This window comes from Podarcis liolepis, assembly GCF_965112155.1.
Source record: "Podarcis liolepis genome assembly, chromosome: 2".
Taxonomy (NCBI): Eukaryota; Metazoa; Chordata; class Lepidosauria; order Squamata; family Lacertidae; genus Podarcis; species Podarcis liolepis.
The window spans coordinates 128,928,779-128,995,462 of record NC_139555.1 but is presented as its reverse complement, the minus strand read 5'-3'; the positions used below and the strand labels follow the sequence as shown (position 1 = coordinate 128,995,462).

At 56.3% G+C, this 66,684-nt stretch overlaps 5 protein-coding genes across 13 annotated transcripts; 1 reads left to right on the top strand and 4 right to left on the bottom strand.

Annotated features, from left to right (window-relative positions):
• Nucleotides 1–12,071: 12,071 nt before the first annotated feature.
• LOC310702313 (tapasin-like) lies at nt 12,072–19,788 on the bottom strand. 2 transcript variants are annotated; one of them, XM_083493740.1, is made up of 8 exons: nt 19,620–19,788; nt 18,839–19,048; nt 16,520–16,825; nt 15,369–15,701; nt 14,538–14,864; nt 14,080–14,169; nt 13,277–13,317; nt 12,072–12,947 (listed from the first exon to the last, which is right to left on the bottom strand). In XM_083493740.1, exons 1-8 carry the CDS (start codon nt 19,684–19,686, stop codon nt 12,945–12,947), a joined length of 1,377 nt encoding a protein of 458 aa, XP_083349866.1. In that variant the 5' UTR covers nt 19,687–19,788; the 3' UTR covers nt 12,072–12,944. The 2 variants fall into 2 exon arrangements, with proteins under 2 accessions (XP_083349866.1, XP_083349865.1); XM_083493739.1 differs by having other exon boundaries at nt 18,839–19,051; nt 19,620–19,787.
• Nucleotides 19,789–27,000: 7,212 nt separating this feature from the next.
• Nucleotides 27,001–33,540, bottom strand: ZBTB9 (zinc finger and BTB domain containing 9). Of its 3 annotated transcripts, none has more exons than XM_083493738.1 (2): nt 33,466–33,540; nt 27,001–31,946 (listed from the first exon to the last, which is right to left on the bottom strand). In XM_083493738.1, exon 2 carries the CDS (start codon nt 31,921–31,923, stop codon nt 30,592–30,594), a length of 1,332 nt encoding a protein of 443 aa, XP_083349864.1. In that variant the 5' UTR covers nt 31,924–31,946; nt 33,466–33,540; the 3' UTR covers nt 27,001–30,591. The 3 variants fall into 3 exon arrangements, with proteins under 3 accessions (XP_083349864.1, XP_083349863.1, XP_083349862.1); XM_083493737.1 differs by lacking the exon at nt 33,466–33,540 and adding an exon at nt 33,187–33,361 and having other exon boundaries at nt 28,917–31,946; XM_083493736.1 differs by lacking the exon at nt 33,466–33,540 and adding an exon at nt 32,133–32,466 and having other exon boundaries at nt 28,917–31,946.
• A 7,742-nt stretch (nt 33,541–41,282) lies between these two features.
• On the bottom strand, nt 41,283–50,373 carry KIFC1 (kinesin family member C1). 4 transcript variants are annotated; one of them, XM_083493700.1, is made up of 18 exons: nt 50,036–50,373; nt 49,555–49,649; nt 49,319–49,456; nt 49,035–49,149; nt 48,894–48,959; nt 47,721–47,759; nt 47,403–47,619; nt 47,113–47,311; nt 46,146–46,292; nt 45,936–46,067; nt 45,123–45,239; nt 44,495–44,668; nt 43,876–44,043; nt 42,572–42,710; nt 42,267–42,406; nt 41,881–41,954; nt 41,615–41,690; nt 41,283–41,440 (listed from the first exon to the last, which is right to left on the bottom strand). In XM_083493700.1, exons 2-18 carry the CDS (start codon nt 49,570–49,572, stop codon nt 41,399–41,401), a joined length of 2,001 nt encoding a protein of 666 aa, XP_083349826.1. In that variant the 5' UTR covers nt 49,573–49,649; nt 50,036–50,373; the 3' UTR covers nt 41,283–41,398. The 4 variants fall into 4 exon arrangements, with proteins under 4 accessions (XP_083349826.1, XP_083349825.1, XP_083349827.1 ...); XM_083493699.1 differs by having other exon boundaries at nt 47,721–47,762; nt 50,036–50,183; XM_083493701.1 differs by lacking the exon at nt 49,555–49,649 and having other exon boundaries at nt 47,721–47,762; nt 50,036–50,184.
• Nucleotides 50,374–50,498: 125 nt separating this feature from the next.
• PHF1 (PHD finger protein 1) lies at nt 50,499–56,158 on the top strand. 2 transcript variants are annotated; one of them, XM_083490814.1, is made up of 15 exons: nt 50,499–50,617; nt 51,219–51,458; nt 51,547–51,628; nt 52,062–52,157; nt 52,251–52,336; nt 52,423–52,571; nt 52,695–52,790; nt 52,880–52,948; nt 53,482–53,605; nt 53,892–53,959; nt 54,041–54,172; nt 54,288–54,498; nt 54,587–54,690; nt 54,783–54,842; nt 55,403–56,158. In XM_083490814.1, the coding sequence occupies exons 2-15, from the start codon at nt 51,234–51,236 to the stop codon at nt 55,725–55,727; spliced, it is 1,827 nt and encodes a 608-aa protein (XP_083346940.1). In that variant the 5' UTR covers nt 50,499–50,617; nt 51,219–51,233; the 3' UTR covers nt 55,728–56,158. The 2 variants fall into 2 exon arrangements, with proteins under 2 accessions (XP_083346940.1, XP_083346939.1); XM_083490813.1 differs by having other exon boundaries at nt 50,544–50,663.
• Nucleotides 56,159–56,867: 709 nt separating this feature from the next.
• Nucleotides 56,868–58,957, bottom strand: CUTA (cutA divalent cation tolerance homolog; the record flags this gene model as incomplete). 2 transcript variants are annotated; one of them, XM_083490672.1, is made up of 6 exons in its annotated part: nt 56,868–57,064; nt 57,165–57,214; nt 57,538–57,583; nt 58,081–58,140; nt 58,324–58,481; nt 58,886–58,957. In XM_083490672.1, 6 exons carry the CDS (start codon nt 58,955–58,957, stop codon nt 56,965–56,967), a joined length of 486 nt encoding a protein of 161 aa, XP_083346798.1. In that variant the 3' UTR covers nt 56,868–56,964. The 2 variants fall into 2 exon arrangements, with proteins under 2 accessions (XP_083346798.1, XP_083346799.1); XM_083490673.1 differs by having other exon boundaries at nt 58,638–58,887.
• Nucleotides 58,958–66,684: the final 7,727 nt, after the last annotated feature.

Below are 66,684 nucleotides of genomic sequence, written 5' to 3'. Positions count from 1 at the left end.
AGACACCCGCAGACCAACGGGCAAGCGGAGCGGGTCAATGCCATCATGCAGCAGTACCTGAGATGTTATGCAAATCAACAGCCTGCGACGTGGGTGGATTACCTACCGCTTGCCGAGTTCGCCTACAACAACACGAAGCACGTGTCCACGGGGGTCACGCCGTTCTTCGCCAACAACGGGAGGCACCCCAGAACCTTCCCGGGACTGGAAAGAATGGGGGAGGGGGAGCCGCAGACAGCAGATGCGTTCGCGTCGGAGCTGCAGGAGGTCCACGATCAGCTGAGGCGCCACCTGGAGCTGGCCAAGCACGCATACAAGGTACAAGCAGACAAGCACAGAAGGGTTGGAGAAGAGCTCCACGTGGGAGACTGGGTTTGGTTAGCAGCCCACGCAGTGCCGGCCAGGTCGTTGGCCAAGAAGAAACTAGGGCATAAGCAACTGGGGCCCTACCAAGTCGAAGAGCAGGTCAACCCGGTAGCTTTCAGACTGGCACTTCCGGAGGGTTCCAGAATGCATCCGGTATTCCACAGATCGGTGCTCACTCCCTACAAGGCACCGCACAGGTTCCAGGAACCCGGAACAGCGCCGAGTCCGGTCAGAGACAGAACAGGGCACGCGGAAGTGGCACAGAAGGAGCGCATCAACGAAGTCACTGAGATTTTGGACTCCAGATGGGGGGAAGAGGGGGTAGAATACTTTCTCGCCAAGGAGGGCACCCCGGCCAGTGCGAACAGCTGGGTGCCGGGCTACGCCTTGGACGAACCTCTCCTCAAAGACGAGTTTCATGCCCTCTTTCCCCATAGACCTATGCCAGCAGAATATTTTGACGACTGGCTTTTCACGCCCACACTTTCGGCCAGCACTTTCCGGGGGTTCGACTCGGACGAGGACCCGACACAAGACGTCCGTTCCCCGGAGGGGTCACCCTCGGGATCTGCATCAGAACCCTCGTATTGGTGGGACGATAGGCCAGAGGAGCAGTGGCGCAGACGGTGGCTGGAAGGCCCAGGACGAGCAACACCGACAGGAGGAAGTGAGGGAGAGACGGACATGGACGTTTTCGGGGACGACCCTGGTTTCGAGCACGGCGGCACAGAGATGGAAGCGGAGGTGACTGTCGTCGACGAGAGCGGGGAGGAAGACCCGGGAGACTTCAGATGGAGGCCTGCCACGGGAAGCGACCGATACCCGACGTTCGTCCCTTTGCAACAGCAGCCCCCAGCTCCAGCACCGGAAGGAGGGGAGGGGGGAATGGGGGGCTTCGAGGGGGGGATGGATGTCAGGGGTTTAGGAGCAGAAGCACGGGCAAGGGAGGAAACAGAGAGCGAAGGGGAGGAGGCAGAAGAAAAGATGAGTGACGACGACGACCCGAGATCTCCTAGTCTTTCCAGTGAATCAGAGGATTCACAGAAAGGAGCACCAGTGGCTAGGGCAAGGGGGGAGTCTAGGGGGGCACCCCAGGAAGACAGAGCCAGAGAGGACTCAGGGGGGAGCAGCTGGAAATCGGGACCAGCGTCACCGCCAGGAAGCAGGGAAGAGGAAGGGAGCCAGGGGGGAAGCGCTGGCAGCTCACCACAGGAGGGAGGACATGAGTCAGGAGTGGCCACACCTCCACAGGAGGGAGGACATGAGTCGGGGATGGCCACACCTCCATCGGGGAGCGAAGAAACGGTTGAGAGGAAAGTGGAAGGTTGGGCGCGCGCGCCAAGTTCAAATGCAGAGGAAGGCGGCGCAGTAAGCAGCCCCGAAAGAGAGCCAGGTCCTAAAGCCCGGCGCAAGGAGGCAGGAGGGTCTGGGTCAGCGTCAGAAGAATCCCGGAAGGAAGAAGCCCCGGGGGGTAGAGGGACCCAGAGGAGGACAGTCAGGAGGAAAAGGTGGAGCAAGGCTAGGATATTAAGTTGGTGCACACAGGGCGGAGACTCAGACGGAGCTTCGCCGACCTAGCTACTAGGCGTAGAGTTGCGCGCAGCAGCGTGAGAATGGAAACTGTAATTCAATAAAGACTTTTACTTAATGACCGCTGGCTAGCGTGATCCTCTGTGAGCTAGGATCTTCAAGCAGCTCTGACAACACATAATAAAAAAGATACAAAAAAGAAGTACACATTTGTCAGAGCTGCTTGAAGATCCTAGCTCACAGAGGATCACGCTAGCCAGCGATCATTAAGTAAAAGTCTTTATTGAATTACAGTTTCCATTCTCACGCTGCTGCGCGCAACTCTACGTCTAGTAGCTAGATCGGCGAAGCTCCGTCTGAGTCTCCGCCCCGTGTGCACCAACTTAATATCCTAGCCTTGCTCCACCTTTTCCGCCTGACTGTCCTCCTCTGGGTCCCTCTACCCCCCGGGGCTTCTTCCTTCCGGGATTCTTCTGACGCTGACCCGGACCCTCCTGCCTCCTTGCGCCGGGCTTTAGGACCTGGTTCCCTTTCGGGGCTGCTTACTGCGCCGCCTTCCTCTGCATTTGAACTTGGCGCGCGCGCCCAACCTTCCGCTTTCCTCTTAACCGTTTCTTCGCTCCCCGATGGAGGTGTGGCCACTCCTGACTCATGCCCTCCCTCCTGTGGTGAGCTGCCAGCGCTTCCCCCCTGGCTCCCTTCCTCTTCCCTGCTTCCTGGCGGTGACGCTGCTCCCGATTTCCAGCTGCTCCCCCCTGAGTCCCCTCTGGCTCTATCTTCCTGGGGTGCCCCCCTAGACTCCCCCCTTGCCCTGGCCACTGGTGCTCCTTTCTGTGAATCCTCTGATTCACTGGAAAGACTAGGAGATCTCGGGTCGTCGTCATCACTCATCTTTTCTTCTGCCTCCTCCCCTTCACTCTCTGTTTCCTCCCTTGCCTGTGCCTCTGCTCCTAAACCCCTGACATCCATCCCCCCCTCGAAGCCCCCCATTCCCCCCTCCCCTCCTTCCGGTGCTGGAGCTGGGGGCTGCTGTTGCAAAGGGACGAACGTCGGATATCGGTCGCTGCCCGTGGCGGGCCTCCATCTGAAGTCTCGCGGGTCTTCCTCCCTGCTCTCGTCGACAACGGTCACCTCCGCTTCCATCTCTGTGCCGCCGTGCTCGAAACCAGGGTCGTCCCCGAAAACGTCCATGTCCGTCTCTCCCTCACTTCCTCCTGACGGTGTTGCTCGTCCTGGGCCTTCCAGCCACCGTCTGCGGAACTGCTCCTCTGGTCTATCGTCCCACCAATACGAGGGTTCTGATGCAGATCCCGAGGGTGACCCCTCCGGGGAGCGGACGTCTTGTGTCGGGTCGTCGTCCGAGTCGAAGCCCCGGAAAGTGCTGGCCGAAAGCGTGGGCGTGAAAAGCCAGTCGTCGAAAAAGTCTGCTGGCATAGGTCTATGGGGGAAGAGGGCATGAAACTCGTCTTTGAGGAGAGGTTCGTCCAAGGCGTAGCCCGGCACCCAGCTGTTCGCACTGGCCGGGGTGCCCTCCTTGGCGAGAAAGTATTCTACCCCCTCTTCCCCCCATCTGGAGTCCAAAATCTCCGTGACTTCGTTGATGCGCTCCTTCTGTGCCACTCCCGCGTGCCCTGTTCTGTCTCTGACCGGACTCGGCGCCGTTCCGGGTTCCTGGAACCTGTGCGGTGCCTTGTAGGGAGTGAGCACCGATCTGTGGAATACCGGATGCATTCTGGAACCCTCCGGAAGTGCCAGTCTGAAAGCTACCGGGTTGACCTGCTCTTCGACTTGGTAGGGCCCCAGTTGTTTATGCCCTAGTTTCTTCTTGGCCAACGACCTGGCCGGCACTGCGTGGGCTGCTAACCAAACCCAGTCTCCCACGTGGAGCTCTTCGCCGACCCTTCTGTGCTTGTCCGCTTGTACCTTGTATGCGTGCTTGGCCAGCTCCAGGTGGCGCCTCAGCTGATCGTGGACTTCCTGCAGCTCCGACGCGAACGCATCTGCTGTCTGCGGCTCCCCCTCCCCCATTCTTTCCAGTCCCGGGAAGGTTCTGGGGTGCCTCCCGTTGTTGGCGAAGAACGGCGTGACCCCCGTGGACACGTGCTTCGTGTTGTTGTAGGCGAACTCGGCAAGCGGCAGGTAATCCACCCACGTCGCAGGCTGTTGATTTGCATAACATCTCAGGTACTGCTGCATGATGGCATTGACCCGCTCCGCTTGCCCGTTGGTCTGCGGGTGTCTCGCCGACGCCAGGTTGATCTTGACGTTCAGGAAGCCCATCAGCTTCTGCCAGAAATTCGAGATGAACTGCCGCCCCCGGTCGGACAGAATAGACCGTGGCAGACCGTGAACCTTGAACACGTGGTCTATGAACAGTTTGGCGGTTTGCTCCGCCGTGGCCACCTTAGCACACGGAATGAAATGCGCCATCTTGGAAAACAGGTCCACCACCACCAGCACTGCCGTCTTGCCCCTCGAGCTGGGCAGATCCGTGACAAAGTCCAGGGCCACCCTTTCCCAAGGTTCGACCGGAGTTTGCAGCGGTTCCAACAGTCCGGCCGGCGGTTTGTGTACTGGTTTGGCCCTCTGGCAGGTGTCACACCTCGCCACGTAGTCTGCGACCTCCCCTCTCATTCCAGGCCACCAGAAATCCCTGGCTACTAATTCCACCGTCTTCTCCTTGCCAAAGTGCCCGGCCGTGGGCGCGTCGTGCAGCTGCTGCAGCACCCTGGCGCGAAGGTCGTCTCCCAGCACGTAGATGGCCCCTTTACGGATGAGCAATCCATCTCGTAGCTGGAAACCGTCGGCCGCTGCCTTGCCCCTTTGCACCTCTGCCATCTTTGCTTGCGCGAAGGAGTCATCCTGCAACGCTCGTCGCACCGCCTCCAGGTCCACGGTGGCCGCGGCGCACGCCCATACTGTTGGTGCGAAGATGTGCATGGCGGCCGCTGGCGTTGCGTCCTCCAGATACTGTGGCTTACGGGAGAGGGCGTCCGCCATGATGTTAGTGTCCCCCGGGACATACTCTATGCGGAAGTCGAAGTTCGCAAAAAACTCAGCCCAACGTATCTGCCTCTGGTTTAGGAACTGTGCCGTGCGCCAGTGCTCCAGATTCTTGTGGTCCGTGCAAACCTGCACCGTGTGCTTGGCGCCGATCAGGAAGTGCCTCCACGCTTTGAACGCTGCATGAATGGCCAGCAACTCCCTGTCCCAGATGGTGTAGTTCTGCTCGGACTTGCTGAGCTTCCTGGAGTAAAACGCTGCCGGTCGCCACACCCCCTGCTGGTCCTTTTGCAGCAGGACCGCCCCCACGGTTCTGTCCGAGGCGTCTGTCTCCACCCTCATCGGCCTGCTGGGGTTGACGTGAAGCAGCTGCTCTTCCGACGCGAAGAGACGCTTGAGTGCCTGAAAGGACTGCTCCGCCTCCTCTGTCCAAACGAACTTCTTTTTCTTGGAGCTAAGCGTGTCTGTGATGGCCGCTGTCTGCATAGCGAAGCCCTTGATAAACTTGCGATAGAAGTTCGCAAAGCCGACAAACCTCTGGACCTCCTTCCGGTTGCGTGGACTCTTCCAATCCAATACCGCGCGAACCTTGGCGCTGTCCATGGCGAGCCCCTTGTCAGACAACTTGTAGCCCAGAAAATCCACCTCCGTCACGTCAAATTGGCACTTCTCCAGCTTGGCGTAGAGCCTATGTTGCTTTAGTCTGGTCAGCACTTCCTTGACGTGTCTGTCATGCTCCTGCTGCGATTCCGAAAAGATCAGGATGTCATCTAAGAAACAGACGCACGTCTTGTAGAGAAGTCCCGCCAACACGTGATGCATGAAAGCTTGAAAAACGTGGGAGCCATTTTGCAATCCAAAGGGCATAACTCTGTATTCGTAGGTACCCAGTGGCGTGAACATGGCCGTCTTCCACTCATCTCCCTCCCGCATACGAATGAGGTTGTACGCCCCTCGCAGGTCTAACTTGGTGAACACTTTCCCCTTCCGCACCTTCGCCAGTAGGTCGTCGATTCGGGGCATGGGGAAGTCCGACGGCTTGGTCCCATTGTTTAAAATGCGATAGTCCACGACCAGTCTTTTTTGGGGCGTGTCTCGCTTTTTAACAAAGAATACTGGACTGCCCCCCGCTGCCTTGGACTCTCGGATGAAACCGCGCTCCAAATTATGATCTATGAACTGTTTGAGTTCCTGCAGCTCGTCCTCTGACATGGAATACAGTTTCCCCTTAGGCAGCGCCACCCCCGGCAGCAGGTCAATCTTGCAGTCATATGGTCTGTGAGGGGGTAGCCTGTCTGCCTCCTTCTCGCAGAAAACTTCCAAAAATTCTGCTTACTTGTGGGGAATCGCTTGCAGCGTGCCTAGCAACAGCTGTGACTCCTCTTCCTCTCCTTCCTGCCGGGGCACGATGCAGTGTTCAGCACAAAAGGAAGAGCCGAAGATCAGCTGCCTCTGGTACCAAGCCAGCGTTGGGCTGTGCTTGTCTAGCCAACTCATTCCCAATACAATGGGCGTATCCGATAGTTGAGTGACATTGAAGCTGATGATTTCTTTGTGATTTCCAAGTCGCATCGCCATGGGCGGCGTCTGCTTCCCCACTTGCCCCCCTAGCAACTCCCTGCCATCCACCGTGACAACCTGCAGGGGCAGTGTGGCCGGCAGCAACTGTATAGCGTGCTTGTCGACAAAGTCCTGCCCTATAAAGTCCGCGTTGCTGCCCGAGTCAACTGTGATGGGCACGTCAGTGGTGATTCCATTGGGCAGCTGGAGAGATGCGGTGAGCCTCACCACTGGTTTGGGCGGGAGGGGGTTCACGGGCTGTAAAACCTCTGGGGACTGCGTCACTAACACGTCTGGCTGTGCCCCAGGGCCTCTTCCTCCAGCCAGACTGCGTCGTTTCCCTGCTGTGGTCCCCCTTGCTGCGTTGCTGCAGTCACCATTGCCGAGGCTGCAGTAAGCTTGTGGAGCCTCTGGGGACACTCTTTTGCCATATGCCCTGGCTCCTCACAGACGTAACACTTCCTGTTCCCTCTAGGAGGCTTCGCTTTCACTGCTGCCGGTGCTAGGGCTCTGGTTGCTGACTGAGCCCTTGCACCTCCAACCTCCATAGGTTCGGCTCCTCCTCCTGGCGGAGGCGTGGATTGCGCCCGCGCTGCTTCTCTGGGAAGGAAGGAGGGGCCCCTGGCTGGTTCGCGCCCTCCACGCCCTTCGTCCCTGCTCCACGGACGTTCTTCCAGCCTCACCCCCACTGCCAGTGCCCTCTGAACGACCTACTGGGTGGTTCGGGGTCTCTCCCCCCTCGCGATCTCATCTTTAATCGAGTTGTGCAGCCCCTCCCAAAAGAGGTCTCTTACAGGAGCCGAATCTCTGTCCCATTCCAGGGCACTGACCAAGGCGAAAAAGCGGGCATGATACTGCCTGACGCTGGCCCTCCCTTGTCTCAGCCCATGCACCTCCTTCTGTGCAAGATCCACGTCAATACTTGATAAAAAACACCCATCCATCGCTTTAATAAAGGCATCTGCATTCTGGAGCGCCGGATCCTTATCTCTCCATAAATTGCGTAGCCATGCTTTAGCAACCCCATGCAAATGGGACATGATGAATCCCACTCTCTCTTGCTCATCTCTAAAGTCTTTATGCAGCAGTTGCAGTGCGCACAGTACGTCGGCTCTAAAGTTGGGATACTGTTGCAGGTTCCCATCGAAGTGAGAGACCAGCCCGCCTGTCCGTCTCGCCAACCCAATTCCCTCCTGCCGGGGTGTCTGCTTTGTCAGCACGTCTAACCTGACCTGGAGATCCCTGCAGGCGGCAGCTGCCTCCTCCTCTCTCTTCCTGGATGCGAGAGCCTCGGCATTCAGTTGTGCCACTGCTTTTCTGAGTTCCTCTATCTGCTGCTCAGCCGTCATGTCGTCTGCCGTTCGTGAGCTCGCTAGTAGGCACCTGTTTCTCTCCCCTCCTCGAGGCTGTAGATGCCCACAATCGTGAGACGGAGCTTACTGTCAGAGCTGCTTGAAGATCCTAGCTCACAGAGGATCACGCTAGCCAGCGATCATTAAGTAAAAGTCTTTATTGAATTACAGTTTCCATTCTCACGCTGCTGCGCGCAACTCTACGTCTAGTAGCTAGATCGGCGAAGCTCCGTCTGAGTCTCCGCCCCGTGTGCACCAACTTAATATCCTAGCCTTGCTCCACCTTTTCCGCCTGACTGTCCTCCTCTGGGTCCCTCTACCCCCCGGGGCTTCTTCCTTCCGGGATTCTTCTGACGCTGACCCGGACCCTCCTGCCTCCTTGCGCCGGGCTTTAGGACCTGGTTCCCTTTCGGGGCTGCTTACTGCGCCGCCTTCCTCTGCATTTGAACTTGGCGCGCGCGCCCAACCTTCCACTTTCCTCTTAACCGTTTCTTCGCTCCCCGATGGAGGTGTGGCCACTCCTGACTCATGCCCTCCCTCCTGTGGTGAGCTGCCAGCGCTTCCCCCCTGGCTCCCTTCCTCTTCCCTGCTTCCTGGCGGTGACGCTGCTCCCGATTTCCAGCTGCTCCCCCCTGAGTCCCCTCTGGCTCTATCTTCCTGGGGTGCCCCCCTAGACTCCCCCCTTGCCCTGGCCACTGGTGCTCCTTTCTGTGAATCCTCTGATTCACTGGAAAGACTAGGAGATCTCGGGTCGTCGTCATCACTCATCTTTTCTTCTGCCTCCTCCCCTTCGCTCTCTGTTTCCTCCCTTGCCCGTGCCTCTGCTCCTAAACCCCTGACAACATTACTCAAAAAAAAAACATAAAAACATTGGTTTCGATACCTAATTTAACTTCATTGTTAACTGACTTCCTCAAATCCCCCCATCTGAATTCCATTGTATCTCCTTGTGGCAGTTCTCCTAAATCTTAATTCTAATAATATAAAATCCATTTAATTACTATCTTCTATTCTTTTATTAGTTCTAATCCCTATTGTTTTACAACCCGTTATTGTTATAATCCTCCGCCTATTTGTCACTTCCAAGTCACTTCCATTTTCTTATATTACAATATTTAGCCAAATATTCTTTAAATTTCTTCCAATCTTCTCGAGTCTTCTCCTCCTTCTGATCATGGATTCTTCCAGTCAGGTCGGCAGCTCCAAAAAGTCCAACATCTTCTTCTGCCATTCTTCTATTGTTGGTATTTCTTGGTATTTCCAGTTTTTTACTATTAGTAGTCTTGCCGCTGTAGTGGCATACAAAAACAATCTAACATCCTTTTTGGGCAATTCCAGACCTATTATTCCAAGTAGAAAGGCTTCTGGTTTCTTAATAAATTTATTTTTCAACATTTTCTTGAACTTGTTATAAATCTTTTCCCAGAAGTCTTTCACCTTGGGACACATCCACCACATATGATGGGTGGGTCTTCTCGGTAGTGGCGCCCGGCCTGTGGAACACCCTCCCATCAGATGTCAAGGAAATAAACAACTATCTGACTTTTAGAAGACATCTGAAGGCAGCCCTGTATAGGGAAGTTTTTAATGACTGATGTTTTATCCTGTTTTTAATATTCTGCAGGGAGACATCAAGAGTGGCTGGGGAAACCAGGCCAGACGGGCGGAGTATAAATAATAATTATTATTTTAATTATTATAATTATAATTACTATTATTGTTAGAGAGCCCACATGGCAAGGGCTCGAGGCATAGCACAGCAGGCCAGGAGGTGCCAGAGGTCCCCTTGGTTCTGGCTAGGGCTGCCTGCCGTTCCCAAGTCACCTGTTGCTGGGCTCTCTGCATCCTTCCACAACTGTGGTACAAAAGATGAAACTTCCCTTCTCCAAACATTGCAGTCCTACTGTAAAAGTGCCTCCCCATATCAACTTTTTTTAAAAAAAAAACCCCAAACCACTGACAACAACTTAATGTAATGTGCAGTTAGGTCCTCAGAATGTTTAATTCCAAAAATATTTTAGACGCTTTTTCTTTTTCCTTTTCGCTGTATTGTATTTATTTATTACATGTATATCTTCCAAGGATCTCAAGGTGCTCTACGTGGTCGTCCTCCTCCCCACCACAACCCGGCTGGAGAGGTGACGCGTGGCTATAGAGGCTCCAGCCATAGCCGTGCGTCACCTCTCCAGCTGGGAGAAGGTCGCGGGGGGCTTCTTTTGCCCTGCGCGCGCTCTCCCGGCTGGAGAGGTGACGCGTGGCTATAGAGGCTCCAGCCATAGCTGTGCGTCACCTCTCCAGCTGGGAGAGGGTCGTGGGGGGCTTCTTTTGCCCTGCGCGCGCTCTCCCGGCTGGAGAGGTGACGCGTGGCTATAGAGGCTCCAGCCATAGCTGTGCGTCACCTCTCCAGCTGGGAGAGGGTCGTGGGGGGCTTCTTTTGCCCAGCGCGCGCTCTCCCGGCTGGAGAGGTGACGCGTGGCTATAGAGGCTTCTGCCATAGCCGCACGTCACCTCTCCAGCCAGGAGAGGATTGCGGGGGGCTTCCTTTGCCCCGCGCGCATTCTCCCAGCTGGAGAGGTGATGCTCGGCTATAGAGGCTCCAGCCATAGCCGCACGTCACCTCTCCAGCCGGGCGAGGGTCGCGGGGCTATGGCGTCTTCGCTCCATAGGACGCCACACACATTTCCCCTTCATTTTAGAAGGGGGAAAAGTGCATCCTATAGAGCGAAAAATACGGTATTTGTTGCCTGTCCCCTTGGTGTACAAGCATGGATCAGCCACACTCCTTTTAAAACCAAGTTTTACAAGGGCTTCATTTAAACACTGGTTCCAACACCTTCCACTTTGTTTGAGACCATAAACAGCCTTTTTCAAATGCCAGACTGCACCATTCTCCCCTTCAAACCCAGGGGGTTGTCTCATTAACACTTCATGGTCTAAATTTGCATGCAGATATGCAGCATCAACATTCAAAAAATCTTTGAACCTGTTGCGCAATAAACTTTGGTCTACAGCTATTTGCTCCAGTTGGTGGCTGGACTCCTTCCTTTATTCTGGCTCTGCCCAACCAGCTGGGGGACTGAGCAGCCTTGCACATAGATTTTTCCATAACACTTCTTAAACTTGGGAATGTCTGCATGTGACCCCATCTCTACAGCTCACAGAAACACCACGGAGAAGGCGGCCGGAGCCTGAAAGGTGAAAGCCTAGGCCTCGAACGCAGGTCTCAGGGATGCTTCCCCAGTTTCCCCCATGGAGACCAGGGACCCCATCTCCTTTGGAAAGGCCTCCGAGGAGGAAGCCAGGGCAGATATAAAGTTCCTTTCCCCACTTGTTAGGAGCCTGAGCTCCATTTGGGGTCCCTCCTTCCGCACCCCAAGGTTCCTCCAAGGCCTTGGGGAAGGAAACTGAGGCAGGCTCTGCTTGCTCCCCACGGCCCTGGGCAATTTCCCTAGAACCCCCCCCCCACTGCCTCCTGAGACCCGCAGGGATCAGGAGTGGGAGCGACTTCTCCTGTTCAACTACCGCCTGAGGGGGAGGAACAGAGCTCTTGGCCCATTTGGGGGGCAAGCGAGGACCATCCAGAAAGGGCTCCTGGGACCCCGAGTTCGAGAGGCAAGAAGGGGAGCCTGGCCTTTCCCCTATTCCTGCAGGTGGAGCCCTTCTCCTAGCACTGACTCTTGGGGTGACAAAGATGTCTTTGGCTGGGGAGGATAAACTAAGCGTCCCAGAATCCTTTTCGTGAGGCGGAGGAGAGGATGGGCTCCAAAAGGATGCATTCTTTGGGGGGGGGAGGGTTAGGCAGCCAAAATCAATAGATGGGGGGGCGGTTCAAAGAGGGCTTGGAGCCCCTCTCAACCTGGCAGAGAAAAACACCAAGGAGCCCCCCACTCCCTCCCTCCCCCCCCGGCTGCTGCTCTCCTCTCTCTTCCCGGCTCAATCCACCCACTTCTGGGTTCTCTCTTGCCCTCACCCAATCGCCATGCACAGAGCACCCTGCTCCCCTCCAATTCCTGACCGGTCTGGAAGTGAAGCTGTGGAGGAGGCCCAGGAGGCGATGTCGCCCCCTTTCCAGCAGGCGAAGCTGCAGGGGCCACTCACTTCCTGGCCCTCCAAAAATGGAGGAGTCTTGAGGGGGGCAGAGAGGGCCTCTCGCCCCTTCCCAGACTTTTCCTCCATTTATTGCTACTGTTTATCAAACTTGGCCACCCTCACCTCTCCTGCAGCCCTGGAAGGAAAAAACAGACCCACAGCATGCAGTTCTTTTCAAGGCGTGTTTATTCTCCAGGTTGGCTCTGCCCCACGGGGCTTACAGTCTACAGCAGAATCTACACAGAATGGGGAGGGGGGTGAGTTCTGGGCTCTGGGGGGAGGGAAGGGGGGCAGGTCCTAGTCCGTATCGAGAGAGAGGGCCGAGGGGAACGAAAGCTGCTCTGCCTGGCTGTCTCTGCAGGGATGTTGCGGGGAAACGGGCTCCTTTTGCACCCAGGTCTCTAGAGGGGATAAACTTGGCTCTGGACTGTACCACTTCAGGTCCCCCAGAGGGGGAGGTAAAGGGACACCCAATGACCCACATTCTGTAAGTGGAGGATCCCTGATTCATTTATTTTTTTGGGGGGGAGGGATATGCCAATCTTGCTCAAGTCAGTCTCCCCTCCTCCAAAAAGGTTCTCTCCCACAATCCCAAAGACAACACAGGCCCCCCGTCAAGAGTCTCCCAGAGCATGTGCAGAGTCTGCGGCCCAGGACCTTAGGGGTGCTTTTGATGCAATTCCTGCCTTGCGGGGGGTTGGACTAGGTGACCCTCAGGGCCCCCTCCCAATTCTACACTTCTATAATTTCACAGCACGGAAGTGAGGAGGGGCAGGGACTGTTAGAAAGGGGGGCTTTTGCTATGCACAGATCTGGCCCCCTCCTTGAAATCACAGCTGTGAATCTGCAGGATGCGAAGCCAAGCAGACCCCTGACCCCAAAAAGGAAGGGGAAGGGGCTTCCCACAAGGGGCCGGAGGGGCAAGACTGGGCAGCGAAAGAGGAGGGACCCAGGAGTCCGGGGGCCTACGATCCACTTCGCCCTTTCAACGGGATCCGGAGACAGGCAACAAACCAAGCCGGGAGCAGGGTTGCCCAGAGTCCGTTACTGCAGAAAGAAGAGAAATCCGTGAGATACTGACCCGATTCAGAGACGAAACATTAGCTGGCTGGGGGTTGCAATTGCAGGAATTGCTCCACAAGAACCCTGTGAAGTAGGCAGGCTGGATCCTGCCCCCCCCGGCCCCCCTGCGAGCTTCATCATGGCCAGGGACTGGGGATTCAAACCCAGATCTCTCTGCCAGGGCCTAGTCTGGCCCTCTCACCACTGCACCGCACTGCCTCTCAGTGAGTGGCACAGAGATATTTTTTTTTAAAGAATAGAAAAATGAGGAATCGAGAGAACTTGGCAGTCTTGGGAGCATCTTGGGCACTGACCTCAGATTTGGGCTTCTCCGATTTGGGTTTTTCTTCAGAAGCTGAAAAGGAGGAAAATGAAGCAGGGAAAGGTGAATGACCAGAAAACCCAGGGAAATGGACAGGAATACTTGAAAGCATGCGGAAAGCTAAAACGGAGACCAACATTTCTGAGCCGCTGGGCAGGGATGTTTTTAGCAGGCGACCAAAGAGAGTCTGGCCAAGGCGCCTGGTTGGTATCAAGAGGCAGAGAGTTCCAAAGGTTGTTGGAGCCAGGAGGGCCCCCGAGGGTCATCTAGTCCAACCCCCCGCAAGGCAGGAATCTTGAACCCACAACCCTGAAATCAAGAGTCTCAGGCTCTCCCAGCTGAGCTTCTTGTACTGGCAACTGTGGGAAAGGAGAGTCAATTGGCCAGTGCCAGTTCCGCCATTCAAAGGGGTCAGGTGGTGGAGGAGAGATTTCTCAGCTGCTTTTACTGTCAATATTTGCATGGTCTTAATAGATTCTGAATTGTCTCCCCCAGGAAAATATTTCTATTTTTCATTATAATAATTAGACTTGAGGGAGGCTGGGTTATTTGTTTTGGTTCTCATTTTTATTATGTACGTTGTGTTTTCATCGTGCATTTTTATGCCGCAAACTGCCCGGAGATCCACGAAATAGGGGTGCTGTGCACATTTATAGAATCCTAGAATTGTAGAATCAGAAGGGACCCCAGGAATCTCAGCTAAAGTATCCCCTAAAATATTGACCAAATGGTAAAATAGGACCATATTGATAACAAAAATAACAGTACAGAAGGGGTGGGTGGGAACAACCTTACCCCATCGGAAGAAGGACCGCAAGACCCCCAGGAGCACAATGGCGACCAGGAACAAGCCGATGGCGTCCTCCAGGGAGGGGCCCAGGGACCCTGGGTGGGGGGAGAAGGGGCAGAGGCAGAAGGGGGGGGGTCAGCGAGGGAGAAGGGGGCGACGTCAGACCCCCACCCTGCCTTGGCCACCCATTGCAGGTCCCAAAGCTGTACCTTCGCCCCACCCCCCATATCCTCCACCCCATGCCCGACTTGATCAGTGCCAATTCACAGAATCCTAGTTGGGAGGGCACCCCAGCGGTCATCCAGCCCAACCCCCTTCAAGGGAGGAATCCCAGCTAAATCACCCAGGACGGACGACCCCCCAACCTCCGCCAGTCAGGAATCGCACCCGCAGCCAATCTTCTGGGCCTTGCTACCCAGCCCCCAGGGGACCCCGGCACAGACCCCCAAGTGCAGACCCCCACCTGCCACATGGAGCACGACCGCCTTCTTGACCCCCGCCTCGCCCAGCCCGGCGTGGCCCACATGGCAGACGTAGGAGACCCCGTGGTCCTCGGTCGGGACGGGCAGCAGGCGGGCGAAGCTGGTGAAGCTGAAGGTGCCGTCAGGAGCCTGGCGGTGCCCCGAGTCCCCGATGTCCAGGAAGGCGTCCTGGGGGGCGCCGGACCCCCTCCGCTTCCAGCTGACCGAGGCACCCAGAGGGAAGAAGCCGGAGACCTCGCAGGCCAGCTGGGGCCGGGCGCCGGGGGGCACCGAGAGCGTCGTGGGGCGCAGTGTCACCTGGGGGGGCTCTGCAGGGCAAGAGGGGGAGAGGGAGTGAGCAGAGCGCCCCCTGCTGACAACCAGGAGCACTGCAGGCTCCCAGCTGCCAGGAGGGGAGAGGGGGGCTCTTGGATTCGAATCTTGAGGAAGACAGGGTCCCCGTTGGCTTGACCAAGTGGCCAGACGCTTCTTAAGGAGCCTCCCAGTCCAGGGGCAGTCTCTCTGGATCGCTTGGTTCTTAGAAGCCTAGAATCAGACAGGTGGAAGGGATCCCCAAGGGTCATCTAGCCCAACCCCTGCCAGGCAGGGATCTCGGGGCAATTTGGCCACTGCGAGGTTTAAGCACTCTCCCTATGTTCTTTTGGCGCCTCCAGGCCCAGGAGCAGTCTATCTGGATCCCTAGGGCCTGGCCGGCATTTGGCCACTGTGAGAATACAAGATGCTGGCTCCATGGGGGTCCCTTTGGGCAGTGGACCCCCCTTTCCCCTTCCCTCCGCCCTCCCTGCGAGGGAGACCCCCAGTCGCTCACTCACCCACCACCTTGAACTCGAGCGCCTGCTGGGCGTGCAGGTGGGGCAGGTAGACGGTGCAGATGTAGGTGCCCTCGTGGCGGACGGCCACGCTCCGCAGGCGCAGGGAGGCACCGCCGCCCTCGGCGTCCAGCAGCAGCTCGGCCCCCTCCTCGGCCACCGACACCCCCCGCGAGGCTCCGTCAAAGGCCAGCACCACCTTCCCGGCCCCCCGGAACTGATGGCGCCACTCCACCGAGAAAGCCGAGGCCGGCGCCGAGAAGCCGCAGTGCAGGACCGCCGGGCGCCCGAGGCGGGACTCCAGGCGCGGCGTCCGCGTGAAGACCGACAGCACCGCTGCGCAAGGAGGGAGGAGGGCGAGGTGAGCGGGAGAGATCCCCAGCGGTCATCTAGACCAACCCCCGTGCAAGGGAGGAATCCCAGAAGGGAAAAACAACAAACCCAGGGCCATGTTTAGCAGATGCGGCGCCAGGCTGCAAATGTCCGCCCAACACCCCCAAATTACCACCGATAGTGTTGGGGTGGCCGTAGCTGCGCACTGCCAGCCATTGTGGGGGGCGCACCTCTCCCCCATGCCAATGCAGGAGAGCGATCCCCCGAGAGGCCAGCACCCTATGGGAAAGACGGCTCTGAACAAGCCCACAATCTATTTGATTTATTCATTTAATTTCGTGGTTCTCAAATTTGGGGGGGACCCCCATAAACGCTCTCCCTTTCAGCCAGTGCCCTAGAAGAGGCATGGTTTGGAACAACTGTTTGAACGACCCAGTAAGATGAAAGCAAGATTTGAAAGAGCAACAATTACTTGCCAAATGACTCAAAATCCACTTCAAACTACTCCAAGTAGTTCAACCCAGCAGATGCCTTTGATCCAGGGATTTCCGCTTTCCAATTGGCCCACGGTGCCCCCCACCCCCCAAGAGGGTGTAACCGATGACTTTGGGCACTCCTCATTTAAATAACTGCATCTCTGCCCCGCCTTCTCCTCCCAGGGGCTCAAGGCGGCCTCCCTCCCCTTCCCCTGCGCTGACCCTGCCAGGTAGGCCTGCCTGAGAAGCACCGACTGGCCCTCGGTCCCTCTCTCCCAGGCTGCTGGCGCAGGGCTCTAACCGCTAGGCTGCTCGGCTGCTCCCCTTCCGCTCGCCAGGTGGTACCTGCGGTGGTGGTGACGCTGCTGACCCCATCCTGCTGCTTCCAAGGCGGGGCCTCCTCGGTGTGCAGGACGCTGCTGACCCCGAACTCGGCGTTGGGGGCCTGGATGCTGGCGATGAGCCACTTGCCCCTCTCCAGGGCGCGGGGGCAGCCCCCTCCGCCCACCAGCCCCTCTGCCCAGGCGACGTGGGACTCTTGTGGCGCGTAAGCGTTGATCTCGCAGGAGGATTCAGCCTCGCTGGCATCCCGACTCAGCCAGGGCGGGGGGGTGGCCGAGGCCTGACCGCCCCACAGGGCACCAGAGGGGTCTGCCGGGGGGACAAAGCGGGGGGAGGTGAACCAGGGTCTGGGGGGGAATGACAAGCCTGGTCTCTCCACTGCCGGACCCCCCCAACCTACATCGCAGGGGGTTGGAGTGGATGACCTTTGGGGTTCCCAACTCCACTGTTCTGGGTCAGCCAGTTCAGCTCAACTCGCAGAATCACAGAATTGGAAGGGACCCCCGAGGGTCATCTAGTCCAACCCCTGCGATGCAGGAATCTCAGCGAGAAGAAGATGCCCTCTAAGGAGGATTTGTTTAGTCTATTTAATGGGATTTAAATGCCAGTTAATAAACCAAAACAACCTCTGAATCGTGTAAATGCTGAGGTTGGAAAACAATTTGAAGTACATTCAGAATAAGCATAACTAGATTAAATTAATCCACAACAATAGGACTCCTGAGTTCTTGAGATGATTTCTGTTGTCCATTTACTGTATTTATTTTTCCCAATTGGAACTATAAAATGGTGATTTTCTTGAGTCAAAATGAGAGTAACCCTGAACATTTTTTAGAAAAAAAGCACTGTACCTATATACCAGAGAAGCATGTATGGAACTGTAGTTGTTTATACCTTCCCCAGTTTTTATTTCTTTGTTCTCTATTCACTTTTTATTTCCCTTTTTATTATTCAAGTATTCTCAGTTTAAATTGTGTGGTTGAACCCAGAGCCAGGCCTGTTGGCCCTCATCATAACTTCGCTTTATTCCTCTCCGTGGGTCTCTCCTCCGTGTCAAAGTCCGCTGGGGGCTCCCCTGGGCCTCTGGCACCCAGCACAGTTATTGCAAATGATTTTAAGCCCTAAGAGTTTAAAATGGATAACATGGATAATAGATATAGAAATAAGGAATCTGCCAAAGGCCAACCATGTTTGGGCCTGTGATGGACAGCAGAGCCAGGCCAGCCAGCGGACTTAGTCCCTCAGAAAATCCCGGGGGGGGGGGGCTGGAGCCTCGCTCTGATTGGCTCCTAAGCCAGCGGGGGGTGGAGCCAGCCCTTTTGGCAGGAGAATGCAAGGCGCCTTTTCTGAGGGGGGAGCTTGGAGGGGAAGGTGGGGGGGAGAGGAAGAGGAGTCAGGCGGGAGATGAAGGGGAGAAGCTGGGGGGAGGGAAGGGAGACCCCCAAGAAGGAGGGCTGAGGGGACCCCCTGGGTGTGGGGGGGAGGGAAGGGAGACCCCCAAGAAGGAGGGCTGAGGGGACCCCCTGGGTGTGGGGGCGGACTGAGAGGGGGAGCGGAGGGAGACACCCCAAGAAGGAGGGCTGAGGGGACCCCCTGGGTGTGGGGGCGGACTGAGAGGGGGGAGCGGAGGGAGACACCCCAAGAAGGAGGGCTGAGGGGGCCCCCTGGGTGTGGGGGGCGGACTGAGAGGGGGGAGCGGAGGGAGACACCCCAAGAAGGAGGGCTGAGGGGGCCCCCTGGGTGTGGGGGGCGGATTGAGAGGGGGGAGCGGAGGGAGACCCCCAAGAAGGAGGACTGAGGGGGCCCCCTGGGTGTGGGGGGCGGACTGAGAGGGGGGAGCAGAGGGAAAGGGCCCTCACACAAGAGAGGCTGTGGTCAATGGCGGAAATTCACTGAATTGGCGTCATGTGAGGCGGATCCACTATATTTAATTGGGGGTCGTTAGCAGGGACATAATGCGTCTTGAGGAAAACCTCCAAGGAAAGCAACTCTGTCCCTGGAGGTTTAAAAACGGAGATTGGGGAAGGAGTGCTTGCCGACACTGAAGATCCAGAGAATCATTTCAGTTTCCCAGCCTCAGTTGTGGCGCCTGTGAAATGGGTATATCACAGTGTGTGTGGGGGGGTGCGTAATAATTAACTCATGCCCAGGTTGGGAAATGCTGCATCAGCCCCACAGCGAAATGGGTGTAGTTTCCAGCCTCAGTTGTGGCGCCTGTGAAATGGGTCTCCCAGGGAGGCTGAATTCAAGTCCCTCCAAGTGAATGAGAAGCAGGGATGGGAGCCAGGGGACAGGGGGGGTGTCCTATGGGGGTCTCCATACCCAGGACCTGGAAGGCCAGGCCGGCCTCCACCTCCGGGGGCAACTGGGACTCCAGGGCAGCTTCTTCCAGGCGTCTCCCGGGTGGGGGCAGGAACAAGATGGCGGGGCGCTGCTTGGGGGCGCTGGACATGCCGGAGCCTCCGCCCCCAGCCTCCTCCAGGAACCAGCAGCCCAGCTTGGCCAGCGGAGGCGAGGATCTGCCGAAGGACGCTCCTGCGAGGAGAGGAAGAAGAAGAAGAAGAAGAAGGGGGTGGACTAGATGCCTCTGGGGGCCCCAAAGCAGCAGCAGCAGCAGCATCTGGGTCCGGAGCAAGGGGACCCCTCCCCCCCAGCCCAATCTGGGTAGACTGCCTCTGGGCCTGGAGGCTCCCCCGGGAGAGCCCTGCTGGATCCGGACCAGGGCAAGGTAGACTGGCTCTGGCCAGGGAGGCTCCATTGGGACGCGGCGGGGCCGGAGGGCAGGAGCAGCGGGGCAGCAAGGGGCCGGATTCGGGACTCGGCCAGGAAACCGAAAGCGAAAGCGGAGGGACTAGCCCGGGCCAAACCCTCCCCGCCCCGCTTTGCGACAGGCAGAATTCCCACCGGAGAAGTTTCCCCCGCCAGCCCCTTCCTGCACCCGCTGAGTTTCTGCCTTGCAGGGGGAGGAAATCCGAGTACGGGGGCGAGGGACGCCTCCTCCTCCGCCCCCCCCCCCCTCGGAGGGAACCCAGGCGTCCGGCCCCGAGCTCTCCTCCTCCCGCGCCCTGCGAGGGGGGGACCCAGGCGTCCGGCCTCGACCTACCCAGCAGCAGCAGCAGCAGCAGCAGCGGGAGCCCCTTGGCGCGGAGCGGAGCGGGTTGGGCAGCCATGAGGCTCCGCGGGGAGAGAGCAAGGAGAGGCGGCGAGCGGCGATGGCGGAGACTCCGTCCCGCTTCCCCTTTCGATTTCGGAGCCCCGGAAGGAGGGCGGGGCAGGAGGGAGGGGGAAGCTCAACATCAAAAAAACGAAGATCATGGCCACTGGTCCCATCACCTCCTGGTAAATAGAAGGGGAAGAAATGGAGGCAGTGAGAGATTTGACTTTCTTGGGCTCCATGATCAGTGCAGATGGTGACAGCAGTCACAAAATTAAAAGACGCCTGCTCTTTGGGAGAAAGGCGATGGCAAACCTAGACAGCATCTTAAAAAGCAGAGACATCACCTTGCCAACAAAGGTCCGTATAGTTAAAGCTATGGTTTTCCCAGTAGTGATGTATGGAAGTGAGAGCTGGACCATCAAGAAGGCAGATCGCCAAAGAATTGATGCTTTTGAATTATGGTGCTGGAGGAGATTCTTGAGAGTCCCATGGACTGCAAGAAGATCAAACCTCTCCATTCTGAAGGAAATCAGCCCTGAGTGCTCACTGGAAGGACAGATCGTGAAGCTGAGGCTCCAAGACTTTGGCCACCTCATGAGAAGAGAAGACTCCCTGGAAAAGACCCTGATGTTGGGAAAGATGGAGGGCACAAGGAGAAGGGGACGACAGAGGACGAGATGGTGGGACAGTGTTCTCGAAGCTACAAACATGAGTCTCACCAAACCGCAGGAGGCAGTGGGAGACAGGAGGGCCTGGCGTGCTCTGGTCCAGGGGGTCACGAAGAGTCGGACACGACTAAACAACAACAACAATTTATACCCCACCCGCACATCTGGGGGCAGGGCACGAGGCTGCTGTCTAGATGGCCTCTGAGCTGAGAATCACAGAGAATTCTGCACATGCTCTGGACCATCCGGATTCTGGGAGGGAGGGAGAGCGGCCTGCTGGCTGCGCTCAGCTTGCAAAGGGTTAAATCGAACAGAGCTGGAGTCCTAGAGAGGACAGGAAGCAGAGACAGCAGGCAGCAGGTCCTCCAGAGCAAAATCCCCTTCCTCCGTGCCCAGCCGCTTTGGGCATCTCTTGTCTCCTCCTCGCGTGCTGCCTCTGTTTCCCTCCTGGGAAGAGTCCGGTGAGACTCCTCTCTCTTCCCCCTTGGGGTGCCTGGGGGAGAAGAAGAAGAAGAAGAAGAGGAGTTTGGATTTTGATATCCCGCCTTTCACTCCCTTTAAGGAGCCTCAAAGCGGCTCACATTCTCCTTTCCCTTCCTCCCCCACAACAAACACTCTGTGAGGTGAGTGGGGCTGAGAGACTTCAGAGAAGGGTGACTGGCCCAAGGTCACCCAGCAGCTGCATGTGGAGGAGCGGAGACACGAACTCGGTTCCCCAGATTACGAGACTACCGCTCTTAAGCACTACCCAGAAGGGGGTCCCAGGGCTGCAGGGGGGTGTTCTGCTTCTGAATGGCAGGGGCAGACCCCCAAGTCTGGGAGCAGAGGGTCCTGCTGCCCCCCATTTCTCTCTGCCAAGTCTGGGGGGATGGCCAGAATCCCCCTTGAAATGGGGGAGCCCCTGCCAGGCCATCCTTTCCCCTTGCCAGATCCTCCTCCAGATCAGCTCAGGTCTCGAGCCCAGAGCCCTAAGGGAAGCCTTTCTGGGCAGGGGCCATGAATCAGCCATTGAAGAATGTTCTGAATAACATACTGAATAAAGGAACATTATCAATTACCAGTCTTTTAGAAAGAAGCATATACAGTGGTACCTCGCAAGACGAATGCCTCGCAAGACGGAAAACTCGCAAGACGAAAGGGTTTTCCGTTTTTGAGTTGCTTTGCAAGACGATTTTCCCTATGGGCTTGCTTCGCAAGACGGAAACGTCTTGCAAGTTTGTTTCCTTTTTCTTAAAACCGTTAATACAGTTGCGACTTGACTTCGAGGAGCAACTCATAGCATGCGGTGTGCGTCTCCATAGGGGCAAGAACGCGTGAAGGCGGGTTCTGAGGGAGAGGGAGCTTTGTTTCAGCGAAAAATAGCAAGGCGCGCACACTTCCCTCCCCACAACTCTCCCAGTTAGGGAGGCCAGGCTCCGGGGTTCTTCGGACGGGGCTCCTTCCTTCTCCCCCCCCCCAGCGCCCCGGCGGTGACAAGAGCGCCTCCCAGTTAGGGAGGCCAGGCTCCGGGGTTCTTTGGACGGGGCTCCTTCCTTCTCCCCCCCCCCCAGCGCCCCGGCGGTGACAAGAGCCATTAGTCCCGGTGCAGCGCAGGCAGCAGGTGAGTCGCCCTTTGGCAGCGCGGAAGGCGGCGGGCCAGGCAAGGTCAGCTCGGGAGCCACCGGGGACGCGACCCCGCGCTCCTCTCCAACGGGCTGGATGCACCCCTCTCCGCTCGTGCGCTTCTGGCTGGCTGGCCGGCTGCAGCAGCAACAGGGGCAATAGGCATCCACCGTCGCCGACGCTCCCTCCCACCCTTCTGCCCGCGGCGGGCGGCTGGCTGGCTGGCACTCTCGCTTTCTTTTGGGCTGCTGCTGCAGAAGAGATTTTGCACCAGACAACTTTTAGGCCGGTAGGAGTTTTGACTACCACGGCAGCAGCAGCAGCAAGACGGCGCCGACTGTAGTGCAAAGGGTCGGAGCAAGGTGAGCCGAACCGATCCCGGGCGCTCAGGCAGCAACCTCCGCCCCGCCTCCCCCCACGCCCCATGCCCGCCTCTCCCTCCCTCCCAAGCACCCCCCTTTTTTGAGGTTTTTGAAGACTTTGGTGATTTTTGAAGCTTTCCCAAAACTTTCCCAACACCGTGCTTCGCAAGACAAAAAAAATCGCAAGACGAAAAAACTTGCGGAACGAATTAATTTCGTCTTGCAAGGCACCACTGTATTACAATAATTCCAAAACAAGGTGCTGATCCATTTATGGTGAAAAATTATAGGCTAATTTCGTTATTAAATAATGATTATAAACTTTTTGCTAACATTTTAGCAAATAGGTTAAAAGAAATGATGAAAGAAGTAATTCATGAAGATCAAGGAGGCTTCCTTCCCGGTTGACATATGAAAGACAATGTGAGAGATATGGTAGGCCTAATAGAATATTTGGAGACCTGGAATGACAAGCAAGCAGCTTTAATATTTATAGATGCATAAAAGGCCTTTGACAATATTTCATGGAACTTTATGAAAAAGAATTTAGAGATGATGGACTTTGGTCAACCTTTCCATATGGGACTGGGAGCTATTTATAACAACAACAACAACAACAACAACAATTTATTTATATCCCGCCCTCCCCAGCCAAAGCCAGGCTCAGAGTGGCTAACACCAGTAAAAATAGCACAATTTACATAAAATCACAGTCAATGAATTAAAAAACATTCTAAAATCAGTTCAGAATCAAATTAATGGCAACCATTGGGCTAGAGTTCTATGAAGATTACAGAAGGAGAGAGGGGGTCAGACTGTGCCTTGGCCAAAGGCCTGGCAGAACAGCTCCGTCTTGCAGGCCCTGCAGAAAGATGTCAAGTCCCGCAGGGCCCCAGTCTCTTGTGACAGAGCATTCCACCTGATCGGGTCCACGGCCAAAAAAGCCCTGTCTCTGGCTGAGGCCAGCCTCACACCCCTATGGCCCGGGATCTCCAAGATGTTTTTATTTGAAGACCGTAAGGTCCTCCGTGGGACATACCAGGAGAGACGGTCTCGTAGGTACGAGGGTACTAGGCCGTATAGGGCTATAAAGCTTAAAAGCAGCACCTTTAATCTGACCCTGTACTCCACTGAGAGCTAGTGCAGCTGGAATAGCACTGGGTGAATGTGATCCCAAGGCGAGGACCCCGTAAGGAGTCTCACCATCGCATTCTGCACCCGCTGGAGTTTCTGGGTCAGTCTCAAGGGCAGCCCCACGTAGAGTGAGTTACAATAATCAAGTCTTGAGGTGACCTTTGCGTGGATCACAGTGGCTAGGTCAGGGCAAGAGAGGTAAGGAGCCAACTGCTTAGCTTGGCGGAGATGAACAGAAAGCCAAACTGATTGTTAACAACACTTTAACAGAAACTTGTGATATTACAAAAGGTACCAGACAGGGTTGTCCTTTATCACCATTGGTAATTATAACTGTTTTGGAAGTTCTAGCGAAAGTCTTAAGATTAGATCAAGATATTCAAGGCATAAGAGTCTGTAACCTGAAGCGTATGTAACCTGAAGCGTATGTAACCCGAGGTACCACTGTACACACTACCTCCTGGTGGCCAGGGTGAGAACTTCAGTACATAACAGTTCCCTCCAACAGCTGGATCTCACCGACCCCTCTCGCTCTCCAGGCTTCAGGTTCCTTTTGACCTGCTCTTTGGGGCTGGCGGGGGGAAGCCCACCACCAGCCCCAAAGAGCAGGTCAGGGAGCAGCGGAAAGGTGCAGCTGAGAGGCTGCTGCCATAGTCGCGCGTCACCTCTCCAGCTGGGAGAGGGTCGCGGGGGGGGGGGCTTCTTTAGCCCCGCACGTGCTCTCCTGGCTGGAGAGGTGATGCGTGGCTATAGAGGCTCCTGCCATAGCTGCGCGTCACCTCTCCAGCCGGGAGAGGGTCGCGGGGGGGCTTCTTTAGCCCCACGCGCACTCTCCTGGCTGGAGAGGTGACGCGTGGCTATAGAGGCTTCTGCCATAGCCGCACGTCACCTCTCCAGCCGGGCGAGGGTCGCGGGGCTATGGCGTCTTCGCTCCATAGGACGCACACACATTTCCCCTTCATTTTTGAAGGGGAAAAAGTGCGTCCTATAGAGCGAAAAATACGGTAATCTCAGAGCCTTTGTCTGTGATCTTTGAGAATTCTTGGAGAACAGGTGAGGTCCCTACAGACTGGAGGCGGAAAAGGATCTAGTAGCACATCTAGGCCACCAGCCCAAGTTGATCTAATGGAAATGAGATTCTGACTAAACAACAGGGAAAACATTCTGATGGTAAGAGACAGTGGAAAGGAACTACCTTGGAAACTGTGCTTAAAACACCATCTCTGCTTAAAAGCTCTTTCATCGGCAGAGCTTGAGATCCAACAAATATGAGGGAAGTCTCCCACGAGTTCTGTATCCCTCCTTTTGAATGTTTGGGAATCTGCTCTAGGAAGGCATCATCCAAGTCTTCAGTCTGGCTTGGCAATCTATAACAGACACCCACCGTGAAGCCACTGCTGTTTCTCCTACAATTTTTATCCCTATACTCTCAATCTGCTTTCCATGCTCCCGGTCATGGATTTCTTCACAAGTGTACACAGTGGTACCTCAAGTTACAGACGCTTCAGATTACAGACGCTTCAGGTAACAGACTCCACTAACCCAGAAATAGTACCTTGGGTTAAGAACTTTGCTTCAGGATGAGAACAGAAATTGTGTGGTGGCATCAGCGGGAGGCTCCTGGTACCTCAGGTTAAGAACAGTTTCAGGATAAGAATGGAGCTCCAGAACGGATTACTGTATTTTTCACTCTATAGGACGCACTTTCCCCCTCCAAAAATGAAGGGAAGATGTGTGTGCGTCCTATGGAGCAAATGCAGGCTTTCGCTGAAGCCCGGAGAGTGAGAGGGGTCGGTGTGCACTGACCCCTCTCGCTCTCCAGGCTTCAGGAAGCTATCCGCAAGCCTTCAAAGTGCAGCGGGAGTTCCTGTCGGGCTCCGAAGGCTTGCGGATAGCAGCCCGAAGCCCGGGAGCGCAGCGCTGCGCTCCCCGGGCTTCGGGCAGCTATCCGCAGCGCTTGCCACCGCTCCCGGACCTGTTCTGGGGGCTGGGAAAGCTCGGGCTTCCCCCGCCCCAGACCCGCGGCTAAAAACGAAGCCGCGCGCAGCCTCTCCCGGCTGGAGAGGTTGTGCGTGGCTAAAGAGGAAGCCAAGACAGCCAGCAGGATGGATCCCGCTGGCTGTCTTGGCTTCTTTGCTCTTTGGGGCTGGGGGAGGGAAATAAAAATGTTTTTATTCCCCCCCCCCCAAATAAAAACTAGGTGCGCCCTATGGTCCGGTGCGCCCTATAGAGCGAAAAATAAGGTAAGTTCTTAACCCGAGGTACCACTGTACTACTCCCTTCCAGTTTGGTCTGTTCCTTTTGAACAGGCTGTACCCCTCAGCTTCCACGTTCCAGTCATGAATCTCATTGTTAGGGAATCATTCTGCCAGAAACAGAGGAGGTTCCAGAAAATTCATTTACATATGGGAGTGGCACTCTAAGCATGCATGGCTCTGGCTGGTAGTGCCAATAAGAAAGAGGAACTCTCAGTTTCGTTTTTTGCAGACGGCAAATGTCTACCCAACGAGTGCTGCCTGTAAATTCTGCTTTGCTGGGACTGCTGATGGACACCATTGCTGGAAAGAGAGACTTTTAACTCAAAGCGTGCCATTATAGCTGTTTGCTTTCAGACTCTGTGAGTGATTCATCTCTAAGAATAACTTCAGTTACTGTTCACTGTTTCCAAGGAAAAACTCTTCTAAACAATTGAAAGCATGTTACTGAGGTGCCTTCACACAAGTATCTACGAGCAGAGAAAGTGTAACGAACCTTTAATATTCATTCCAGCAGGTTTCAGTAATGCCTTCTGAGTCATATTTGCCACCCTGTAGTGGAAGCGCCAATTTGTCTTGCTGAACTGAAACCATGAGTCGCTCCCTCCAGCTGCTTGCTTCTTGTACAGTCATACCTCGGGTTGAAGTTGCTTCAGGTTGAGCGTTTTCAGGTTGCGCTCCGTGGCGAGCCAGAAGTAACGGAACACGTTACTTCCGGGTTTTGCCGCTCACGCATGTGCTGACGCTCAAAATGACGTCACGCACATTCACAGAAGCGGCAAATCGTGACCCATTGCGTTTGCTTCAGGTTGCGAACGGGGCTCCGGAACAGATCCCGTTCGCGTCCAGAGATACCACTGTAGTTTCTTGCCCTTTATCGGGTTTCTGGAGCATCGCCTCAGTTTCCTGTGCATCAATGAGGCTAGAAATCCCCAGTACCAGGAGTTCTTCTGTCTTCTGCAATATCATCTCCTTCCCCCTCAAGATCTAGTTCAAAGCTCTCCTCATCAGGTTTGCGAGACTCTGCAAATGTTCTTGTCACTGGCCTAGTCATATGGAACTCCCTGCCACTGGAGATTCAGCAGACGCCTTCTGGGCTGACTTTTAAAACGCCTCCCAAAGACTGTTCAACCAAGCCTACGCAGGCAGCTAAGAATACATGGTCTTTGGAGGTTTTTAATTTCTCTCTTTTTTCCACTCATTACAATTTTTTGTTTGGGTTTTGTGTTCTTACATTGCTGTAAACCACTTTAGGATAAAGCGGCATATAAATATTTTTATAAACCAATAAATGATTGTCAGACAATGCGACTAGAAGTGTGTTTATTTGCTCCAAGCGAGACCTGCCATGAAGACCCCCCCCCCCCCAGGATGGGCTTGTTCCTTGTGGGCCTCTGGGATATCTGACCCCCCCCCCACGCGCCTCTGGCCATTCCACAGCTACTGACTCTTTGTCATTTTGCTCCCCCCTTTCATTAATATACCGGGTGGTCCTCCCCGCCCCCAGCATTTGCTTCTCATTGCTTTGGTTCTGCTGCTGATGGCACTGGATGTTCTAGCAGGCAGTGAGAGAAGCAACACGCGATGCAGAAAGGTGTCTAGCTGAAACACAGAAAACCAGTTTTAGCACCAGAACTGAGTGCACCCTCATCTTATTTTATTTTAAATAAATCTTCATGCCCTGGGCAGCTTCCGCCTCCTGCAGACTTCCAAACAAACCTTTCTCCTTTTTTGACATCTATGCTGCTCCTGCTCAGAACAGCAGGGCCCTGAATTTCTCCACCCGCCATAAACCCCCCACCATGGAAGAATTAAGTCTTTTCAGGCTTTTCCTGTACTGTCCAGCCATACCTAAAGGTAAAGGGACCCCTGACCGTTAGGTCCAGTTGCGGACAACTCTGGGGTTGCGGCGCTCATCTCGCTTTATTGGCCGAGGGAGCCGGCGTGCAGCTTCCGGGTCATGTGGCCAGCAGGACTAAGCTGCTTCTGGCGAACCAGAGCAGCGCACGGAAATGCCGTTTGCCTTCCCGCCGGAGTGGTACCTATTTATCTACTTGCACTTTGATGTGCAACTGCTAGGTTGGTAGGAGCTGGGAACTCGCCCCGTTGCAGGGATTTGAACCGCCAACCTTCTGATCGGCAAGCCCTAGGCTCTGTGGTTTAAACCACAGTGCCACCCGCATCCCACACCAGCCATACCTAGGCCGCCATAAAAAGCCAGGTCGCAGAGGGGCGACATAGGAGATCCCAAATAAACAGCAAGAAGAACTTTCTGACAGTGGAAGCGATTCCTTGGGAAGGAGGTGGGTTCTCATGGAATCGGAGAGTTGTAAAGGACTCCCAAGGGCCATCCAGGCCAACCCCCTGCAATGAACGCCCAGGTACCTGGGGGTGGGGTTTGCAACCAACACCAAGACCCACACTTTCACTGCCACCTCCATGGAACAATGGCGGCCAGAAGCCAGGGCTCCTTGGCACCATTCAAGGTGTTGCTTTTGACCTGCTTTTAGAATCACGGAGCTGGAAGGGACTCCAAGGGTCATCTAGTCCAACCGCCTGCAAGGCAAAAAGCCTCTCCTGGGGAGACGCCTTCCTCAACTGTGTCTGCCTTTGGATGGTGAAAGTGAGCCGCCCCAGCAAGAGAAGCCCTCCAGGGACAGAGGCGGCCAGGGAGCAGTCAGGGGGCGACTGGTTTCTTCTGCCTGTATTTCCCTCTAGAACCTGCCGGTGACATCTGAAAAGGCTGAATGCCGGAAGATACAGGGCAGATGTGTGTAAACCATGGGACTGGCTCCCACAAGAGACAGGGATGGCCACCAATTAGGCAAATTAACGGAGGATCGGGGCCACACCCCCCCATGGCTCATTTCTCCGTCTGTGACCAGGAGCTCTGGGTCTGAAGGGTCGCTTCTAGCTGGGGAGAGGGTTGCGGCAGTCTGGCCCTGCTCTGGGGCTCCTTCCCTTTGGGGCAGGTGCTTCGCCGCAATGCAAGCAGGATGCTGACCCAGAGGAGCCACTGGCCTGATCTGGCTGCAGGGGTCCTCTGTGCCTTTGGCATTCCTCAAAAAGCCGCCCCCTGCTGGAAGGGGCTCCTTCGTAATTGTTGCGTTATATTGTTGGGAATCTTCTCCCTGGGTCTGAACCTCATTTCGTGGGAGAGGGCCCTCTCCCGTGGTTTTTGTGTCCTTGTATTTTTCACTTCTCTCTCTCTCTCTCTCTCTCTTTATGTAATAAATTAAGCTAAACTTTCAAAAGAAAAGGGGGAAAAGACCTGTCCTGCCCCGTCTCCAGGATCTCTGCTCCCTACCAATCTCCACCCCACAATTTAATAGCAAAAACAGCTTTGGGGCTGCCTGTGCAGGGACGTTTTCAAGGTGTGATGTTTGGTTCTGCTTTCATCTCTCTTGGAAGCCGCCCAGAGTGGATGGGGCAACCCAGAATACAGAATAAAATAATAAACATAGTTAGTATTTCTACATCCAGTCTGCTTCCCCCTCTGCAGTTCTGGGAAGCTTTGGAAGTCAGCATAGTATCACAGAGTCAGAAGAGACCATCAGGGTCACGCAGCCCAGCCCAGCCCAAGAATCCTTCTTTGACCAACGTGGGACTCAAACCCAAGAATCTCGCGCTCCACTGACTGAGTTATCCCAGCTTATGAACACGGGGGGGGGGGGGTGAGAAGCCACCCTAGACAAAGTCAAGGCCATTGGGTCTGGTGAACCCAGGGCTGCTGACACTGGCTGGCAGCAGCACTGCTGGATTTTGGACCTGGGGCCTGGAGATGCTGGGGACTGAGCGCCTGCTGCCGCACTACAGTCCTGCGGTTCCCACTGAGACAGACCCTCTCCCTCCTGTCCTTCTGCACACAGCTGTGGGGCATGTGGGGCACCTGCAGCCTGCCGGCTCTTCTGTGAAGAGGGCGCTGGAGACCCCCTGGCTGCCGGCTGCCCTCCCTGCAGCCCCAAGGGCCAGACCCCTGGGCCGGCAGCAGGAAGGCCAGGAGGAACCCGAGGGGCTCCTCTTCCCACCAAGCCCTTCCCCAGCCAAACCTCTCCTGGCCAGGTCCTCTCAGAAGCAGCTTCCAGAAAGGCTAGGCAGCTCATTCTTACGTGGGGAAATCATAGGAGGGCAGAACAGCAGGGAGGGTTGCAGCCAGGGGCCCCGGGAATCTGGGACAGACGCGCTTTGGGGCACAGCGAGGCGGGAGGCACAGGGCCAACCAAAATGGATGTGACGGAGGAAGAGGAAGAGCAGGGCAAGGCCACAAGGGAGCCTCCATGTCCAGAGCCAGTCCACCGGAAGACCAGGGAGGGCAGCAGCCGGGGAGGCCTCTCTCAGCCCCCCGTCTCCCCCTGGAGCCGTTGGAGGGGCTGAACGAGAGCAGCTTTCCACGTCCTCATCCAGCAGCCAGTTTGTGTGAATGGTGAGATGTCGATTTCAAAATTGTGCATTGAACTGGATTTTAAATGGTGTCCAGACAGAGGCAGAGAAGTGGGGGGTGCGCAGATGCCACCTGGGGGCAGCAGGGACTCCCCCCCCAAAGAAGGTGGGGCAGGAAGAGCAGGCCTGTACGAGGCCCCACAGCTTACATGCCTGGGAAGGGGGGACTGTCCAGGAAGGCGAGAGCCCTCTTGATGGAGCCCCCCCTCCCCATCACCTGGGGCTTAACCCTTCGCTCCCTGCCTTTCACGCCAGCCTGATCCCCAAAGTGGCGGGGCTGGCGAAGGGGGGTCTTTGGGCGTGTCTATGCCATCGCCCCCCAGCACAGGGTGAGGTGCCCTGCCCACCACACGTACTCTGGCCCCCTGACCCCCAAACCCGCCTCTGTGCCCCCAAGAGGGTCCACAGGGATTCCCATCCCTCCATCCATCTCTGGGTGGGCCTCTCCCCCCTGCTTCTACTTGTAGGTCCAGCAGGCGGTGGCCCACCCCTGCCCCTTGCAGATCTCCTTGTGCTTGAGGAAGCAGCTCTGGACGCGGAACTTGCGCCCGCAGTCCTCGCAGGCGTACAGGTTGCCGTCGTGCGTCTTCATGTGCTCGGTAAGGTGGTGCTTGAGCTTGAATTTCTTGTTGCAGACGGAGCAGCCAAAGGGGCGCAGGCTGAAGGTCAGCATGATGTGGCGGTCCCGCTTGGGCTTGACCGCAAAGCGCTTCCCGCACAGGCAGCCAAACTTCTTGCCGTCGGGCGCAGACATCAGCTTGACGGGCGCGTGAACCACCTGTCCGTGCACGGCGTGCGCCAGGATCTCGTTGCCATGGAGGTCCACGGGCTTCCACGAGCTCTCGGGGAAGGCCACCGAGTCCGCCTTTGCCGAGAAGCCGCCGCCGGGGCCGCTGGACGAGGATGCCGCCGGGGCACCAGGGAGCAGGTAGCTGACCTCGCCGCTCTCCTGGATCTCGGCCGGGCACAGCCCCGACACGGCCAGCGGCCTGCCCAGAGACTTGAAGAAGCCAGCCTCCGACAGGCACGAGCTGCTGCCGGCCCCGCCTAGCACCGAGGCCGAGGCGGCCGCCTCCTCGGCGTCAAAGCGCTCCTGCTTGATGTAGAAGACCTTGGGGGACTCGTGAGACGAGGCAAAGGGCGGCTCCTTGACTCGGCTCTCCTCGGCCTTGGCCGGCCCGTCGGTGGAGCCGCTGCAGATCTGCGCCTGGTGCTCCTCATCCTCCTCCTCCTCGTCCTCCTCCTCGTCAGGCGGCACGCGGATCTTCAGGACCTCGCTGTCGGGGCAGGTGCGCCGCCGCCGCCCAGGAGCCTCGGCTTCGGCCTCGTCCCTGGAGCCAAAGTAGTTGCTGCTGCTGGGCGACTGGCTCTCGCTGGCGCGGCTGGACCAAGGCCGGCAGGCGCCGCCCTCCAGCTCCTTGAGGATGCCTGAGCACTGGTCCACCACCTGCCACATCTGGAGGCCACTGGCCACCAGCAGGTGGCTGGGCAGGGCCTCCAGGAGCAGCTTGAGGCGCCCCGAGTAGATGAGCTGCAGGAGGTTCTCAAAGGCGTCCGGCTCGATGACGCCGGGCAGCACGATGCAGTTGGTGTCGTGCAGGAGCAGCTTGTCGTGGAAGTAGGGCGAGGAGGCGGCCAGGACGCTCTTGTGCGCCTGGAAGACGCGGCCCTGGACGTGGATGGCGATGTCGCAGAACTTGCCCTCCAGGCGGTGCTTGTTGAGCGACTCCAGCAGGACGGCGGCGTAGTGAGGGAACTCAATCTGCACGCTGCGCGTCTCGGGCTCCATGGCCACGGGGGAAACAGGCGCCGCTGCAAGGAGGAGGAGCAGGGAGAGGGTGAGGGGCCAAGGGGGGAGGAGAGGGCACAGGGGGCTCCGCAGGCCAGGCAGCCGCCTGCCGGGGGGGGGGGGAGGGAGCCCAAGGGTCATCTAGCCCAACCCCCACAAGAGGCTTGCTTTATGAACTGTATTGCAGGGGGCTGGGCTCCTTTCCAAACCTTTCTGTCTCCTCTGCTGCTGCCTTGTCTCGGAAGCCTGGGCAGCCGCCCAGCAGGGATTCCTGATGATACAAGGTGTTGGGATAACAAACCATAAAACAACATTGTGATGCCCCCCTTTGGGAACACTGCCTTCTGTAGGTGGCCACGGGCAGCCACAAGTTTGGCCAGGAGTTCCCTGTTTGACAGAAATCATATTTCTCTTTCGGAGGCTTCTGGCTGGACAAATTTTGGAGCCTCCTTGAGTCTGTTCATTTTCTAGTGCTGATTTGTGGGTTCATTTGTCTGTTTTACAGCACTGTTGCTGATATTTCACAGTGCTCCTAATTGTGTTCTGTGATTTGCAACAATGTGATTTGTTTATTTCTGTTAAAGTAAGCTGCTTTGAGCTTTCAGTAAACAAAAAATGGCATGTAGGCACATTCAATAATTTACACAGAGAGAGGAATTGGTGGGGACCTCGAGGGTCATCTTTTAAAATATTTTACTGCAAGCCGCCCAGAGTGGTTGGGGAAACCATGTCAGATGGGAGGCACATAAGTAATAAAACCTTGTCCAGCCCCCTAGATAACCTTCAGGGTCCCTTCTGACCCTACATTTCTACGCTCCTCAGCTGCTGCTGCTGCTGCCTGGCCTCCGGTGAAGCTCCAGGATCTCTCCAGCCACTGAAGCAGGACGGGGCAGGAGGAGAACCACCCAGACTGAGTCCAGAATAGAATAAGGGGAGGGGTCTTCTTTTGCTGTTTACTTATTGACTTGTTTTCATCTTGTATATTATTATGTGAAACACCCTGAGATCTTAATGTATTTATTTTAATTCAGGAGTGTACGCACGACAATGGAGGCGTTCCACAACCGAGGTTCCACTGTAATAATATTAATAATAAAAGCACCCTGCCTATCAGAGACGGAGGCGCCTTTGGGGCTGTGGTCTCTGCTCGCGGAGTCTTTGCTTCTCTCTTCTCGCCCCATCTTTCAAGGGGAATCTCTGCGACTTAATGTGCCTATATGCTCCCCCCCCCTCTTTCTTTGCATTTCCACTATTTACTGTTACCGTGAGATTGGGCAGCGCACAGACCTTCAGCCAGCAGGCGACTCGGGAGCCAATTATGCGAGTTCATATCTGCGCACCCCCCCCCCAAGTAGTCCTCCCTCCAGTCCTCCCTTCTCTTTACTGATTGGCCCTGGGCTCAGCGGCCGGCACTCTGCGCGTGCTCAGGGGCGCCCTCGCTCCGGCCCCTCCCCCTGGGAGGACGACGCGGCGCGCCAAGGGGCGGGGCCAGAGGCTCCCGAGGCTCCTCCCCCCGCCGCCTCCCCGCCGCCGCCGCCTCACCTCGCCCGCCGCCGCCGCCGCCGCCGCCTTCCCTTCCTTCCTTCCGCCTTCCTTCCTTCCTTCCTTCCGCCCGACGGAAGCGGCTGAGCCGGAGCGAGAGGCGCCCCGCCCTCGGGCCTCCTCCGCGCCCAATCGGAAGCTGCGAGGGCGCTGGCTCGGATTGGCGCCCGGCTCGGACGCCCCGCCTCCTTCAGGCAGTTTAGCCAACCGGGGAGGTGGTCGAGTCCCGCCCCTTGTACTGTCGGCCCGCCTCTCCCGTCAGCCGGAAGAACAGGACCCGGATGCGGATCTGGACTCTGATTGGCTGCGCTCTTCGACTTAGGCGGGAGCTGCTTTGATGAGTTCGTCCTTCAATTAGGCAAACCAGCAGCGCAGGGGCGGGACCGGGAGAAGCGCTGCGCCTTCCCATTGGACGCGGCTCCCGGGAGGGCGGGACGGGCAGGAGGCGGCGGCCCTTCCTGGTCGCCTGCGCAGCTTTCTAGTCCTCAGCGAGAGCGAAGGAGGCTGGCTGCGGGGAGGGGATCCGGAGCGAGTCAAAGGAGATTAGGACTCTGGGGACTCTTTACTAGTAGTTGTTGTCTATAGACCCCCCTCATCACAGGGGCGATTTGAAAGCAAAAGGAAAACACAAAAGAAAATCTGTTGCAAGCTTTGCAAAGGTAAAGGGACCCCTGACCATTTGGTCCAGTCGTGGCTGACTCTGGGGTTCCAGTTACAGATAGGTAGCCGTGTTGGTCTGCCATAGTCATGCACACTCAGTGTATCTGAAGAAGTGTGCATGCACACGAAAGCTCATACCAAGAACTAACTTAGTTGGTCTTTAAGGTGCTACTGGAAGGAATTTTTTTATTTTGACTCTGGGGTGTTAGCGGAAAAATCCGAGGGCTCCCTTGGACAAAAACAAAGACACCAACTAGGATTACTTGGAGCAAATCAGCAGCCTGTAGGCTTGGCCTTTACTGATCTGTTGCAACAGGGTGCTCCCCTCACTTGCAGGAGAGAGGAAGGACCCAGAAAAATGGTCTGCAAGGCCTTATAAAGACTTTTGAAATTCCCATCCTGTAGATCAAGCCCACCCCCAGAAACATCATACATATATCACAGAAGGGGTGTAACCTAAGACCACCCCTCAGATACATCACACCTACATCACAAAAAAGGCGGTCCAAAATAGAATTTTTAATATTGTTTTTCTCCCTTTTTTGTTTATCTCCTGGCTGGCAGGTTCCTTGATTGGATTTCCTGGGTAGCCTGGCCAGTCTTTTGTAATGATAAATACTTCGTTCCTGGGCCAGGTCACAGGCTCACACCCTATTCAAACATGAGACATACCCTTAAGACAGGATTTGTGAAGGAAAAGACAATGGGGAGGCTTTTCCGGTTTGACCTTGCAGAGAAAACATTTGTTCAGTTTAGGAATCAAAAAGGTTCCAGGTTGGACTTCCTGTGCTGATCTATATATGTGCTTGGTTGGTACTCTTATGAACATTATCATATATTTAAGAGCATAAAATTCCTATTACAGGGTTGCGGCAAATGTTATGTGCAAATGGCTTTAGATACCTCTTAGGTCCATATACCATATATTCAACCAAAAAACAGCAACAATTTGTTATTGACATAGGATGGACATATTGGCTGGACATATTCTAATGGAAATTATGGGGGGGGCACATCTTTAAAGTTGTTAAATGTTACAAATATTATGCCTGAATGTATTCTTTCAACTTGACAGCTTAGGTAAGTTACCTAGCTTTAAAAAATCATAAAATCAACTCCTTTGCCATTTTCCTCTATTCCAACGCTATTTTGCCCTTGGAAAAGGGACTCCAGGAAGTGCCCAGAGGTGACAATTGCTGAGCTGATTGTTTACAGGTGATGGATGAAGTTTATTCTAGTACACCTGATTTGAAGGACATGCCAAATCCTGCCTGGCCTTCCTGGTTTGTGGATGGTAGCAGCTTTCTGGAGGGAGGCCAACGAAAAGCGGGGTACGCTGTAGTAGCCCTGGAAGGGGAAATCATTGAAGCCTCCCCACTTCCCCCTTCTTCATCCGCTCAGCTTGCTGAAATTGTTGCTCTAACCCATGCACTACAGTTGGCTGAAGGCATAGACATTAATATATATACTGACTCAAAATATGCTTTTCTTACCCTGCATGCCCACGGAGCACTTTGGAAGGAGCGTGGCATGCTCACATCAAAGGGGAGCCAGGTGCAGCACCCCCAAGCCCTTATGGATCTTTTAACTGCAGTATGGGCTCCCAGCCAAGTGGCTGTGATACATTGCTATGGACATCGAACTGGACTAAGTGATACGGCCAGGGGCAATCGCCTAGCCGATAAAACAGCTAAACAAGCAGCTAGACAACAGGCACCTGCTCTCTTCCTGGGATCCCTGATACCAGAGAAGATTGCGGATACTAGCCTTAGACCACCATACACCACACAGGAGCGACAAATGGCAGAAGCTGAGAAGTTGGCAACTACTGATGAGGGATGGTATCTTACCCCTGACAACCGCCTATGGGTGCCAGAGTCCCTGGGCCCCCAAGCTGTGCATCGGTACCATGACTCCTGTCACGTGGGGCCCAATGCCACGTGGGACCCAAAGATCTTGGGAGCGGTTACTATATATCCAAGGTGTACCAGTTAGCTTCTCAGGCCTCAAGGCGTTGTGTCCTCTGCCAGAAAAAGAATCCCAGAACAGGACCCTTACCTCCTTCCGGAATTCAACATCAAGGGACAGCTCCATTGGGGGACTTAGTTATTGATTTCACTGAACTGCCCAGGTGTGGCTTATACCATTATGTCTTAGTGGCTGTCTGCACTTACACAGGATGGGTGGAAGCTTGGCCCACGAAATCAGAAGGGGCTTCAGAGGTCACCAGGTGCCTGCTACGTGAAATAATTCCCCGTTACGGCCTGCCCCGGTCTATGGGATCTGATAATGGCCCTGCATTTGTGCATAAAGTCCTGCAAGAACTGGCTGAAATTTTGCAGATTAACTGGAAACTTCACACAGCCTACAGGCCTCAAAGCTCTGGGAAAGTTGAACGTATGAATAGGACTTTGAAAAACCAGCTGTCAAAACTAACCCAAGAAACGAACTCAAATTGGGTTAGCATGTTGCCTCTCGCATTGCTTCGCGTTCGAAGTATTCCCGCTAAGCATAGTCATCGGAGTCCTTTTGAATTAATGTTTGCTAGGCCCCTGCCTTATGTGCAAATGATATCTCCACATTCAACTCATGATATGCATATTGAAAACTATTTGCAGTCTCTCTCGCGTGTGTTTTCTTCTCTCAACAGGTGGCAATTTGCCAGGACGCCTTGCTCCTTGGTTGAGCCGCTCCCTTCGTTTTTACCGGGTGATGAGGTCTGGATACGTGATTGGGCCCAGACGCCGCTCCAGCCCTGTTGGAAAGGACCACACATCGTCTTGCTTTCTACTCCCACGGCTGTTAAAGTCTCCGGCATAGCTCCTTGGATACATCATACCCATGTAAAGAAGGCCTTCTCGGATTGGACTGTTACACCGCATCAACAAGAGCCGCTTCGACTCACCATTTCCAGACGTGCTCCAGACTGCGCTCCAGCTCCTGCAACCAGCGTGGATTGAAAGGGGACATTTTCTTTCCTTTCCTTTTGCATAACTGAACTTTATTGAAGGTACCTGGGTCGGGTTTGCTTTACGCCACCCCTGCAGAGGAGGGTGTCTAGTGGGTCTTTTCTTTCAGCGTAATTACACCCCAGCCCACTCTCTGGCACTTACCTAAGCCCCTCCCCGTGCATAAAATGGCTCAGATACAACTGTTGGTACCCGTGCTGGTATTTTTGTTGCCTTTGACCTTTGAAATGCCAATACCACTCACGCTGACCAGACAACTGCCTCAATCGTGGGGGGCCCACCACACAAATAATAAGTGGGTTCAGGTTGCTGAGATGGTTGCGTTCTCTGCGAATTGGACCAATTGTGCCGTCTGCACCCTGGCCCCTGTAGATGCTCTGGGAGGAATGCCACTCCTCCCTGTGCCTTGGAATGAGTCCTTGGTCACAACTCCACTTGTTGCCTTCCAGCCTCTGGGCAACCATTCTTCTTTATGGAATCATTCCGTCCCTTTCCTGGTTCACCGGATCACTGGCTGCCTTTGTGTCAACAAATCGAATGACGCCAGTAACGCTCAGGCCTATGTGGGCACTTCCCACTGTGATCGTACCTTCCCAGCCCCAACAAACATGCCTGAGTCCGAGACAGGAACTTTTTCTGGTTCCAATTTGACTGCATGCCTGGCCCGCTTGCTGAGAGGCACCATAACTGCCCATGGTCAGGATGTTTACTGGGTGTGTGGCAGGAAGGCCTATCAAGGGCATCCTGATCAAATTTGCAGATGACACCAAACTGGGAGGGGTGGCTAACACCCCAGAGGACAGGATCACACTTCAAAACGACCTTGACAGATTAGAGAACTGGGCCAAAACAAACAAGATGAATTTTAACAGGGAGAAATGTAAAGTATTGCACTTGGGCAAAAGAAATGAGAAGCACAAATACAAGATGGGTGACACCTGGCTTGAGAGCAGTACATGTGAAAAGGATCTAGGAGTCTTGGTTGACCACAAACTTGACATGAGCCAACAGTGTGACGCGGCAGCTAAAAAAGCCAATGCAATTCTGGGTTGCATCAATAGGAGTATAGCATCTAGATCAAGGGAAGTAATAGTGCCACTGTATTCTGCTCTGGTCAGACCTCACCTGGAGTACTGTGTCCAGTTCTGGGCACCACAATTCAAGAAGGACACTGACAAACTGGAACGTGTCCAGAGGAGGGCAACGAAAATGGTCAAAGGCCTGGAAACGATGCCTTATGAGGAACGGCTAAGGGAGCTGGGCGTGTTTAGCCTGGAGAAGAGGAGGTTAAGGGGTGATATGATAGCCATGTTCAAATATATAAAAGGATGTCACATAGAGGAGGGAGAAAGGTTGTTTTCTGCTGCTCCAGAGAAGCGGACACGGAGCAATGGATCCAAACGACAAGAAAGAAGATTCCACCTAAACATTAGGAAGAGCTTCCTGACAGTAAGAGCTGTTTGACAGTGGAATTTGCTGCCAAGGAGTGTGGTGGAGTCTCCTACTTTGGAGGTCTTTAAGCAGAGGCTTGACAACCATATGTCAGGAGTGCTCTGATGGTGTTTCCTGCTTGGCAGGGGGTTGGACTCGATGGCCCTTGTGGTCTCTTCCAACTCTTCTATGATTCTATGCCCTCCCAAGAGGATGGTACGGGGTCTGTTTTCCAGCCTACTTAATACCCCCCATGTGGATTCCTGACCAGATTGCCTCTGCACTCCCTAGAAGGAGGCACTCGACTGACCTGGCAACAATTGCAGGTGGGAGTTCCCAGAATTGGGGCAAAAATCAGTGGCCTCCAGAAAGGATACTGGCCCATTATTCTCCAGCCTCATGGAATCGGGGAGAGAAAATCTCTGGGGCAAGGGGGGCTGATCTAGAACTTGAACCGCATAATCAGACTCCAGGCAGTGGTAGAGATTGTTGCTAACACAACAGTCACGGCCCTTAGGCTAATTGCCACGCAATTGGATGAGACACGCGTTTCTCTCAGTCCGCTTAGCGTTGGACTTTCTTCTGGCGCAATATGGCGGCTTTTGTGCAGCGTTAAATCTCACAGGTGGGGCCTGTTGCTTTAACATCTCTGATCATGGTGAGGCCATTCGCAATTTGGCAGCAGGACTTGAAACAGTGGCCCATATTCCTACCGAAACCTGGGAGGGATGGGACATGTCATGGCTTGACTGGTTGCCAAACCTAGGATGGGCAAAAGGCCTGTTTTTGCTGCTGCTTGGCCCACTGTTCATCTTGCTAATTTTTTGCTTTTCTGTACCTTGCCTGCTGCAATGCTTGCATACAATGACACGCAATATGATTTCACGCATGCTTCGCCCCCAGATTATAGCTCTGACCCGAGTATATCAGCCTGTGCCTTCCTGGGATGAGCCTTGAAGGCTGCCCAAAATTGAGAGGTGTGGAATGAAGGGGTAGTTAGGGTTACCCCAGAAAGCCCTAAAAACTGTTTGTGAATCCCCCCCCCCAGCCAGGCCTCGGCGTACGCATTTTAAAACTGCATTTTCCTCTAAGACAAAAAGCATGAGCTAAGCAGTCCTCTCTGTAACAAAAACGCTGTAACAAACCTACAGCTGAGAACAGTGAAGCTTTTCGCTTCCCAGATCCAAGATAACCTTGTCCTGGTACATTGACTTGCAACATACTTCCGGGAGCAGAGCCAGAGAACGAAAAGCAACATTTCTATGTAAGAATCTGTGAAGGGGGAGAGGGAAGGAGGGGGTTTGGAGAACAGGATAAAAACCTGATGTAAAATGCTTTTTGCTGCGGCCTGTCTTTTGTGAACTGAATCACACAGGTGCCTCTGCCCCCCCCCCCCCCATGGCAGAATAAAACACTCTTTCTCTGGATTAACCCCTTGGTGTCGTTTGGCTCCTTTTGTCTCTGCTCGGGTACAACAATTTTTCCTACCCATGGATTAAAAAGGCTACATACCAAGGAGAGCCTAATCCCATCCCCAAACTTGCCAAGGGGCCAGCCATGCAAAGGAAGTTCTGTTTTACTTTGGGTGGTGGGACTTCAGAAGTGTTTGCCTATGCTAATCTAACACCTGGGTCTTGCCCTGACATGTCTGCTTATGCTGATGTTGTACCAAGGACTTGTCTGGACATGTTTGCCAAGGTTAACCCCTCCCCTTTGAACTGTATTCTGGGATATGGTGGGAAAGTCTTAAAAAGTCGTCACCCCATCCTCGGGGTTCAAAATTCCTCTTTGACCCTGTTGCGCAATAAACTTTGGTCTACAGCTATTTGCTCCGGTTGGTGGCTGGACTCCTTCCTTTATTCTGGCTCTGCCCAACCAGTTGGGGGACTGAGCAGCCTCCCACCTAGATTCTTCCGTAACAGTATGTTGTTTGTTACTATGGTGTGTATTTTTGCTTGGATGAACCCCCCAACTCACAAACAAGCCCTGACACAACCAGCATGTTTTTCTCCTCTGAAACACAGCTAAACTTTTATCTCTTCGTACATAAGAACATAATAGCCTGTTCAGGAGTCTCTGGCGAGGTGCTGTGGCAGCTTTTTGCAGGAAGGAGTTCAACAGGAGTAGCCCATCTTTCCTGGCGGGCCATTTCTGCATGTTTTGGCCTTGCTAGCAAAGCCACATCATGCAAGAGTTGGTTGCTGAGAGCCCTTGAAGCCTCCTCTGACCACAAGGCTCCCAATGCTATCATGGCTGAAGCTTTCCTGCTGCAGCCACAGTTAAAGTCCTCCCGTTGCCACAGGATCCTTTCCAGAAGGGCCAAACTCTAGCTCAAGCCACCTATTTCCCTTACCCCTGAAGAAGAAGAAGAAGAGGAGGAGGAGTTTGGATTTGATATCCTGCTTTATCACTACCAGAAGGAGTCTCAAAGCGGCTAACAATCTCCTTTCCCTTCCTCCCCCACAACAAACCCTCTGGGAGGTGAGTGGGGCTGAGAGACTTCAGAGAAGGGTGACTGGCCCAAGGTCACCCAGCAGCTGCATGGGGAGGAGCGGGGAATCGAACCCGGTTCACCAGATTAGAAGTCCACCGCTCTTAACCACTACACCACACAGGCCACTGCACTGCTGCCAACGAAAGGGCAGGGAGGCTTGAGAGGGAGGAGACGCCCTGAAGTGGAGCCTGTGTACGCAGCTCACCGGAGGAAGACAGCAGAAAAAGCCAAATTCAGCAGTGGAAGAAGAAAATTTCAGAATATAAATTCAGAAATATAAACATTTATTACAAAAAAAGTATCAAGACTTTAAAAGACAAAAGAGTAAGAATGGGGGTCGCTATCCGAGAAGCAGAAAGACCAGCCGCCTCCGCCGCCCTCACTTCCGATTTGACGCTGTGCCAATGACACATTCATTGACCTGCAAGGCAAGACCGGGCAGATTTTGGGGGCCAGAAACTGGTTCCCACAGCTGCTGCTGCCGCCACCTCCTCCATCCAGCTGCGGTCAGGATGCCCCTTCCGCAGAGGAGATTCTGCAAGCAGCCCAGAGAAAGGACCTCCCCGCCCCCCAGCCGGATGCTACAGCCACTTACCTTTCTGGCAAAGCGAAGGGAATTGAGGGACTCGGCAAAGTTCTCCTCCGAGGGCGAGATGTTCACGAACATCAGCCTGGGGGGAAAGGCCGGAGGAGAGGGTGAGGAGAAACAGAGGCTGCCTCAAGGGGGGTGCATGGCCCCCCTGTCAGAGACCTCTGGGTTGAAAGGGGTCATCTAGCCCAACCCCCTGCGTTCCTGGCAGGACAGCGCAGACCAGGCCTCAAAGGGGAGGGGAGCCATCAACTCCCTCCTTGCCGACTCACATCTTGGAATTGCCGCCTAAGGAGTTCTGGAGGAGGTAGGTCAGCTTGCTGTTCCGGTAGGGCACATGGGCCTCCTGCAAGGGGGCAAAGGAAGCGGACAAGGATGGGTGCAGGAAGGGGAAATGTGTGGGGCCCCTCCTCCCCACTTAGGGCAGGCCGGTTCCGCCAGCATCGTGAGGCTGTCCCATTCCTGATCGAATTGTTGAGTTGGAAGGAATCACAGCTCTAGAGCCCCCGATAGGTGGGCACCCCACACGTGAGACAGCGCTGGACGCCACATCCTCACCCTCGCAGAAGACCAGTGCACTGCGGGAGGCGGGCTGTGGGGCTGCAAAGGGCTGCCCCACGGCTGGCCAGGACTCTCCCCCCCGGAGGCACACGCCTACCTTGTTGCTGAGGGCGGTGATGACCAGGCCCAGGTTGGAGAGGCTGCTGTTGATGGCCTGGGTCTCCTTGAGGCGGTCGCCGGTGGAGAGGGACCTGTCCAGGCGCTCGCTGCCAGCCAGGTCCACCAAGCTCAGCACGGCTGCCGGGGGGACAAAGGAGGGGTGAGGGTGGAGGGAGAAGGGTGGGTGCTGGGACCAGGGACAGAGTGCCTGGCCTAGAGGAGGGGGAGCAAGGGAGCGCCTGCGCCTCTGGGCCAGGGCAGGGAAGGGTTTCGGCAGGGGATCGTGGGGCCGGCTACACTCACAGGAGGTGTGCAGCTCCCGGTTGGCGTTGTGGCCCTCGATGCGCAGCTGGAAGAGGCTGTGGCTGCGGGAAGAGCGCTCGTTGAGATTGGTCTTGGCCACCGAGCGGTTGGCTTTGGCCCTCTGGAGCAGCTTCAGCACCTGAAGGAGCAAGCAGGGGGCAGGAAGCGGAGAATGGCAGTCAGAAGGGACCCCTGAGATCCTCTGGCCCTGGCCAGCCCCTGGCAAACAGCGTGAAGAGGCTAGCCGGGCACATTCCCCCCTTGGCTATTGGCTACTTGCGACCAAACTGAGATGCCCGGGCGCCAGATGGCGTTGGACATCACCGCCTGGAGGGGCAAGCCTGGGAATCCTTGGAGCGAGGCGGTTTCCACACACGAGGACCTCATCCTATAGAATTCTATCCGTTACATTTTAGCTGCACAATCAGAATGAGTATCAGGAACCAAAACGGTTTCTCTCAGCAGCCTGAGCAGGAGCAGTGAACAATGGCAGTGCATTGTTCTCACCTGACTTCACTCCCCCGCCCCCACTGCCCCACTCTCAGTTGCAAAGAATATTCTTATATTCTGAATGTACCGTTAAGAAAAAGAAGTGGGAATAGGCCAAGATATGTGGACTGCCCCAATCCCAGCTCAAGGTGGTCATCTGAATTAGCCAGATGTTTAACTGAGAATCAGTCAGTCAGGCCATCATTTGAAAAATAAGACTTTAGAACCCCTGGCCCCAAAATGGCAACGAGACATCCCATTTGGGTGAGTTTAAGCTTGGTTTAAGGAGCCGCTTGGTGCCTAGCCTCTACATTGGAGTTTCTACCATTGCCTGCAAATAGAAAGGGAAGCATGGGGGGAGTTCTTCCTCTGGGAACTCGAGGACAGGCAGAAGCCCCATAAGGAGCCGAGGGGCCAAGACCCAGGTGATCTGAGCTCTCCAGAAAGGCAGGATGGGTCATGCCTTCATACAGAAGCCTCTCACAGTCGGAGGGGAGCCCCCAGGGTCATCTAGCCCAACCCCATATTCCTCCCTCTGCTCCTCCCCTCAGAGGCTTTGGATGCAGACACACTCTGGCTGCCTTGTCCCCAGACCAAGGCCCTAAAATGGGTCACAATGGGGCTGGTTCTCTGGCTTCTGCCTCTCCTCCACCCCTTGCAAACAGGCTGGGGGCCGGACACAGTGCAGAGAGCGGAAGTATAGTAGTGTTGGAAGGGGACCCCAAGGGTCATTACCCAACCCCCTGCACCGCTGGAACCCCATTTCCCATTCCCCCAAAATCCCAGACAGACAGCTGCCCCCCCAACCGCGGTACCTCTTGCTCCGAAGCAACGGGGACGTAGCAGAGGTTGGGAACGTGCAGTTCCTCCGTGCACTGGCTCACTCGCCGGATCTCCAGCTCAGAGCCCCGCTCAGGGCGCAACACCAGCAGGTCCCGCAGAGACTCATTGTAGATCTCCAGGAAGTTGGCAGTGAAATGGTACTGGGAGGAGACAGGCAGAGGGGCAGGATCATACCAGGGAAGGCGGCTGGGGTGGCGCGTGCCCAGCCAGCACATCGCTCCCAGCTCAGACTCGGGGACCAACTGGCATGGCTATTCCAAGATGGCCTGCAGAGGAGGCTTCCAAAGGTGAGGCCCAGGAGTTCAGACAGGCCAGCCCTCGGGTGTTCAGGGGATCTTGTGAGGCTGAACGGAAGGCCCTGCAGAAAAACGCTGGCGATCTCACCATCCTGTGGGGCGGGTGAGGGTGAAGGAGGCAGCCCCCTCCCCGAGTGCTCAGAGGGCTTGGGAGAACCTCTCTCACCAGCGCCCTCTCTGGGAGCTCCCAAGCCCAGTGTGAAACCACCCTGGCAATTGCAGCATGGCGAGTGAATGCAGCGGGTGTCTCCACCCCATTTGGACACCTGCAACCGCTTTCCCTCTCTGCCCCCACCTTCCAGCCTTTGGCCTCCATCTCCCGGGCTTTCCTGAAGATCTGCTGCACTGCGCGGGGGATCATGCCGGCCGTGGAAGGGTCCTGGCAGTCGGGGCCCTCCATGGTGTATGTCTTGCCACTCCCCGTCTGCCCGTAGGCAAAGATGCAGACGTGGTAGCCGTCCAAGGCCGACTGCGGGGAGGAAGGGAAGCCGTCAGGCTGGCGTCCACCAGACCCCACCTGCCCCCGGAGGGGGAGAGCCGCCCTATGTGGAATTTCCAGACCACCCTTCAGCCAAGGCTCACAGGACAAACCAGCCAAATCAGCCGGGTAATCATCACCATGATCATCATCATCATACAGTGGCACCTTGGTTGACGAACCGAGTCCGTTCCAAAACTAAGGCTGCCAAAGAATGTTGGGGAATTGGAACACTTACTTACGTTCAGGAGCCAAAGTGTACGAGTACCAAGGCATTTGAGGGCCAAGATACGACTGTACCATGCTCAACATAATAACAAACTAGAAGAACTGGGCCGCTTCCCCCCTTAATGTATTTATTCTATATATTTATTTGATTGATTCATGTGCTCTTCTTCATTAAAAGATCTCAGGGTGGTTGACAGAATAAAATGCTTTTCCTTACCTGCACAAGCAGAGAGATCTCCTCAAAGACCTCCTCCTGGGAGCTGGACGGAGGGAAGACCTGGTCAAAGTTGAACTCATAGACAATGTCCTCTTTTCGCTCCCGGCCAACGTGGGACTGGCAGAGAATCAAAGAATTGCAGAGTTGGAAGGACCCACGAGGCTCATCTACGAGGTCCACCCCCCAAGCAAGACTTGAACCCACAACTCTAAGATTATGAGCCTCTACTGACTAAGTGGTGACAGGGGCCATGTTCCCCCTTGGCCAGCTCTCCCGGGGCCACAATGCTCTCTCTCGCACACACACACACACACACACACACACACACACACACATCCATCAGCTGGCATTGGGTCTGCTGGCCTTGGGCCGACCATCAACATTTGGGTTTCTCCTGCTCCTGCACCACCCTGCTGTAAAAGGTCATTGCAGGAACAACACTGGCTTATTTGAAGAAGAGGAGGAGTTTGGATTTGATATCCCGCTTTATCATTACCCAAAGGAGTCTCAAAGCGGCTAACATTCTCCTTTCCCTTCCTCCCCCACAACAAACACTCTGTGAGGTGAGTGTTGCTGAGAGACTTCAGAGAAGGGTGACTGGCCCAAGGTCACCCAGCAGCTGCATGTGGAGGAGCGGAGACGCGAACCCGGTTCCCCAGATTACGAGTCCACCGCTCTTAACCACTACACCACACTGGCTCTCGGCAGGCTCTGCGGCAGGTTGAGACTTCCTGACGTCCCCTGGCAACTGTGACAGCCCAAGATGCCAGCAAGACTTCGACAACCGCCTTGTCCCCCCACCCCCAGACTGACCTCCTCCGCCTTGGATAAGACCAGGCTCTTGCTGTCGTCTGGCGGGAAGCGGAGGTGGCTCACCCCCTGCTTCTGGGCCTCCTTCTCGCTGCTCAGCAGGGGGCGCACGCGGCAGAAGACACGGATGTTGCCCTGGAGGGAGCGGGGACTCGTCAGCACCCAGCCCCACAAAGGGACCCCCAGCGCCAGCCCCCCCCACCACCGGCCCACCTTCAGCTCCTGGACGGCGTTGTGCAGGGAGCGCCGCTCCATCTCCGACTCGTGCAGCTTCTGCTCCAGCTGGGCCTGGCGTGCTGCCAGCGCCTCATTCTCCTGCGCCCGCTGGGCCAGGCTCTCCTGCGCCAGGCGCAGTTCCGCCTGCATCAGAGAAACCCCAGGGGCAGTGAGGGACGGGCCACCTCAAACCCAGAGCCGCCCACCCGCCCTCTCAGCCAGGCAACAGTTCAGGGAGGAGGCGGCAAATGCAGGCTTCCTCAGCTGGGAAAGGAAAAGCACCAGCAGGAACAGACACAGCAGAGCTTAGCAATTCCACCAGACAGATATCTAGGGCCCTCTTGCGATGGATAGAAGAGGGACTTGTGTGAGAAACAGGGTGTGAGGCTGAGGAGAGGGGAAGCGAGAGCTGAGAGGGATACACTTCTCTGTATGGGGGGGGGGATTGAAGATTAAGATATAAGTATGATAGAGGGCTAGACACATAAAATTTTGTGTTTTATTGTGATTATTACTATTACTGTTGTGATTTTTATTTATTTTCTTTCTTTTTCTCCTTATCTTCCCACCTTTTATTGCTTTTTTCTGTATTTCTTATTATCTTTTATTAAAAAATTCTTGATTTACAAAAGTGTTTGCAACGTCTTTCTCTCATCTTATTATCTTTCTTTAAACTAGTTTGGTTTGTATTATATTATATGTTGAAAATATTTTTTAAAAAATTTTAAAACAGTATTTTTTTAGGTATCTAGCTCTCTTTTCTGGGGCTGAGGACCCACCCCTTAACTTTGATCTTGATTCTGGCATTGTGGAATCAGAAGGGTACCTACGGGACATCTAGTCCAACCCGCTGCAACGCAGGAGTCACAAGCAGATGTTGGCTAGTCCCAAGGATTCCTCACCTCGTGGAGGCCAACAGTCTCTCCATTAAAGGGTGGGTGGAAGGGTCCCCAGCCCCCCTCACCTCTCTGGCCTCCAGCTGGGCAGCCAAATCCTCCTTGGCCTCCCTGGCTTTGCGGCCAGCGGTTTCCAGCTCCCGGATGGCCTGGCTCTGGCTCTTGACGGTCTCCTGCAGCTGCTGCTCCTGCTTCACCAGCTGCTCCACCCTCTGCAGGCTCTCTGTGGCCTGCGCTTGGCAGGTCTGCAGCTCCAAGGCCAGGGCACTGCCAAAAGAGGGTAGGGCAGAGGTCAGGTCCTGCAGCAGGCGTAGCAGAAGGAGTCCGCCATGCCCTTCTCAGGCTGCTGCTCGCTCACCTGTTCCGCCCCTCCAGCTGCTGGTTGCGGGCCGTCGCCTGCTTCAGCTCCCCCTCCAGCTGGTTCAGCTGATGCCTCAGGGCCTCATTCTCCCCGGCCAGCCCCTGGGCCTTCTCCTTGTAGGTCCCCACTTTGGCCCGCAAGTCGCTCACTTGCCCCTTCAAGTCCCAGGGGGCCCGCTTCTTCTCACCCCCGCCAGCAGCGGCAGGAGCAGCGGCTGCCAAGGGGAGAGGGATAGAGAGAGGACAGTGTGAGGGTCCCGGTGGCGGCTCAAGGAGGGCACAGGGGGGGCACCTCCCTCCCTTCTCTAGGCCTTACCTGGCTTAGGGGCTGCCGCAGCCACCGTCCGACGGGATCCTGCTGGGAAACAAGGAACGAGACATGAAGCAGTGAAAGGATTCCCAAGGGGACCCTGTCTCCCCTCCATTGCTTCATGAAATATCTCCAAACAATAGTAATACTTCTAAACATAAAATCAGCAAGGAGCTCAAGACAGATTAAAGCAACATATGTGGGGGGGTTCCATTCCACGGATTGCGCCTAAAGTCAAAATCACGTATAGCTGAAATATGCTGGATTTAATGGTGGGCAGGATTGCCAGAGCATTTTCCCCAGCCCTTCTCCAAACTTTTTATATTGTTTCCTGCACTGAATGCACACAAGTTAAAGGGGCACCAGATGCAGGATTACGGGGAACCCACATTCTACACGTCTGAATCAGCTTGCCAAAACTAAAATGGCTTCAGCAGGTGCCAAAAAGAGTCCAGCAAAGATAGCTGCCTGGTGTTGTAAGAACATAACTGGATCAGGCCCAAGGGGGCCTGTCTAGCCCAGCATCCTGTTCTCAGTGGCCAAACAGTTTCCTGTGGGAAACCAGAGAGCAGGATTCAAGCCCAAGAGCCCTCCCCCCCCCCCTTTGTGGCTTCCAGCAACAGGTATCCAGAAGAATTTCTGCCTCCAGCCATAGAAGCAGAGCACAGACATCACGGCTAGTAGCCATTGATTGCCCTCTCAGACCTGCATCTGTTTAATCCTCTTGTAAAGCCATCCAAGTTAGTAGCTATCACTACCTCCTGTGGGAGGAAGTTCCATAGGTTAGCTATGCAATGCCATTGTTTTTTATACAGTGGTGGCTTGGTTCTCAAACTTCATCCGTTCCAGGAGTCCAAGACTCCAGAAACCATTCGCAAACCAAGGGACGACTTCCGATTGGCATCCTGCACTCATTCGGAAGCTGTGTCGGATGTTCAGCTTCTAAAAAACGTTCGCAAACTGGAAAGCTTACTTCCAGGTTTCCGGCATTCAGGAGCCAATTTGTTCAACAACTAAGCCGTTTGAGAAGCAAGGTACCACTGTAATGGAAATCAATACAACAATATTTATAATATTTTTGAAAAATAACACGATGGGTGCTGCTCCTCTAAATGATCAATTCCTTACAGGTATGCTATGGCACCCTTAACAGGGACACTTCTGCAGCCCGCTGCCTACCTGTGATGGACGGCCCTGCCACACCCGCAGTCCCCCGTGTCCGAGTGCTCGAGCGGCGGCGCCCCCCTGCCAAGAAAGCTGTGTTACAGCAAAGTCCAGAAGGGCTCTCCAGGTTCTGCCCCGCCCCCGACCTGAGCTTACCGGCCTGGCGGTGGCCTCGGAGCCCAGGGGCCGCTGGCGGAGGCTTCGGAACGGAGGGGGCTGCTGTCACAGGTCCTCCCCGCTTGGTAGGGCCCAGGGGACCCCGAGCCCGTTTCTGGGAGGAAGGAAAGGGCAGCTGCTTGTTATTCTCCAGGGCCAGGCTGGATGCCCTGCAGGGGTCCCTGACCACCTCACTGATGCTATTCAACGTCCCTCTCTGCTGGACACAGCAATGCCCCATTCGCACCCCCCATGCTGCAAAAGGGAGGGGCTTGGGAACTCACCCGGTCCACCTTGGGGGGCTCATTCTCATCGCTGGCCGGGCGCTTGAGGCGCAGCCCAGACACAGGGAGCCGGGAGGGGCCTTTCGGCAGCAGGAAACTTTTTTCCTCAGAGTTCATCTTCTGCTCCCGGAGTGGTAACTGGGGTGGGGAGAGAGAAAGAAAGAGAAGGTCGTTGAGTTAGCAGGGTGGAGGGGGGTGTCGAAGCCCGAGGCAGGCAAGAGAGAGACGTGACTCACGGGAGGTGGACCATCCATCAGCTCCAGGCAAGGCCTTCGGGGAGAAGCAAGACACCTTCAGCCGCCAGTGGGAGGCCAAGGAAATGAAGCCGAGCCTGCAAGGTCAAAGGAGGCCCGGCTAGTGCAAATGCCCCCCAGCACCAAGGCCTCGAGGTAGGCTGCCTCTGGCCCTGGAGGCTCTACAGGGGCAGCAACCCTTTTCCGCAGGGGCCGGTCCACTGTCCCGCAGACCCTGTGGGGGCCGGACTACACGGGGAGGGGGGGGAGAGCGAATTCCTCTGCCCCACAAAGAAGGAAAGGACACATTCCGCGCATGTCAAAGCGCGCCGATTGCCGGCCCCTCCGCGGGCCGGAGGGAGAAGGCGACGGGGCCGGATCCGCCCGCGGGCCTCAGGCCGCCTCCCCCTGATCTGCTGGGGCTTGGCTGGTCCCTCCCGCCCGAGGAAGGGGCCCCTCTGCTGCCCGCGCCCCGAGGCCTCACCGGCGCCGCGCTCGACGCCCCTCCGGCTCCTCCTCGCCGCCCTTTCCCTCTCCGACCCAACCGCCGTCGATTCAAACGGACAGCTCCCGTCCTCCTCCGCGGCGCCGCCCGGCAGCCAATGGCGAGGCGGCGAGAGGAGGAGACCAATCCGCGCCGCCCGTCACGCGGGCCGGACCCGCCCTCTTCGTCTTACGCCCACGGCCAGGCCGCGTCGTCGCATAACTCGCGCCGGCTCCGCCCCTAAGTCCCTCCTCGGCGCACGGCCCGAGCGGAGGACGCACTGCGCACGCGCGCCGCCAAAGAAGGCGCCCGAGCCCGCCTCCGCCGGAAGGAGCGTCGGCGGGAGGGCGAGCGTGAGTGCGCGCGCGTGCCGCAGGCGGCCCCGCCCCTCCATGGCAACGGCCGCGGCGCGCAGGAAGCGGGCGGGCGGGGGGGCGGGGCCTGCGCGGGAGGGGCGGGGCCAGGGAGATCTCGGGGAGAGAGATCAATGTCTAGGGAGAGACACACAAACAAACAAACGGGAGGGGGCCCCCCCGGGGAGGCCGGCGGAGCGCGCCTTGGCAACAGGCAGCTCTTCCACAGGTGCAGCAGCTTCCCCAGTTGAGCACCCGCCTGCCCCTCTGCGCAGGTGGGGCGGGGCCTGGAGGGGAGGGACCCCCGATCTCAAGAAGACCCCGAGTGACCCTGGCCCCCTTTTCCCTCCCCCCAATTCAGCTGGGGGGTCAGGGGCCCGAGGCAGGGGGGGCACACAGGGCCCAGGCCAGCTCCCCCTTCCATTCCAGGGACGCTGCTGCAGCAGGGCGATCCCCTTGGAGGGGGGCCGGGGGTCCTGGCATTGGGGGGACCCCCAGGCGCTGCCACCGGCCCGACTGGGAGCTGGGGGCGGTCTTTCCCCCGCTGCCCCCCCCCAGCCCGGCGGGGGCGTGCCGGGTCCGGGTGGGGGCGCTGGGGGGCTCGGCCGCCCGGCCCTCGGCATCCCCCCTCGCGGCCCCCCGCTCCGGCTGCTGCGTCACTGGCGCTCCGCGGGAGGATGGAGCCGCAGAGGGTCCCGCTCCGCCGCCCCTGAGACCCCCGGCCCACCGGGGAGGGACCCCCAGAGCGGAGCCGCAGAGGGGGGCAGGACTCCGGGGGTCCTCTGCGGGCGGAGCCTGACCCCCGTCTCTCCCCCCCCTCCCCGCTGCAGGTGGGGCGCAATGTGATGGCGAGTGAGCCTCCCGCCACCCCCGCCTCGGCCCGGCTGACCCGGACGAGCGCCCGCCTGACCTCGGGGCCCTGGAAGCGGCCGGCGGCCGGCAGCGGAGGGGCGCCCCCCTCGCCCGGGGGCCCCAGCGCAGCCCCGCCCGGCTGGCCCCGCTTCTGGGAGGGCCAGGATGTCCTGGCGCGCTGGACCGACGGCCTCCTCTACCTGGGCACCATCAAGAAGGTCAGTGGCTGCCCCTCCCCTCGGGGGACAGGAGGGTCCGTCCGTCCCCCGGCTGGGGGTCTCTGCTCACCCCCTCCCCCCCCCGCAGGTGGACCCCCTCCGGCAGGTGTGCCTGGTGCAGTTTGAGGACGACTCCCAGTTCCTCGTGCTCTGGAAGGACATCAACCCAGGTCAGTGGGAGATGCCCCCCACCCCACCCCCGCCCCGCCACCCTGGGCCTCCTCTTTGGGGTCCCCCACAGTCTCCGCCCCCTGCAGGCCTGGCTCCCCCCCACCCCGCCTTGTTCTGTAGGGATGACCCCAGTGCAGAGTTCACCTGTGGAACTCCCTCCCACTGCCGAGATATCAGTGGCTCCTAACCAGGATGGTTCTGAATGGCCGGTTCCCGGAAGCCGCTTTTGGGGGGGGGCATTCCCTGGCTGCCCAGGGTGAGAAGGGGGGCTGGATCAGAGGAGAACCCCCTTTGGCCCCATCCACTTATTTCCCGATGGAGCCTCCAACTCCAGAGGCAGTCTATCTTGCTTCTGAGGCTCTTGGGGCAGGAACCCAGCTGCCCTTGGGGGGGGGACTGGCCCCTCACGCCCCCCCCTGCCTTTTCTCCTAGCGGCTGTGCCTGGGGAGGAGCAGTCCTGCTGCGTGTGCCACTCGGAGGCCGTGAGCCCGGACAACCGGCTGGTGCGGTGTGAGAAATGCGGCCACGGTAAGTCCGCCAAAGGAGCCCCACAAGCTGCCCCTGGTGCCCCCCATTGCCCCACTGATGACCCTCCTTCCTCTCTCCCCCCCCCCCCCGCAGCCTACCACCAGGAATGCCACCTGCCCCGGGTGCTGAGCGATGGGGCCTGGACGTGCCGGCAGTGTGTCTTTGCTGTGGCCACCAAGGTAAGCGTGGTCTCCTCTGCCCCCCAGAGGTCCTCTGTCCCAGCCCCGCGCACTGACTCTGCCCCACGGCTTTCCTCCTCCTGCAGCGGGGCGGCGCCCTCAAGAAGGGGCCCTACGCCAAGGCCATGCTGGGCATGAAGCTGGTCCTGCCCTACCAGCTGAAGGCCCTGGAGTGGGACGCCGAGCACCTCGCCAACCGCCAGCAGTGCTACTGCTACTGTGGGGGCCCCGGAGAGTGAGTCTGCCCCCCCACGGAAGAGGGGGGCTTGTGGGGAGGAGGGAGGGCGCCTCTGGAACCGGAGGGGGCTGTGTGCGGGGGGCGCTCAGCTGACCGGCCCCCTCTCTTCCTCTGCCTCAGGTGGAACCTGAAGATGCTGCAGTGCCGCAGCTGCGCCCAGTGGTTCCACGAGGCCTGCACCCAGTGCCTCAGCAAGCCGCTGCTCTACGGGGACAGGTGAGGGGCAGCCCTGGGTGGGGGGGGAGGGTGGGGGTCAGAGGGCGAGGGCATCTTGTGACTGACCCCCCCCCGGCTCCACCCGGCAGGTTCTACGTCTTTGAGTGCTGCGTCTGCACGGGAGGCCCAGAGAGCGTCCGGCGTCTCCCCCTGAGATGGTGAGGGGGCGCTTTGGGGCGGCAGGGGGGCATAAGCACAAGAAAGCAATGCAGCGGCCTGGCCCCAGCCCAGACTCGGTCACGGGATCGGGGCCCCCGTTGGGCAGGACGTCCCTGCATCTTGGGGGGCTGGACTGGATGACCCTCGGGTCCCTGCCAACTGTGATTCCATATAAAAGCAGTTTAAAGAGAGCCAAAGGAAGGTGGGTCCTTAAAAAAACACAACCCCACATCTTGAGTGTATCCTGATCCACTGGGGCCCTTTAATTAACAGCTTCCTGCTTATCACTTGATTTCCAAATACACCGCTTGGGATAATTGGGACACGCTTGGCAACTTAGAATAAGTCGGTCAGAATTAAGCAGCTGATCTAGAAAGCGAAGAGAGAGCAGAACAGGGAAGGAGGTTTTGGCGCCAGAGCGAAGGAAGCCGCCACCTCAAGGGCCAGGAGGCACCGGGAAGGAGTGGGGGGCCGGGAGGGTGGGGGGCTGCGCTGGCTGCGCTGAGGGATTCCCGCCTGCCCCCCCCCGCAGGGTGGACGTGGCCCACCTCATCCTCTACCACCTCAGCATCTGCTGCAAGAAGAAGTACTTTGACTTTGAGCGCGAGATCCTGCCCTTCGCCAGCGAGAACTGGGACAGCCTCCTGCTGGGCGAGGTGAGAGGCCGGTGGGTGGGGGGAGGGATCCTGGGGGCAGGAGGAGAAGAGGGGGGGGCGAGACTCTGAATCTCAGGGTTGTGGGTTCGAGTCCCATGCGGGGCAAAACATTCTTGAATTGCAGGGGATGGGACCCGATAAAAGTCTGGGATCCCTTTAATGTTGGGGATTGGCAGTGTGGGCCAGGAGGCCGGATCCGCCCCCCCCCCCCGTCAAGAAGGGGCCTCAGGGTGGGGCACCCTGGCCTGCGGGTGGCGGGGGTCTGACGCTGCCCCTTTCCCCACAGCTCTCGGACACCCCGAAGGGGGAGCGCTACAGCCAGCTGCTGAACGCCCTGACGGGACACAAGGACAGGTGAGGGGGTGCCGTGGGACCCCTGGGGGGCTGCGGGTGCCGGGTTCAAGAGCCGCCCCATCACAGCCGCCTCCTCTGCAGGTTCATCTCCGGGAAGGAGATCAAGAAGCGCAAAGGCCTCTTTGGGCTGCACTGCCGCGTCCCCCCACCTGCCCCCCAGGGGGCCGACGGCTCCGGGGACGCGCCCAGGACCCCCTTCATCGCGGGCAGCAGGTGAGCCGGGGGTCTCCCCCACCCCGAGGGGGTGGGAAAGGGGGCAGGGCCTCCCCCACCTTTGCTCCTCCGGCACCCCCCTCCGTGCCGTGCAGATAAGGAGGGTCTCTTACAGCTTCCTTTCAGGGCAGGGCAGGCGTGGGAAGGGGCCGGAGCGCCCGAGGGCCGGACGGCGGGGGCCGCCACGGCAGCAGCCACAGCGCCGGCGCAAGGGGCAGCCGCCGGCCCCGAGTGGCAGCGGGGGGCAGTGGGCGCAGCAGCAGGAGGAGCAGCAGCAGCAGCGGAGCACCCGAGAGAGGGAGCGCCTGGAGAGGGCCCTCACTCAGGTAGGCCGGGGGCCAGGAAGGGCGGGGGGGACCAGGGGTGTCCTGCTGCCTCCCTCTCAAGAGCCCCCTCCCCTCTCTCCACCCCCAGGAGGCGGTGCAGCACCCAGTCAGCGCTAACCAGAACTACAGCGGCTACGGCGGCACTTCCAGCGCCTACAACTTCCGCCGCACCGACGCCCGCTGCCAGGAGAGGTGAGGGGCAAGCAAGGCAGCCCCACGGCGGGGGGGGGGAGGCGTTCCCCGCCCCACGCTGACCGCCTGCCTCTCTCTCCCCCATCCTGCAGCGCCCCGATCCGGATGTTTGCCTCCTTCCATCCCTCGGCCAACACTGCAGGGACCTTGAGGTGAGCAGGAGGGAGGGAGGGAGGGGTGGCCCCACTTTCCCCAGGGGGGCTTGGATGGAAGTGGGGGGCTTCACTGGCCCCACCACCACCACTCTAGCCCAAAACCCCCAAGGTGCCGCTCTCCAGCCTGTGGGGTGAGCGGCCTCCTGAATGGCTGTTTGACCCCGATGGGGAGGGAACGTCATCCGGCCCACCCTCTTGCCGTCAGACAAGGTGCCCCCTCTGCCAGGTCAGGGCGGCCCCTGTGAGCCCCATTGGACTAGGACCTGGGAGAGACCAGGCTTCAAATCCCCCCCCCAACTGTGAAGCGGCCTTGAAGTCAGCTATCATTCCTCTAGGCCACCTCACAGGGTTGTTGTGCGGAGGCAACGGGAGGCAGGAGGAGGGGGCCTCTCCTTCCCCAGAGGTTGGACGCCCGTCTATCCGGGACCCTCGTTCCTGCTTCCCGCACTGCGGGGGCTGCTGGAAGTTGTAGCGCTGGCCGTCCAGGGCAAGCGGGGGGCAAGCTGAGGTTCGGGGTGACTTTGGCTGCAGCAAGTGACCCCCCTTTCCTTCTGCAGCACCAGCAGCGGAGCCCCCCTCGACCCCGGTGACGCCGCCCCTGCGGAGCGGGGCAGCCCAGAGCGATCTCCGGCGGATGACGGCCCCGCCCCCCGGACACTCCTGCGCCGACACTCCGCACCGCTGGCCCCCAAGCGGCCCCCGCAGGCTGCCCCGGCCCCCTCGGCCCTCTGCGTGGCCCCCGGCGGCCCCACCAGCTCGGGCTACTTTGGACCCATGGGGCGGCTGGCGCGGGGGGAGGCGGTGCGCATCCTGGCTCGCCGCGTCACCACCGAGGGCACCGTGCAGTACCTGGTGGAGTGGGAGGGGGGCAGCATGTTTTAGGGGCCCCAAAGCGGGACCCAGAGGGGCCCCCAATGTGCCTGGCCAAGGAGAGAGCAACAAGTGCAATTCTGGGGGGCAGGCCGTGGGGCGGCTCCCCCTACCCGCTTGAGGAATGTGGACTGTGCCGTTTCTTGCTTTTGGGGGGGGGCAGGAGACCCCCAAGTTTCTTCTATTTGCTGCTGCCGCTGCTCCCCACCCCCCATATCGTCGTCTTGGACCCCAAAAAGAGTTTGAGTCCTGCTTATTTTTTTACTGTTTGTTGGTTAAAGGTATTATTTAAAGAGGCCTGAGTGGGAGAGAGAGAGAGGGCCCCCCCCCTCGGCTGCCCCCAAACACACACAGCCCCCCCTTGCGCCTGTAGTACTGCCTCTGCTGCTGCTAGACTGACTGTTGTACAAAGCACTTCCGAATAAAAGAGCTTCTGGGCAAGACTTTGCCGCCTGCAGCTGCTTCCTGGGGCCCAAGACCCCCCCCAAAAAAACCCCACCTAAAAGCATCAGAAGCACCTGCCGGATCAGGCCCGTCCAGCCCAGCCTCCTGGCCCAAAACCCCAAGGACTCGAGATAGACTGCTGCTGGGCCTGGGGGCTCCCTTGGCAGGACTGCTGGGGTGGCGGGATCAGGAGAGGACGAGGCTCTGAATCTCAGGGTTGCGGGTTCGAGCCCCCCCCATTCCAGGGGGTTGGGCTAGATGACCCCCAGGGTCCCTGCCAGCTCTGCCAGCCCACGCTTCTATTGCTCCTCCTGTGTTTTCCAGCAACTGGCAATCGGAAGAATTGGCTGCCGCTGACCGGGGAGGCGGAGCGTGCCCGCCATCACTGGCTCCAGTGGGAGGGAGTTCCGCAGGTTAACTCTGCTGCTTGAGGAAGGACTGCCTTTCGGAGGCAGAGCCCAGGGGGCCAGGATCCCACCTGGCTGGCTGTGGGGCGGGGAGCCCTGCCTGGGGCTGGACAAGAGCCCATTTAGGGGGGCCGGCGGAGGAGGGACGTCGCATCATTCCCGAAACCTGATCTTGGGGCAGCTGCTTCGCGGGTCCAGTTTCGAGAGATCAGGGCAGTTTGCAGGCCAAAGCCTGCCTGGCAGAGACCCCTCCCCGGACCCCCACCTCCTGCCCCCCGGGACAGATTCAGACCACACCACCTTGGCTTTCTCCCCACCAGGCAGGGGCGGAGAGGTGTTTATTTCCGCTCTCCTCCTAAAACCTTCTTGGCCGTGGGGCGCCCTCCAGCCCCTCCGCTTCACTCTGGGACAGTCTCCTCGACCCACTGCAGGTAGGGAGGGTTCCCCTGTTGGATGGGGACAGCGATCACCTCCGCCACTTCGTAAGGGTGCACCGACCTGCAGGGGCAGAAAAGGGGGCGTCACCTCGCAGCGGGGCTGGAGTGGGGGTCCTTCAATGTGTGTGTCCCCCCGGCCATCCTCACCCCCAGCGACTCACCGGACAAACTCTGCCAGGGCCGAGGCACGAGAGCTGCGCGTCTTGATCATCTGTTGGGGGGAGAGGCAGGATCTGAATGCGAAGCGTTCATCGACTGGAAGTGTTGCCCAATGGTTAGAGGGGATGCTCTGAGCAGCCTCCCAACGTATTCTGGGCTGCTTCTGCCCCCTCCTGGCCTGGGGGGGGGGCGCCAGGCCAGAAATCCCTCCCAGGTGCCCAACACAGCACCTCCTTAATGGGGGGCTTCCCTGCCCCCCAGCACAGTGGAGCAGTCCAAGGACCAGACGGTGCAGCTGGGCGTTTGGAGGCCGCTTTCCCCCTCGCCTCTGTGGACCTATAGGGAGGGGGGGCAGGAGGGGGCCGAGGGACTCACCAGCAGCACCTCCGAGTCCTCCTCAATCTTGCCCTTCCACTCGTAGCTGCAAGAGAGAGATGGGGAGGCAGCGGTGGTGCAGTGGTTAGAGCATCAGGCGAGGGAGCCTGGGAGCCCCTTCTTGGCCGTGGCCTGCCTCACAGGGCCGTTGTGAGGGGCAGCAGAACCACATATGGCACCCAGGAAGGAAGGGTGGGCCATGCAGAAATGTGATGAAATAAAAAGAGGGTGTGGCTTGTGATGCTCCCCAGGAAGGGGGGGGAGCCCTTTTGCAGAGGGTGCAAAGGGGCCTGGGAGTTCCTGGTGGGAGTAATTGAAATGTATATAATAAAAAAAGTATGTAAATATAATAACGAAATGAAATTGCACAGGAAGGAAACCCCCAAAATCCTGGAAGGGACCTCAGGGGTCATCTAGTCCAACCCCAACCCTCAGCCTGGGTTTGGGGAGGTGGGTGGGTAGTGTACCCCCGTCCCCCTTCTCTGGGGTGCCCTGCCGCCTCGCAGCCCCACCTTGGCCCACGCCTGAGCCCTCCTCACTCACATGGAGGTGATCTGCGGGACGATGTTGACGCAGGCTGCCAGCTTCTTCTCCACGACGGCCCTGCGGGGTGGGCAGGCAGAGGGAGAGAGAGACCCTCAGGGCCGGCCAGAGCCCCCCTCGCCATCAGTCGGGGAGGGGGCAAGGTGGAAGGAAGCTCCCAGGGTGGCCCTGCTTTCCAACTGGAGCAGCAGATTGGAGAGGGGCCCCCGGGGTCATCCATCCCAACCCCCAGGCGGGGCTCACCTGGCAATCTCCTTGGCGACGGTCTGGTTGGGGCAGGTGACGAAGGCGGCCGAGAGGGTCCCGGGGACGTAGGGGCCCCCGGCGGAGGCGGCCATGGAGGAGAAGAGCTGGCAGGCCGTGCGCAGCAGAGGGGGCATCAGCAGCGCCAGGAGAAGGACCTGGGGGAGGAAAGTGGGGGGCTTGGGGGCGTGGCAGGGACCCCATTACCCCCCAGGCCTGCACTGAGCCAGAAAGCAGCCCCCCAGCCAGGCCGGCTCTCTGCCCCCCAGAAGGCGTGATCGGGGGGGTCTGGGGGCCCCACTCCAGCTACTTACACCGCAGGCGCCTCGGGCCACCTGCGCTCGGCTGCTCCGGCCTGGCATGGGGGCGGGTGGGGGGCGCAAGGGGACCCCGCCCCTTTCCCGGGGGCGCAGGCAGCCGCTCAACCGGGGCAGCGTCCCGCCGCCGGCGCCGCCTTCACCGGGGGGACTCCCGCCTGCAGAGATCAGGGTTGGGGGGCTCTTTGCAAGGGGTCCCCGGTTCTGCTTTGGGGGGGGGCCTCCTCGGCTCTCTCTCCCCCTACCTGCTCTCCGTCGCGTCCGCGCCACGTGAGCACGAGCCCCGCCCCGCTCTCCGCCCCGCCCTCTGGCGTCATCGCCCCGCCCACGAACGTGCAGCGCGCGCATGCCCAGTCCGGTCCCCCCCTTGCCCTGTCTCTTGCGCGGCCCCAAATGCCGCTGCCCCCCCTCCCCCACCGAAAAACACGATGATGGCTCTGCTCTGGCCTTCCAAGGAATGGGGGGGGGGCGGAGGGGCCTCATTTTTCATAATAATTCGAGGTCAAGGAGATAAATACTTCTAGCTTAGGGCCCCGCTCTCTCTCACGGGCCCCCTAAAAGACCAAAGGGGGGGAAACGAGGCACATTTCCAAAATATAAGATAAAAAACAAATACAATAAAAACTTCATACAGCAACAGTGTTTTGTGCTGCCTCAGCTCCTATTTTGTTATGTGCAAATGGCTTTAAGATCCCTCTTAGGTCCATAAATTAGCATATAGCATATATTCAACACAAAACAGTGACAATTTGTTGTTGACAAAGGACAACTGGACATATCAAGGGCCCCACAACCTTCAGGAGCTTAGGTAAAGGGTAAAGAGACCCCTGACCATTAGGTCCAGTCGTGGCCGACTCTAGGGTTGTGGCGCTCATCTCGCTTCACTGGCCGAGGGAGCCGGCGTACAGCTGGGTCATGTGGCCAGCAGGACGAAGCCGCTTCTGGCGAACCAGAGCAGCACAAGGAAACGCCATTTACCTTCCCGCCGGAGTGGTGCCTATTTCATAGAATCATAGAATCCTAGAGTTGGAAGAGACCACAAGGGCCATCGAGTCCAACCCCCTGCCAAGCAGGAAACACCATCAGAGCACTCCTGACATATGGTTGTCAAGCCTCTGCTTAAAGACCTCCAAAGTAGGAGACTCCACCACACTCCTTGGCAGCAAATTCCACTGTCAAACAGCTCTTACTGTCAGGAAGCTCTTCCTAATGTTTAGGTGGAATCTTCTTTCTTGTAGTTTGGATCCATTGCTCCGTGTCCGCTTCTCTGGAGCAGCAGAAAACAACCTTTCTCCCTCCTCTATGCGACATCCTTTTATATATTTGAACATGGCTATCATATCACCCCTTAACCTCCTCTTCTCCAGGCTAAACATGCCCAGCTCCCTTAGCCGTTCCTCATAAGGCATCGTTTCCAGGCCTTTGACCATTTTGGGTGCCCTCCTCTGGACACGTTCCAGTTTGTCAGTGTCCTTCTTGAATTGTGGTGCCCAGAACTGGACACAGTACTCCAGGTGAGGTCTGACCAGAGCAGAATACAGTGGCACTATTACTTCCCTTGATCTAGATGCTATACTCCTATTGATGCAGCCCAGAATTGCATTGGCTTTTTTAGCTGCCGCGTCACACTGTTGGCTCATGTCAAGTTTGTGGTCAACCAAGACTCCTAGATCCTTTTCACATGTACTGCTCTCAAGCCAGGTGTCACCCATCTTGTATTTGTGCCTCTCATTTTTTTTTGCCCAAGTGCAATACTTTACATTTCTCCCTGTTAAAGTTCATCTTGTTTGTTTTGGCCCAGTTCTCTGTTGGAGTTGGAACTTAACTGGTTAAGTTGTTCCCAGGATGCCTCACCATTCTGACGTCACTTTTGGAAGCTCGGGCGGAGCTTGAGGCAAAATTTGCCAGTCCCACGATGTGAGCTGTGGGGAAAAGACGTAAGTCTAGCATGGCTGAAAATAGTCCTGGAAATTCCTGAGAAATATTGGAATAAATGCTGTAAATAGACAAACCGGTGCTGTGTGTGTTTGTCTGGAACGTGACAGTTTTACAACGCTGTGCGAAGCTCTGCTGAGTCGTGACGGAGTGGCGCAGCTGAGGGAAGCGCGCCGGACCCGGGAAGTCATAAATCGCTAATCGAGGTTCGTAAATCAATTAGCGGGGGTCACGGCTAATCACCAAAGGTCACAGGTTATGGGTCATCACCGCTTGTAAAACTGTCGGGAGCTTTGATCTGCGGTGTCAAGCAGAGGCGGCAGAAGGTGCAGACAGAAGCAAACAAGCAGGCTGCAAGACGCAGAGAAGTGCCTGTGTTGCTGAGAACTGCCAAGAGCTGAGAGCAGCTGAGATATCGTTTCTCCACGCCAGGGGAGCTGGAAGTCTTGTGAGTACAGCTTGGGGGCGCCTTTGGAGAACGGGAGGCCGGAGTCTGAGGCAAGCAGGAAGGCAAGCTGAAAGCCGCTGTGCTGAAAGGCTGCAGAGAGCTTGGGGCTGTGCCTAACGTTTGAAGGCAAGCTGACGACGCTGCTGATGCCAGCTTATAGTTCTGCCTAAAGTTCAAAGAGGCAGGGGAGCTGATCTGCTAGACCGGGAGCGAAAGAAGCGGCTGGTTGTTTACGTGAGTACGCTGGGCCCCGGGGGAAGATGGCAGGCTGCCAGGTCTTGGAGGACTGTGGGAGGCTCACTTTAAGAAGTTGGGCAACCTGGCTGCTGATCTGAGGTCTACTGTTCTGGGTGCCAAGAAGCCAGAGGCCGTTTCAGCGCTCCAGGGTGTTTGTGAGGCTGGAGGCGGAAAGCAAGGGCCGGGAGATGGCTGCTTCAGAACAGAAAGACAAGATGGCGCTGATCACCTACGTGAGAGCCGGTGCACAGCTGGAAAAGGCTGTGGGCCCCAGAGGGGGGGGCAAGGGACTATTGACGCTTGGGAATGTACTGCTGTGTTTGCTGTGAAGGCTCAGCAGGAGGCCAAGGACAGATTGAAGCTGGAAGCCTAGAGATGGCTGGAGCCCCTGTTCCTGATGCTTTAGCCTCAAGGAGTGCTAGTGAGCAAGTCGGGGGGGCGGAAAGTTCCAAAGGCAAGTTTGAAAAGTTTTCCACTGAACCTGCTGGAGCGGAGAGCGGCTTCAGGGGGGGCGAGGCTGGTGGGAGGCGCCGTTCCAGGAGGAGGAAGGCAAAGCCAGCTGGGAGCCCCAGGCAGTGTTTTTCCACTGGAGTTCGTCGTTGCTACGTGTGCAAAGCTCCGGGACATCTGCGGCGAGATTGCCCCCGCCGGAGCAGGGAGAAAAGACAGGATGTTGCCAAGGTCAAACTGTTGATTTCTCATGGGAACCAGTCGGGTTACCATGGCAACCGGTCATTAAAAAACAACCAGGCGCGGGACTGAGGCTGGTGTACGTGCCAGGTGCCAGCAAGAGACTCGTGGGACAAGGCCAGAGCAGAGTGTTGTTATTGGCTCTGCTGCTGATTGCAATTTGATTCCAGAGACATCTGCTGGGAAGCTGCGGAAATGCAGGGCTGTTTTGACAGGGATGACTGTTGGGTTCACAGACGGAACACAAAAATCAGTCTGTGGTGTGGTGGCTAACGTGTTTTTCTCTACTTCACAGGAGAAGCGAAAGGTCAACGTTGTGCCGGGACTGAAGTGTTGTCTTTTATATGTATCAGCTCTAATGAAGCAGGGATACAATGCTTGTTCTGAAAATGACACATGTTCCATTTTCAGAGGGGGGCGACAACGGGTCAACATGGCGAAGAGCAAGAACAACGTCTTTGTTCTGGAGTCACCTATGGAGGGTGGTGGGAATGCTGGAAAAGCACAGGTGAAGTGTGCTAAGGTTCCCAAAGATGTGCAAAAGTTGCACAGGTGCACGAAAGGGTACAAGCTCCGGAAATGTGGGAGGAGGTCCCAAGGGTGCAGGGCATGCAAAGATGCAAAGGTGCTTGGTTTTTCCCGGGTTTGGGAGGGTAGCCAAGGAGGTTTTGGGCTGGTTTACACAGATCTGTCAGGACCCAAGAGGTCTGAGAGTCTGGGTGGGGCCAGGTATGTGCTGTCGCTGACAGGTAACCACAGCCAGGTTGGCTGGTGTTTCTCTCTCAAATCACAGGGGGAGGTGGCGCAACTGATCCAGGATTGGGTTGCGGAGGTGGAACGAAGGTTCTCCACCAGGGTGCAAGGGTTCAAGGGCGACCGAGGGTCACAGTTTACTGGGTCTGCTCTGGAGAAATTTTTCAAGGAAAAGGGAATACGTCACCAGGTGACGGGTGCAAAGTCTTCTCAAGGGAGAAGGGAGGCTGTGGCTGAACCCAGTGATGGGGATAAGGTCCAGAATCAGGGTTCAGATCCCGGTGATGGGGACCAGATCCAGGGTCAGGGTTCAGGGCAGGTTTGGGCATCTCCAAGGGTTGTGAAAGGAGTGTCCAGGTGTGAGGCTTCATCTCCGGTAATGGAGAAAGCTCACGGAAGGGTTGTCAAGTCAGAGGGGAAAGAGTCTGACGGAGAAGACACAACTGCTGGCTCTAATGAGTCAGTAGGGTATCAGGTCACGGGTGCGTGGAAAAGTGTCGCACAGTGTGATTCTGGGAGTGTTGAAGGGGTTCAACAGGTGCCTGGGAAAGATGCTGAGAAGGAGCACAAGGTAAAGGGGAAGGTGTTGAACTCAAGAAGGTGTGGTCAGAAGGTGATGCAAGAGGGGGTGTTGGAGTTGGAACTTAACTGGTTAAGTTGTTCCCAGGATGCCTCACCATTCTGACGTCACTTTTGGAAGCTCGGGCGGAGCTTGAGGCAAAATTTGCCAGTCCCACGATGTGAGCTGTGGGGAAAAGACGTAAGTCTAGCATGGCTGAAAATAGTCCTGGAAATTCCTGAGAAATATTGGAATAAATGCTGTAAATAGACAAACCGGTGCTGTGTGTGTTTGTCTGGAACGTGACAGTTTTACAACGCTGTGCGAAGCTCTGCTGAGTCGTGACGGAGTGGCGCAGCTGAGGGAAGCGCGCCGGACCCGGGAAGTCATAAATCGCTAATCGAGGTTCGTAAATCAATTAGCGGGGGTCACGGCTAATCACCAAAGGTCACATTCTCTAATCTGTCAAGGTCGTTTTGAAGTGTGATCCTGTCTTCTGGGGTGTTAGCCACCCCTCCCAGTTTGGTGTCGTCTGCAAATTTGATCAGGATGCTCTTGAGTCCATCATCCAAGTCATCAATAAAGATGTTGAATAAGACCGGGCCCAAGACAGAACCCTGTGGCACCCCACTAGTCACTCTTCTCCAGGATGAAGAGGAACCATTGATGAGCACCCTTTGGGTTCGGTCAGTCAGCCAGTTACAAATCCACTGAGTGGTAGCATAGTCAAGACCGCATTTTACCAGCTTCTTTACAAGAATATCATGGGGCACCTTGTCAAATGCCTTGCTGAAATCAAGGTAGGCTACATCCACTGCGTTCCCTTCATCTACCAGGCTTGTAATTCTGTCAAAAAACGAGATCAGGTTAGTCTGACATGACTTATTTTTCAGAAATCCATGCTGACTATTAGTGATCACAGCATTCCTTTCTAGGTGCTCACAGACTGTTTGCTTAATGATCTGCTCCAGAATCTTCCCTGGTATTGATGTCAGACTGACTGGGCGGTAATTATTTGGGTCCTCTCTTTCTCCCTTTTTGAAAATAGGGACAACATTTGCCCTCCTCCAGTCTGCCGGGACTTCGCCTGTTCTCCAGGAATTCTCAAAGATGACTGCCAGTGGTTCTGAGATCACATCTGCCAGTTCTTTTAATACTCTTGGATGCAGTTCATCTGGCCCTGGAGACTTGAATACATCTAAACTAGCCAAGTATTCTTGTACTATCTCCTTAGTTATTCTGGGCTGTGTTTCCTTTGCTGAATCATTTGCTCCAAATTCTTCAGGTTGGGCATTGTTTTCTTTATCGGAGAAGACTGAGGCAAAGAAGGCATTGAGGAGTTCAGCCCTTTCTGTGTCCCCTGTTTGCATTTCACCATCTTCTCCTCTGAGTGACCCCACTGTTTCTTTGTTCTTCCTTTTGCTACGAACATACCCTACGAACATACCCATAGTCCTAGTATGCTTGGCTGCTCCTTTCCGCTGTATAGTAAACTTCAGAAGAGCATGATCACTCGCGCCTAATGATCCTTCCACTTCTACCCCACTAACCAGGTCATCAACATTGGTTAGGACCAGATCTAAAATGGCTGTTCCTCTTGTTGTTTCTCCCACTTTCTGGACAATGAAGTTGTCTGCAAGGCCAGTGAGGAATCTGTTTGACCTTATGCTCTTGGCTGAGTTTGACATCCAACAAATATCCGGGTACTATCTCCCTTCCTTTTGCATGCTTGGCCATCTGTTCCAGGAAGGCATCATCTATGTCCTCCGTTTGGCTTGGGGATCTATAGTAAACTCCCACAATGAGGTCTCTGTTATTCTTCTCTCCCTTAATTTTGACCCAAATGCTCTCACTTTGGCTTTGAGGTTCTAAATCTTGGATCTCTTCACAGGTATACAGATCCCTGACATATAACGCCACTCCTCCTCCTTTCTTGTCTGGTCTGTTTCTCTGAAATAGATTGTATCCCCCCATTATTACATTCCAATCGTGGGACTTATCCCACCAGGTTTCAGTGATGCCTATTATGTCATATTTAGTTTGCTGTACCAAGAGCTCAAGCTCATCTTGTTTATTTCCCATGCTTTGTGCATTAGTGTACAGACAGTGAAGTCCATTAATCATTCCCCCGTGTCTCTTATTTAAGGATTTTTTCCTCCCACCACTAGGTCTGCGTGCTGTTTGCTCCATTTGGTCTATGACATTTGGATGATCATCTTCATCAATTGATAGACTCCTACCTTAAGGAGCACTGTCTCCCTCCCCCACATTAGTCAGTTTAAAGCCCTCCTGATGAGGTTTCTGAGATTTTTGGCAAAAACATTTCTCCCAACCGTTGTGAGGTGCAGCCCATCGCTTGCCAGAAGTCCATCTTCAAGAAACTGCAGTCCGTGATCTAAGAATCCAAACCGTTCCTGTTTACACCATTTGCGAAGCCAGCTGTTCACTTCCACTATTTTTCCCTCTCTCCCTGGGCCACGTCGTTCAACTGGGAGGACAGATGAGATGACTACTGTGGGCAAGAAACCCATAAAAGAAATGGAGTGGCCCTCATAGTCAACAAAAGAGTGGCGAAAGCTGTACTGGGATGCAATCTCAAAAATGATAGAATGATCTCGATACGAATCCAAGGCAGACCTTTTAACATCACAGTAATCCAAGTTTATGCACCAACCACTGAACTGAAATTGACCAATTCTATGAAGACTTACAACACCTTATAGAAATGACACCAAAGAAGGATGTTCTTCTCATTATAGGGGATTGGAATGCTAAAGTAAGGAGTCAAGAGATAAAAGGAACAACTGGCAAGTTTGGCCTTGGAGTTCAAAACAAAGCAGGGCAAAGGCTAATAGAGTTCTGCCAAGAGAACAAGCTGGTCATCACAAACACTCTTTCCCAACACACAAGAGACGACTCTACACATGGACATCACCAGATGGGCAGCATTGAAATCAGATTGATTATATTCTCTGCAGCCAAAGATGGAGAAGCTCTATACAGTCAGCAAAAACAAGACCTGGAGCTGACTGTGGCTCAGATCATCAGCTTCTTATAGCAAAATTCAAGCTTAAACTGAAGAAAGTAGGAAAAACCACTGGGCCGGTAAGATACAATCTAAGTCAAATCCCTTATGAATACACAGTGGAAGTGAGGAACAGGTTTAAGGAGTTAGATTTGGTGGACAGAGTGCCTGAAGAACTATGGATGGAGGCTCATAACATTATACAGGAGGCAGCAACGAAAACCATCCCAATGAAAAGGAAATGCAAGAAAGCAAAGTGGCTGTCCAACGAGGCCTTACAAATAGCGGGGGAGAGAAGGCAAGCAAAATGCGAGGGAGATAGTGAAAGATACAGGAAATTGAATGCAGATTTCCAAAAAATAGCAAGGAGAGACAAGAAGGCCTTCTTAAACGAGCA

Coding starts and splice junctions, on each gene's coding strand:
- LOC310702313 (XM_083493739.1), bottom strand. CDS start 19,686: ATGGCTGCCCAACCCGCTCCGCTCCGCGCCAAGGGGCTCCCGCTGCTG. Junction 15,702..16,519: donor CAGCGTCACCACCACCGCAG/GTACCACCTGGC, acceptor CTCCTTGCGCAG/CGGTGCTGTCGGTCTTCACG. Junction 14,170..14,537: donor GGTCGTGCTCCATGTGGCAG/GTGGGGGTCTGC, acceptor CCCCCCACCCAG/GGTCCCTGGGCCCCTCCCTG.
- KIFC1 (XM_083493699.1), bottom strand. Junction 42,711..43,875: donor CCGTTGCTTCGGAGCAAGAG/GTACCGCGGTTG, acceptor TTGCTCCTTCAG/GTGCTGAAGCTGCTCCAGAG. Junction 41,955..42,266: donor TCACCGCCCTCAGCAACAAG/GTAGGCGTGTGC, acceptor GCCCCCTTGCAG/GAGGCCCATGTGCCCTACCG.
- ZBTB9 (XM_083493736.1), bottom strand. CDS start 32,328: ATGATTTCTGTCAAACAGGGAACTCCTGGCCAAACTTGTGGCTGCCCG. Junction 31,947..32,132: donor GCAGCAGAGGAGACAGAAAG/GTTTGGAAAGGA, acceptor TCCTCCTTGCAG/CGGCGCCTGTTTCCCCCGTG.
- PHF1 (XM_083490814.1), top strand. CDS start 51,234: ATGGCGAGTGAGCCTCCCGCCACCCCCGCCTCGGCCCGGCTGACCCGG. Junction 52,949..53,481: donor CGGCGTCTCCCCCTGAGATG/GTGAGGGGGCGC, acceptor CCCCCCCCGCAG/GGTGGACGTGGCCCACCTCA. Junction 54,499..54,586: donor TGGAGAGGGCCCTCACTCAG/GTAGGCCGGGGG, acceptor CTCCACCCCCAG/GAGGCGGTGCAGCACCCAGT.